The following is a 72,089-nucleotide window of genomic DNA, read 5'->3' as shown; positions in this document are numbered from 1 at the left end:
TTATATTACTTCAAAGGTAAATACTAAGGTATGGTAGAAAGATTTTATTTATGCATATGAGTATTATATGAAGTATACTTATGCGTCAAAAAGTCACAAGATAAATCGTTTAATGCCTGTTCGCACTATATATGTGCCACAACACGACATCCACCCGCTCTAAACGTGCACATCCTCCGGTATGTGCCATATTGTCTCTTTGTAAGATCAGCCCTCTTGTACATCTTCCTTGATTTCTTCTTCACTGGATGATTCCAGAGCTTCATGTTCACTTTGATCTTCAACTGTGTTTTTCTCTTCTTTCTCATCAACATCTTCTAGATCATTGTCTCCTCTTCTCTTAAACATTTTGATCCTTTTTCCTGCAATGGGAATCTTTACTTCTATACCATCTAGTTCAGACAAGCTGTAAGTAGCATTTTCATGCACATGCTTTACAACGTACGGTCCAAACCATCTTTTTGAGAACTTACGCATAACTGTGTGCTGGTTATCAAGGCTACTATCATACACTAAAACCGGCAAGTCACCTTTGTCAATTGCTTTGCTCCTAAGTCGATGTCGCTTACTATCAAAGTAGTCCTTGTTTTTCAACCTTGCATTTTTGAGTCGTTCTTTTGTAGCTTCAATGTCTCTAGGTCTTCTCTCTAGTTGCCTTATATGCAATGCAAGGAGATCTTCCTTGCTAAGCCCCTCTTGCCAAGGTAGTACATTCCATGTGGGAATTGTATCTTCAATCGGCATCATTGGCTTTTGACCATACATTAGCTCCGCAGGCACGTAGCCAGTTACTGAGCTATGTGTTGTACGATCAGCCCATAAAGCATATGGTAACAGTTTTGGCCACTCACCAACTCTTCCTTCACAAGCCTTGGCCAAAGCTTTGATGATAGGAGGATGCCCTCTTTCACTCTTTCCATTGCCTTCAGGTTTGTAAGCTGTGGTAAGAGAAAGCTTGATTCCTAGTCTAGTAAAGAACTCCCTTGCTTCCTCAGCATCCAGCTCACCTCTATCTGCAGTGATCTTCCCCACACAACCATAACGGCAAATCACCTCATCAAGAAGGAATTTGCACACAGCTTCTATGGTTTTAGCTCTTAATGCTCTTCCTTCAACCTCATTAGTTAGGTCCTCTCGTGCAAGAACCAAGTATCTCCTCTTCTAGAGTCCTAAAGGCATTGTGACTAGATCCACAACCCATTTATAGTGCATGGCTAGTGGATATGTAGGGTGCAATCCATCACATGTCGGACATTTGAATACATTTGACAAGTTACACATGACTCTACAAATTGAGATACATCTTTATACATACCCTTCCACCAGTATTTTTCTTTCAACTTGGAGAAGGTTGCCCACACACCCTTGTGTCCAGCCCATAGACTCTCATGAAACTCTTGCATGAGCTTTACTTGAGTCTCTTTTTTACATATAACCCGTTGTGGTGTAGCACCCTTTTGTTTAGGATCACAAGTAACCATCCCTCAAAAAGTACCCATATGCTTTCCTGCGTGTCCTCCAGAATTCTTGTTTAGACCAATCATCCTGTTTTGCTAGAGTACTCAAATAGCTTCCAATAAGAAGCCAATCACCTTCATAAAGATCTTTCAAGAACAATTCAAGTGTTTTAGTCATGTAGACATAGTTACCTTTGACATGAGAGATGGAATAGAACTTTGTGCCCACATCATCTCCCTCATCAATCATCTGTGACTCATCTTCATACCTTGCCCTTGATAGCATATATGCCACTCTATTATCTTTACCTACAATGTGCTTGAACTCGGGATTTAAGGACTTAATGTAGGCAATCCACCGCAACATAGCAATGTTTGGCGTTGAGCAGCTTGTAATCATCCCAAGAAGTGGTAGACAATCTGTTTCTACAACCACACATGCACCAATTAGGTACTCTTTCCCACTTTTCAAGGCTGTAACCATACCCCATAACTCTCTCTTTATCTGTGGATAGTTTCTTTGGCGAGCACTTAGTACCTTTGCTCCAAATCTTACCACATACCCGTGTCCTTCTTTGTCATCTTGCCCTATTTCCCATCCAATCCCTGTAGGACTGGTGTCTACTGTCACAATTACTGGCCTTTGACACTCATAGTCTACCTTTCTAAAAGTCGTTGCTGACTGGAGCAACTCCTTTAGCTTTTTCATGGATTTTACATGCGCTTCTGTCCATTTAAACTTTTGATTCTTTCTAAGCAGCTGATAAAGAGGATCAACTACATGTGCATAATGTGGAATCCAAATAACATAGAAGACACATGCTCCCAGAAACCTTCTAACCTCAGTGATGCTAGTGCATGTTTCTTTCATTCTTTGGATGGCATCTACCTTTGTTGGACAAGGTTTCCTACCATATGGCCCGCACATGTGCCCCACAATGATCAATTCATTGACACCAAACATAGACTTTTTCCCTGACAATGTAAGATTCACTTCTTCCAGCCTAGACAAAATTTTATCACAATCATTTATGTGATTTACCAAAAACCTGCGACATCCCTTGAGATCCAAAGCTTCATCTTTGTCACTTTCTTCACATCCTTTGATAGGCAAATCATCAATGAAAGGCATTGTGATTTGAGGAATAAAGTCACGTAAGACCTTATTCATCCCATTCATATGTGCAACCGAGTTGGTTGCTCCCTATGGCAAGGTACACATCCTTACCAAACCCAAAGGTGTCCTCATGGTTGTCAAGTCTCTGCTTTTGATTGCAAGTTGAAATTGATAATACCCTGAGTAGAGATCCCCCATTGAGTAGATTGCCCTCCCTGCAAACGCCTCTACAAACTCATCCACAACTGGACCTGTACCTACATTTCTAATTGTCACCTTGTTCACTGGTTTCATATCTTGGATGAAGCGCAGAGAACCATTCTTCTTTAAAAATGAACCACCTGTTTGAGTATGGAGCACAAGAAGGCTCCAAGATTCCCATTTTGATTTTCTCATTCATTAGCTCTACTAACTTTGGCAAATGAGCCTTTGGAACCGGAATAGGCCGCAGATTCCAAGGCACATAAGGTATTGTGAAAATTACCATTGGAGCTACAATAGAAGGATCAACACATCCTATCTCATGTGGCTCAAATGCAAAAGCCTTACCATGATCTGAAAGCATTTCTTTGAAGCACTTTGTCTCCTACTGTGTTAGAAACTCCTCGCAACCAATCTGCAACTCTTGAAAAGACTCCTTTGTGAAGGTATGCCCAATCTTTTTAGGATTCCTCAAACTTGGTTGTAAAGAAGCCTGCTCAATCTTTTCCCTGTTGTTGGGTGGTAAGGGTGAAGCTACTGGTTTCACCTTCTTTGCTACACTCTTATATTTAGTTTCAACATGGACTTATGGGCCAACTGCTTGGCTTTCTTTAAAGGCTTCTATTACTTGATACATTTCCATAGAGCAAACTTCCACAACTTCATTTTCAAGATGCAAATTAGACCCCATTATAGCATCAATCTCACCCATAGTATGTACAAAAGAAACTTGTTCACACAAACCCAAAACATTTTCAGTAGGCTCTAGCAACCCACTCTTTTTCATGCCTATTTGTACATTATGCACATATTGCCTCTCACATCTCTTCAAATCTTCAAGTTTTGTAAAACATACTGATCCATTCCTTGTTACCAAGGAGCCCGTTGAAAAAGTTTCACCTATTTTTGGATCAGGCGAGACCCTTTTTCTTTCTGTACCACTGCAATATCGCTTTACAATGGTACTTGGCCAAAACCCATCATTTCTCTATGATCATGAAACTCTTTGCTCACCTTTGGTAGAGGATGTTCTCTGAGGTTGTCACAATTTCTTTCATGGTTTACACAAACTGTGAGAAATTGGACAGCTCGTTTACCATCTTTGCTATGTATCCTAGCATATGCTAAACCATCATCCATTACCTTTGTTTCCATTCGAACTCCCACAATGTAGGGCTGTCTAAGGATGAGATGATATGAAGATTTATCCTGTACAAAGAATTTTTGGTCAATCTTTACATCACCTATTGTTACCTTCACACCTGGACATGCTACATACAATTCACCGGATGAATTGTTTGCCACTTTTACCATCCAACCATGATCTGTGTCCATCAGCCGTTTGCACTTGTTGTAGAGACTCTTTGACATTATGTTTATTTCTGACCCATGGTCAATCAAGGAAACAAATGGCTCTTCAAGATCACCTACCTTGACCAAAGTTTCTGTATTAGCCTTTGCCCAATGACTTCGTGAATAGTAATATCTTCAACTTCTTCATCATCGTTTGAGAAATGCACTTGATTCACTCTCCCACTAGATTGGTAGCATCCTACCACATCTCCATCATCCTCCTTATTTTGCACCTGCATCCCTTGTGTCTTCGAGGTTTCCCCTTCAACCTGTGGACGAGAAACTTCAGCAAGGGTTTGCCTCTTCCTCTTGATGATGTCAATGATCTCCTCATGGAATTCATGCTTTGCAATGCCAAGAACTTCTCCCAGAGTAAACTCAATCTTGCTATTCAAGATCCTTTCCTCCAAGACTTTCTTTAAATCTGTAGCAACCTCAATATCAGATTGTAGTTTATAATTTGGGCCTTTTGTCTTACCTTTTGTTGGCTCTTTCTTCTTTCCGGTTCTAGACTCCTCCATGAGTACTTCAGGTGGAGACGCTCCTTGTGTTGAGGGTGTTTGGGAAGGCATTGAGTCTCTTCTTCCCCCACTTCTGGAAGCTATTTTTGATGGCCCTTCATCAGCATTCTCATGTATGCACTTCTCTTCTACAATCGCCTCATTTTGTTGGCATTTTGTAATGTAGGCATGCACTCACAATGAGGCCACTGGATCATTCCATCCTGTTTCTAGACGTATGCAATCACCTGCTTCATGTAGAATCTCTTTTGTAAGCTTTTCCTTTTTAGCTAATTGCATGAAATTTGTCCAAATTTGACCATGATGGTCACTCGCCTCTTCATCATTAAGGTGCTCAATTTTTACTCCATAAGTAGCTGCCTCAACTGAAGAGCTGGCACAGTTAGTTGCCATATCTTCAACCAAGGTTTGCATTCCCCCCTTCCCAAATTTAGTTCTCAAGGGTAGACCTGTCTCTCTTAAGTGGATTTTACCATCCTTAAAAAAGACAACACACAATCCCTTCTTACATGGTATGTCCTATCACACCAAATACATGTATTAACAAACCCTTCTTTGGGCTGTTGTCTTTGCCTAGGAAGTGGCCATGATGGTCTTTTTCTTCAAGCTTTGCAAGGTTCACCTTCAAGTCACGCATTCCCTTCACAAGATCATCTAGCATGGACTCATCAAACTTAGGAGCAATAAAAGTAGGCTTTACCATTTTGTCAGAAGTTGAGGTGGAAGGACTTGTAGTGTTTACTACCATCTTGTCGCTTCTTCTTTGTCGTTTAGCAAGCAGTGAGACAGCACCTTCAACCTCATTCCAGTCGGTCTTTAGTCCTTGCTCAGCATGTTTATCTTCAAGAAGAAGCTCAAAATTTTCTTGAAACTCTTTACCTGCAGCTTGTAATAAAATATATGTCTTCTCTGCATCTAGTGTGGCCCTTTTTGTCCTTGTGAGTTGTGCATAGCGCCGCTCAAATTCCCTAAGTAGATCTTTTATTGATAGTCCTTGCTTTGGCTTGACTACCCATTCTAAGAATTTCCTTTTGGTCACTCTCTCCGAGTCCTCCATGAAATATTCCTCCTTTAAAGCTACTTTGAGTTCTTCCCAATTTCTCCCATGCCCGTCTTTAATTGCCCTACCATGCTCCCAAATTTCTAGAGCAACAACTAGCTCAAAGCTTTGAATCATCTCACCTCTGACATGCGATGCAGCTCCATCTCCTTCACATACTTGCGTAAGTACTTGGTTACATCTTTGCCATTGAATTGATCCATTCTGTTGACGACCGCTTGTATGGCCTTCGTTGCTGAAATCTCCCTTCTTTTAGTGGCATGTTGTTGTTGCATGAACATTGAAAATGCTTGAAACATTTGCATTGTTGATGGGTCAAAATGCATACCCTATTGCTCAACATGATCACCCATGGTTACCCACAAATTCTCACCCTGGCAGGTTCACGTCGGGTTCACAAAAAATATGCCAAAAAGTAGGCGGTCTTGTCTGGAAGGCACCGGGCCTCTTGCTGTGAGAGTTTGTGAGGAAGATCAAGGGTTATGAGAAATAGCTAAGATGTAGATAACATAGCTTCTAGAGCTAAAGAAGAAATGTAGCCAAAGAAGCCGCTCACTTTTCCTTACAAACACACACGTGATGGAGAGAACTCATGAAAGATAGTCAGAACAAAACAAAAATGAAAACATCGAGATTACGATCATATCGTATCATGGGTAGGATAAAAGGGTTAATGATGAGTTAATGATATTTAATCTTTGTTGTCCAAATAAGCTGTGGATTTCTCTTTGGAACTGTAGCTTTGTGTTTACTATAATGTATATGTTTTGTCTAGCGACTGGGATTAGTTGTGAGTACAAATCCTCTTGATTCATAATAAAATAACCCCATTCACATCAAAAGAGAAGTCATAGTCAATAATAGGTAGTATGATGGGATATGGTGAGAGAAGTATTTTGTTGAGCCTTTTAGGACCAAATAGAAACACTATGCGTTGCTGAAAGTGAATCTTTTGACTAATCCAAATGTTGGCCCTAATAGATTGCACTGAATGGAATTGAAAGAAATTACCTCTATGTGGATTATGGTTATTCATCAATGATATACCTAGTATGTTCAAAGATAAAGGTGTGAAAGAAGTGAAAGGAGAAGAAGAAGAGAGTTTCTCTCCCAAGCCCTATTGTTGCCCTTAGACAATAAGGATACTGCGGGGAGAGAAGTACCTGTAGCAAGGAGATTCTAGAGTTTGTGAAAGAGAATGAGAACCTTAAGAGAGAGATATGCTTGTGGAAGATGAAGATATGGTTACTAACCTTGTGCTCATAATTGTTTCCCGCAAGAAGGTTGTACTCATTACATTGACAAGGTTGCTGCTTGAATACCTTCCAATGAAACAATTAGGACACAACAAGAGAGATCAAAGGGGAAGTAAGATAGAATTAGAGATAGATCTAAGTGTGGTGGTGGTATTAGAGATAGATAATGAGAGAGATAGAGATAGAGTTAGAGACAAGTATTGGACTAGATATGCAAATGAAAGTAAAACTAGCAACATATATCTTACATGAGAGCAATCGCCACCACCTTAATGGAGAGAGAAGATGAGACAAGACTTCAGCCTTTCTTCAAGAGAAAGTGTGGCACTAAGATGAGTGTGTCACTATGGAATTGAGCTATTCTCACTCACTCATAACTTGCCCCAATGAAGAGAAGGTTGCCCTTTTTATAGGTGAGGGAGCCATGTTTTACATAATCACTTGATTAGGCTAAAGAGTTATCCCAAATCAAATGTTCTTTGGATATTTCTTAAAATGGGCTATATCAGGACTCAAAATATCATGAAATTCATCATTTTTGGTCGTTGAGGCTCCATGTGGGTGCATGATGTATATGGGCCCCACCTAGGCATCTTCTTTGTGGCTCCAGCAGGGGGTCCCAACTTGTGTGTCTTGTTCTTCAAGGAATCTTTGAGGTGTCACATTCACATGCTTATGTATTTTATCCTCCAAATATCTTATTTTATGGAAAAAGACCAAGATTACCTCTTTTCACTTGATTCACTTGTTTACCATCTCTTCTTGCAGTGTAGTTGTGAGAGGGTTTTTCACTGGTTTCCCTGTAACTTTTGACCTGTAACTCGGATTGACATGCTTCAAAAGGAAAAATTGGCCTACTAAAAGAGCTTGACTTGGTTTTGGACTTTTCTCCATGCCCTTAGGTTGGAAGTTTCAAATTGGGATGGTCCAAGAAGCTTTGGATCTTCCTTTTCATAAAGTCTTCTAGTAGGCCCTTCCCTCTTGTATGTATCCAAGAAGGTATACATTATTGAAGGGTTATATTATTAGATAAATGTGAAAAGAAGAAAATAATTTATATATGGTAGGGTATAGCTGAGATATTAGAAGAAATATACAAATGCTTTTCCCCCAGACAAAAAGAGGCACAATCATTGATGCTTGCTTGCAGTACTTTCTAATAGTAATGTACATTTATATTACTTCAAAGGTAAATACTAAGGTATGGTAGAAAGATTTTATTTATGGATATGAGTATTATATGAAGTATACTTATGCGTGAAAAAGTCACAAGATAAATCGTTTAATGCCCGTTCCCACTATATACGTGCCACAGCACGACAACGTGCTGCCATTGTACACAAGTTCCAAAATGCCAATTCCTAGCTTCGGAGTGGCAAAAGTCATACTGAAGTTGAGTACTGGAGAGTACAAGGATACTTTCCACATAATCGACTCTCATTACATCAAAGAAAGTCTAGCCCTAAAAGATTGCTAAAGGAACATCTTTCTTTGGCAACAACCAAAAGCTTCAACAACGACAACAATATGAGTCCATGAAGCTTCTCAAATCCATGCAGAGAAGAAATCACCAACCATTGCGGAAAAATGTAAAGCCAAGTTAAATACTGAAGAATATCGACCTCGCAAGACAACTTTACCTCCGATGAGCCTCTATCAAACTTCTTGTGTAACCTCTACAACAAGAGCCACACCATCAACAATGCAATGGAGATCTAAGCAAAAAGTTTATCAACCAAAGTTTCCATTAAAAAAAAGCCTCCAAAAGAAGCCAAAGAATGTTAACCAAATATTAGTATCCAAATATCACATCAAAGTTAGAGATCCAATTTGGATACATCAAACATGGGTTCAACCTCAACAATAACAAGTGACAGGGTGGCTAGTATGAAATGGGTCAATCATAGCTCAAGGCTATTTCCATGGAAACACTAGTGTTTGGGCCAAAAATCATAAAGTAGCAGCCTTGATCTACTCACCTCAAGAAAGACGTTCTACAAGGAGCAAGCCGAGCTATCAACAAAAGACAAATGACTCAAGTAAGAGAAAGAACAACTGCAAAAGGCCAAAAGAGACCTGCAAAGAAACAAGCATTACGATAAGTATGGGTTTCAAAGTCAGAATTCAACCAAGCTACCCAACACAAACACGTGCAACATTGAATGATCCTAGTGAAGCTACTCAAAGCACAAGGATTTTATGAAGGTAACACTCAATTATGTTTACCAAAAGTCGTAGCTCAAATTGGAAAAACAAAGATCATCAGGGAACATAGTGCTCCACCCAAAGGTAGAAAGTCAAAACTTTCTTCTTACAAGGGATACTAAAAGCAGAGACCCAAAAGCATGAGCAAGTTTTTGAATTGTAATCTCAAGTCAATATTTATACAACCATGTTGTGCTTTGACAATGGTGATTCTTTCTAAATTCTAAGTTTTAAATTAGTAAAAAATGACAGTGATACAAGCTCTAGATGGATACCTCATTTTTCCAACTACAATGGAAACAATCAGACAAGCCTAGTGTCCATCCAATCATCAAGCAAAAGGAACAAATGCAAAATATGGTCACACAAGGACCAAAGATAATATGGTTTTCAAAATCCCTTGCAAAAACTCAAACACAAAGAACCCACACACAGATTCAGCCGCTTCTCATGGGAGATAAATCGAAGGCTCCATTAGCCACCCTACAAGAGCTAAAGATCTTGTTCCATAAACCAGTGTCAGCATACAACAAGCAAGTCAAGAGGAGACAAAGTATGTCAACCTACTGGAAAAAATGGTTGCATCCATAGACGGCCAAAATTTCCAAAAACTTCTAGAAGTGGGTTTTTGGTCATGAACAGGTACGTCCAAGTCACCATTAAAAATACATGGCATAAAAGTTGGAGTTGGGCAATTAAGCCACCAAATGAGCAAGACATTAGTCCCAAATCTTCAAGTAATATTTTTTGTGGTCTAATTATCTTAGATATTCTAGGTACTTCTCAAGTTGGAAGAGTTGAGCATAATTACATTGTATTTCTCATGCTAGTACAGATAAGCATAAGAGTTGTCTTATGTATTTTAAGTCTGGAAAGTGAAGGAGGAAGTCCAAAAGACACTCACACACTGCATAGTGAGGTATGATTGGAGAAGCTTCTACATCAAAAACCCTTCTTGGAAACATGGAAGCTATTATGACATCCTTTGGTGTCACATGCGCTACATTTGTTATTTGAAGCACCCATCAAATTTTTGGGATTAAAGCCCAAGTGGCCTCTTATACCGATATGGCCGCCCGCCTGCCTAACTCACTTATCACTAACTCTTTGTATATACTCACTTATACTTTTGTGGATAATAAGGTTTGGGAGATAACCCTTCAAACGAATTCTCTGCGTACTATGTAAGCTCTCTGTGTATCTGTGTGTGTGTGTGTGTGTGTGTGTGTGTGTGTGTGTGTGTGTGTGTGTGTGAGTCGATCCACGCTCCGCTTCGCGACTTCAATTGGTATCAGAGCCAAGGTTCAGTCCGGTTTTTGCATAATCGCGCGTGTGCGCACTTTTCAGGCACATTCTGGATCCGGAGCTTGGAAATTCACAGTCGGCGTTCCGGGAGTATTTCCATCAAGTTTTAACCTCCCTTTCGAAACCGTTTATGCCCGCAGAATTTCATTCTTAGCACTACATCAGAAGATAGGTTTCAGCCACAAAGAAATCCGTCTTGTGTAGATTGGCAAGCAGGAGGTGGTCGGCATCAATATTGGCATCGACATACAGCACTCATTTGTCTTCAAAGCATCATCTATAGACCAGGTACACATATATATCATCAGATATATATATTGCAGTCTGCATTCCTACTTCTTGTCTTGCCAGGTTCCAGGGGAGGTGTGGCCATACGACGGCTTGACACCAATGGCATGTATTGAAGATTGATGTACTATGCTTGTGGGTCTGCTAGTTGTGAGTCACGCTAGCAGCAAACAGACCGCCGCAACGGTCATAGGACAGTGATTGGTCTATTGTAGGATGTATGCTAGCTCTGGGCAGTTTGCTAAGCCATCTGTGAGGGTCGTGTGTGAGGTTTTTTGAAGCCAAGCAATGGGGGCTGGGTTACCCAGTGTGAGGTGGATTAGGTTGCTGGAGTTCCCCTCTACACGCATCCTCTTCGGTGACTTTTATCCCATAGGATGTATGACTTTGTGTAGACAGTGGATTGCATCTTATGTGTCAGGCCGGTGAGGCATTGTTCAGGTTCAGTCTTCAGACAGATACAGGTTCTGTCATTGCCTAGACAGGAGACAATGCATGCTTATAGGATAGCATATTATTGAGATTTTCAGATTTGTCACTGGTCAGCTATTTATGATTGTTTTTTAGCTATCTTTTGGTTCCCAAAGCTCAGTTTACAGGGGAAACTCTGTCAAAATTTTTCAAAATACTGACAGTTCTTGAGGAGAGGTGTTCAGCTTGTTGTTTACATCTTGTTTATTGTGTACAGAGTCCAGTTTACAGGGGAAACTCTACCGGATTTTTCCCAGGAGTAAACAGTTTGGCAGATATGGCATCTTCTCAAAGTGAGACTCTTTACAACATAAAGAAGCTGGATGGCACAAACTTTCCATTCTGGAAGAAGCAGATATGGCAGGTTTTGGTGTAGAAAAAACAAGTGAAGCCACTGAAGCTCAAAGGGGGGAGACCATAAGGTTTGGCTAAAGATGAGTGGGAAGAGCTTGACGAGTTAGCTTGTTCCACAATCATACTGACACTGGTAGAAAATTTTTATTCAACGTAGCAGAAGAGACTACAACGTATGGCGTATGGCAAAAGCTATGTGGTATGTACGAGAAAAAAACTGCTGCTTCTCAGATTTACTGGCTCAAGAAATTGGTGGATTTGAAGATGAAGGAAGGGACAACCATGTCAAATCATCTCAATGAATTTCACACAATTTTCAGCCAGTTTTAACAGCACAGGAGATAGTCTTTCCAGATTCAGTGAAGGCTATGTTTCTCTTAATCACTTTGCCAGACAGTTGGGATACTTTTCGTATAGCGTTAAGTAATTCTATCGCGCCAAAAGGTCTGACAAGTGCCAATGTAGAAGTCTCGTGACTCGAAGTCAAAGGATGACATAGAATGCTACCATTGTGGCAAGAAGGGTCACATGAAGAGAGACTGTACGAAGTGGAAACAAGAAAAAGGCAAAACAAAGAGTTCTGAGCAAGATGAAAAGAAGAGTTCAGTGAAGATTGAAGAGGTGAATGTCACACGATCTGGTTTAGACAGTGATTCTGGTATAGTAGCTGGTGACATCTTCCTCACAAGCAATCTTGATTCTGTTTTCTTGACTGCAGAGGATGGACATGCTATGAGTGATTGGATTATTGACTCGGGGGCATCTTTACATGTTTCTCCGCACAAAGAGTGGTTTACATCATATGTGACTACTAAAGATTATGTCAAACTTGGCAATGAGCAGGTTTGTGACATACTTGGAGTGGGAGATGTGCAGTTGAAGTTTCAGAATGGAGGCTCTTGTTTATGGCTCAAGAATGTCAAACATGTTCCAGCAATCCGAAAGATCTTGATCAGTACAGGAAAGTTGGATGATGCGGGCTATGTGACAGTTTTTGGGAACAATGCTTGGAAGATCTCCAAAGGTTCGATGACTGTAGCACATGGCATCAAGTCAGGAACTCTGTACACTTTACATGTTTCAGAGGTTAAAAACCATGTAATTAATGTGATTGAGCAGCCAAGTGTGTCACTGTGGCATCGTAGGCTGGGACATATGTCAAAAAGAGGAATGGAAATACTTTCTCATTATGTTTATTTGCCTAGTTTTTCATTTCAAGATTTCTAGTTTTGTGAGCATTGTGTTTATGGTAAGAAAACACAGGAACCGCACAGATCAAAGAGGAATTGTAGGGACGAACGGTTAGCTCTTGTGCATAGTGATCTATGCGGACCATGCCTAGTTTGTCACTAGGGGGAGCAGCGTACTTTTGTACATTCATAAATGACTATTCTCGCAAAGTATGGGTTTAGTTCTTGAAGCACAAGGATGAGGTGCTCAAGGTCTTTAAGACATTCTTGCAGCTTGTGGAGAATCAGAGTGGTCAGAAGCTGAAGTGCTTGAGAACTAACAATGGTGGAGAGTACGTTTCCAAAGCTTTTCAAGGCTTTTGTGAAGCAAAAGGGATTAAGCGGGAACTTATTGCACCATATAATCCTTCACAGAGTGGGGTTGCAGAACGTATGAATAGGACCATACAAGAGAAGGTTAGAAGCATGTTGTCAAATGCTGAGTTGCCTGATGAATTTTGGGCGGAAGTAGTGGTTACAGCAGTCCATTTGATCAACATGTCTCCTAGTAGGGTTCTGGATAAGAGGGAAGTGGTCGAGATGCTATGGACAGGCAAGGCACCTTTGTATAATCATCTCAGAGTCTTTGGTTGTGAAGCTTATAGCCATATTCCTAAGGAGTTCAGGAATAAGTTAGAACCAAAGAGCAAGAAGTGTATAATTCTTGGCTACAGAGAATTGGACGAGATGGGTTACCGGCTTTGGGATCTTGAGTCCAGAAAAGTTATTCGTAGCAATGATGTGCATTTCAATGAAGCCAAGTTTCACGCTAAGCCAGAGAAGACAAAGGAGATCATAAGAGTTTTCTTCAAGGAAGATGGACCTAGTGCTAGCACATCAAGACAGCATGGTCAGGCTCAGGAATAGCCTATAGTGGCTAGAGAGGCAAAATTAGTTGTGGTGAGACGTTCTAAGCGTGTCTCCAAACCACTTGATCGTTATGTGCCATCTCTCTTAATTGACCAGAGAAAATTAAGAAGCTTACCCATGGTATTAATAGTCCATCTCTAGTGCCTTTTGACCGTTAAATTATCGACCCCATACTTGTTTAATTTTTTACCTTTACATCTGTTTATGCATTTGATTATATTGCAATTTAATGTTTATCGTTGACAAATGGTTTAAAATTCTATTACCAATCACATTGTCTGCCTACAACTGCATATGCTTTTTAATTCTATATGAGAATGCAATTACTGTTCCAATGTTGTTTGATTTTGCAGTGACTGAAGAAGGCTAAGGACATTCATCTCAAATGCTCTTCCACCTCGACAAACAAGCTTCAACTCAATAGCTTCCGAGGATGGAATCTAAATCAGGAAGGGGGGCATGTTAACCCTCACGGCTCATGGACACCCTATCACCTACGACGGACGTTGTATTATTTACTTGTAGAGTTAGGTACCGGGCTTGTCGGTCCAATGGGAAAAGGGTAACAGTGATCGTTGATGAGAGGCGCACTCTAACTGGAACATTCAAGGGATTAGCTAGCTAAGCATGGGCGCCCAAGTGTGAATGGGGTGAGATCATATAAAAGTCAACTAAACCTAAAATTCACTCATTCTCTCATTTGTGCAATTGAAAAGTGCTCTTGCTCCATTTCCATCTTCTTCTTCTTCATCTCGTTGTGTGTGTGTATGCGTGAGAGAGAGAGAGAGACAGAGAGACAGAGAGTGTGAGAGTGTGTGTGATCGAGCATGGCGATGGCACAACGGCGGCAAGGCGGTTGAGCGCAGCGTAGCGGCGTCTCCCTCTTCTTCGCGGCGAGGAATCCTCCACGGCAGGAAGCGTAGAGCGGTGAGTGACACACCAACGCCATCTTTGAGATTACTAGTTTAGGCTTGTTGTGTGCTTGGAGCCATTTGTGGCTCGCACACAGTGTATCGGCAAGTTCCTTGCATTGACATGTGCGACATACGCGCAGAGGACCCTATTTATAGGTGTCGGATTGCGCCTCTGACTGACTATCAACTGTGCATTTATTGCAATAAAAATGGGCTCGATATTTAACAATTCTCATCAGTGATTTGACTTTTCGATTAGGGTCGGTTCCTACTATCTACAAGAGAGGTCTTCTTTCTCATCACCAGTGGAAACCCCTTCCTCCCTTCTTCAATGATAATAGAGCAAAGAGGTGATGCGGGGCTCCTTGAATGCCAAGCCTGGCTTTCTTATTGTAGTGACAGTGAGAACCACAGACAGAAAGTTTATACCGTGGAACGGAGTCGACCCGACTAGTGCATGGAGGCTACAAGAGGTTGTCAATCTCTCAAAAAACATACTCAATCCCTATCTAACTCAAAACCACACTCAAATTCATGTCAGACAAAAAATGCTAACTACAACATTGTAAGCAAACCTCGTCGATTCACCAAGCAAATGAAGTCCAAACAAGACAAAACTTATAGGATGGGTAGACAACATCTAAAGACACATGCCCATGCCCTCAAATCCCCCCTTTTGACCACTTGAAAAAAATAATGATTATTATCTACAAGTAAGATTTGACCTAATTGTTTTTAGCCTAGAATGCACGCTAGAGCTTAGAAATGATGCCCTAACACCCCTCCTATGCATAAAATACAATTTTCTTGCATAAATCTTGAGTTATGTGCAAATTTAGAAGGAGGTGAGCTACAACAAAAACACATCTTTACCGCAAAAGAAGCACAATGTCGCCAAGAGCTTTCACATGTGAACGTGATGAAGCAGATGACACTTCAAATGGACACTTCACAAGAGATTTATGAGCTTGAGAATAGAAGAGGAGAGTACACATTGCTCTATAGAGACATCGTAGTGCTTATTATCCAAAACTCACAAAACTTTTACAAAGTTTGCCTTTTAGACCTTAGCCATATGGTTTACAATGTGCAATGTTCGGGCACCCAAGGCCTTCAAGACTCCACAACTTTGTGTATCTACAACCTAGGTATTCTAACTAGCGTGTTCTTTACAGATTGGAACTCTCATTGAGCTTGTAACACATTATAATTATTACAATGGATTGAAATAAACCGGGGACTTACAATACATGGCCATTTTGGGAAAAGGTAGAAATGTGTAACTCCAATCTTCACTACTTCTTTGTATCATCTTTGATGTGCACCTGTATGTATTGGGCCTTTAGCAACTTTTGCTAATTGACATCCGCTCAGCTAACATTCCTCCCTTCCAATTTTAGTGCCCGTCTTGGGAGGTTGGAAGGTTGTTGATTGGTTGTATTGTGTTTATTTATTGATGGATTTGTTGATGAGGTCCATTCCGTTCTAGCACCTTGAATGTGAAAATTTTTCTCCAGTGTGGAGATGATGTTTCATTGTCCATTGTAACAACATAAAAATGAGGTTTTCTTTTCATTTATTTAGAGTATGTACAAGAGAAGTAGATAAGTGAGGATCTGAATTATAGTCCAATACCTGGATGACCAAAGGGAAAAAACCGAATGGGAAAAAAGTGCCTTTGGGATACGTTCATTATTGGAGTACTTATTAGCAAGGAAAATAGTAATGATGTACTGAAGGAATTATCCACTCAAGGTGCATAGGTGGAAGAAAAAAAGAGTGTCTAATGCATATGTATAGTGATGGGACATCTTATATATGCATACACAAAAATGCATTGAGAACAATATGTTGTGCAAGAAGGTGTAGCTTTCAAAGCATATGTCATCATGGCTTTACAATGTGGCACCCATTTAAGAATGGTTTTTGCTATCGATGATAGGTGCTCTCATCTTATTGCGCACTATGCGTGAGCGTTGGAATCTATGTCACTTGACCATGATTAAACCCAATGAAACGAATGAAAAAAATTTATATCAATTTTGAGAACATCAGAGGATGGCCTACTTGGCCATGGAGTCAATCTAGAGCTACAGACATCAGAAGGGCCACCAAGCACCTATGCTAGAGCTCTAGAAGAAAAAAAAAAACACATATTTTTATAGCTAGATAATAGGCACTTCTATTCTAAGATTGCTTATATGGGGGGATTATCACCAAAGGTGGCCATGGCAAGAATGTACACTTAATTTATGCCCGTACACCAAATCTCCATACAAAATGACCATGCCTACCTCAAGTTATGATAATGTCAATTAGATAGTGGAAAAGCGGATCTTTTCTTGATCCTATCTACCACAAATAATCTCCAAATCCAACCAAAGCTAACACACATTTTCTACAGCACTAAATTATCCAATGTTAATGATCTGCACTTCTTCTAAGCCCATTCTCATATTAGGCATGCCTATTACAGGATTTTGTCAAAGCTTGAGTTTTTTAGTTTCCTTTCTCTGTGCATGCCTACTAGTAGATTTATTGCAAGATTTGATGTTCCTAGAACTACAAAAAGAAACTCCTTGAAGATTGAAACTCTCTTAATTTCAAGAGCAACATCATTGGCGCATGCAACCCCAAAGAAGAAGGTCATGAAGGAGAAGTTGGTATAATTTCAGTCCTATCAATTAGAAGAGAAATCCTTGAAAAGGAGAATGTCACATGGGTTAGCAAGAAACAATTAGAGGCCCCACATGTGACAATGTGCCATGGAATTTTCAAGGATGTAGATGGGGCCAAAGTGGACCTACACATGCTACCCACGAAAACCTCCCATCTCTACTAGACTTAGAAAGAGCTTAGTGAGAGTTTGAAAGTTTTAAGAGGAGGCAACATCAACCACAATCCAACAAGAAAATTCACAAGAGACCTAGAGCAAGAAGCAGCCACCGCCAAAGCTACACACCACCATTTGATATAGAAGGAAGAAAGCAGCCGAGGGCAAGAAAAAAGTAAAAGAGAGAGTCAATAAGAGAGCCTGAGTACCACCACCAATGAAGGTAGAGGAGCCATCATAATGGGCAGCCCTATTGAAAAGAGAGACAATATTTCAATCTCTAAAGATTCCTAAGAGGTAATTTTGAATAATTCTAGTGGCCTAACCCTAAGAAACTTCACACAAAGAATCCAATGTTCTGCTAACAAGAAGACCCACAATCAGGGTTAGCATTCCTCTATGTTGAAGAAGAAAGAGTGTGGACCTGGGGGGGCACAAAGAAGTTGAAGAACCTACAAAGGTAGAGGAATGTGATAAACAAAAGACTGAAGAGGTTATTCTTGATGTGCCACCTTGGAAGAGGCTACTAGTATATCACCCATAGAGACACCTCCCAAAGCAAATAAGGACTCTTCAAAATATGCAACCCTACATGTTGTGTTGAAAGGCATAGGGAACTGGAAGGTGTGATTCTCCTCCCAACCGCGTCCTATATAAGCCCTTGGCTTGGCTAAATATAGGAACCCCCTTAACGCACGTCCGTCATAGCCCTTGGCCTTGCCCAGTCCTACCCTTGGTATGACATTACTCCCCCCCTTGGAGAAGCGTTTTTGTCCTCAAAAACAAGAGTGATGATACACTAATGTTTTCCATAGTGTCATCCTTCATGGATCCAGATATTTGCTTGGCCGGAACATGGTTTAGTAGGAGGTCCAATGAAAGCAAGAATAACATCTTGATTTTGCACATTCTTCTCCATTTGCAACCATCTTGTATTACCGGATCCTATCCAATCATAGTGTGTAGACTCCATTTAGAATGCTCATGAGCATGCTAAATGAGCTATCACAACAAAGAAGGACCCAAAAGAGAATCTCTTTTCACTTTCCATGAAAATAACTTGCTGACATAACTAATCAACCAAGTTTAAGTCCTTGAAATTCTCAAATTTCATCAGTAAACAACCCCACCATAACTAGTGTTCAAGGTTGAGAACCTAACTTATACATGAAGAGACTATACCTTCTCGCAAACATGCTTTAACTTATGGTAAGCAATCTCCAAGCAGAGCAATAAATGCTTACTAATTGGATTTCTTGATTCTAACGTACGCACAATGCGTATCCTTTAGCACAAGATTACACGTTGTAATATGCCTATCCTCCTTGGATAATAAATAGTACTAAGGTGTTTTTCCCCACATTTTATAGAGAGTCATCCTAGATGACTAGTAACTGGGGATCACAATATCATACAACATTGCTGAGAAAACAACAATGTCTTGAATAACCATCTTGGTTAACGTGAAAAATCTACAAGCACCCAAACCGAGCCATGACCTCTATTCGTGATTGGTTGCAAAAGTAAGCTCATGCACATAGAGTGCAAAATGCTTCATAAGCAACTAATGTGATGAATATGCATGCCACTCCAAATCATTGTTTGCTAAACACCACGGCCCATAACACCTAGTGTGCATGCATATAGCAAAAAACAGATCTGAATCTGTATATCCATGGGTGAATGTGATGCTCCTGGCACACAGTAAAGAGGAGTGTAAATAGTTATGAAAAGAAACTAAATACTTTCAATTGCAATCATTTGCAAGCCTTGTTGAAACATGTGAACCATAATAGAAGGTGAAACAGTAATCACTTCTAGGTACAAACAATGAAACCTTTTCATTAACAATTCATAACCTTGCTATATGCATAGACAACCATCTGTAATGTTGTTAAGCTGCACTTGTACCTTAACACTAGGTTGGTAATGGCACACTTTTATGTCCTGGGACACTTTTATGTCCTGTTAAGTGACCATTTTCCTTGAATTATGTCAAGAGTTTCAAAATGGATTTTGAGGTGCTATCTGTCTAGAAAGTTGTCTCATGAGTTGAAAAAAACTCGACATTTTTTTGGAATATCAATTCCATCTTTAACCTTGTCCTTGCACAACATTTCACAACCTAAACTATGTGAAAAAATGGGTCCTGTTTTTGGCTTTTTTCAACTTTTTGCAACTATACGGCTCTAGAATTCATGTTTGTGAGTTCTATAATTCTAGAGAACTATCTTTAGTAGTCCTCAACATGTCCTGATGCTTCTAGGGAGAAATAAATGTTAAAGTTGTAAGTTATGACCAAATTACAAAAATTGTCAAATCCTGTTTTTTAGCTCTTCTATGATTTTTTGGGTGGCTTTCATGATATCCAAATGCAGTTTTGATTTTCTATGTCGCATATTGTAACATAAAGCTAATATTCCTTGATTTTTGGGGCACCTAATACCCGTTTTTGCATAGTAGACAACGATGGTTGATTTTTTCAATTATAGAAGAAAACGAAACATTCAAGTATAGCTTTTTCAATATTGTTAGTTTTTTGTGACAACTACATGCATTTTGTAGGTAGTAACCATATCTAGTCATGATGATCAAATTTGTCTAGATATTGAATAGTTTCTATGGGATTCTACAACTCATAATGTTGAACCCAGTTTTTTCATGTTTGTTGTATTTAGCACTTCATCTTTGTCCCCAAGATTGCCCTTGGTAAGAGATGTATTATTCTTTTGACATGCTCCATGGCTCCTTATGAACCTAAAGGACAATAAAGAACTAAGAAAACATGCATATATTATTTGTATTGAGTGTGGCTATATAAACTTTGATGATAGGTTTGCAGAATGTAAAAATTCAACTTTTTTGTACCTATTTCTTTTGGCAAAACAAAAAATAGTGAGTGAGAAGCAATCATATGTTCTGATCACCAACCCATTGAAGTTAACTAGGGAATTTATCTCAAGTCCTACAAAAATCCCTAATCTTATTTTTATGCAACAAAACGTAAGAAATGACTGTTTTGATGAAAATGTAATGGTCCATCAACTTTGGAGGCTTGGTGTGACCAAAAGATGAGAAATTTTACAAGTTTCTTATATTTTCCATGTGTAGTAGGCCTTGAACTATAACCTCATGAAAGGATTTTACAAAATGAATGAATCTACTATGGTTTTGGAGGTTTTTTTCAAAACCCCGAAAGGACACTTTTATGTCTTGTTAGGTTACCAACCTAGTGTTAACAAGTCATTCTAAGTATCCAATCATTTTTTGCCACCGAAATTGCTCTTGATACGTCGTGCTGAAAATGGACTAGAAAACAAATTTGACCAACACCTAGGGACTTTGTCGTGACACAGAATTGAAATAGTGGGCACTAGTGTCAATCCTAGAGACTCATATTCTCCACATGTGGAATATGTCTCATGTAAGGGTGTCTAAAAAAATAACATCCTTCAAGTACGAGATGTACTTGTGCGTGGAGGTAATTGCAAACACTCTACGATGGGAGTGAGAGGGACCCTCATTAGCCTTGCTCCACACTAGCTAAACAATACTCCATGAGTGCCTAAACCATGTTGTATCCCATGTGACAACATGTGCCAAATAAAACCCTACAAGTGGGTCCATAACTGCGTAATGCAAAAGTTTATTTTGAGCACTACAACCCAAATTTCTTAGCTCTTACATGACCTTGTCATTTCTCTTACGAGCAAAACTGGATGACAACATAGTTTATGCATCCTACGTGGAAAAAGCAAACAAAAAGAAAAAAAAAACAAATCAAATGTGTACCCGGAGGTTGAACATAGTGTCCACTTATCTGTAGTGAAAGGCACCTTCCCAAATTTCCCACCGGCAAAGGACTGGGAGCACTAATTTGAAAATCAGGAAAATGCAAGTAATATTGCACATGTAACCTTGGGTATTGCCGTTGCAATCTAAACCCCTCGGTTAAAATCGACATTGTCAAACCCCTTGGTTAGACTTTTGTATGGAAATTGGTGAATTGGTAGCCAACAATATCTGAACTCAACTTTGGAAGTGGAAATTATCCACTAGCCCTTGGCAGTTTATGGATTTCTTCCCTTGAAAGTGCAAGTGTGAAGATTCCAATAATTCACCATCACATTTAAGAAGTGATTTAATAATCACAATCTAGGTCTTACCCCCAGACTGTACGGATATAGACACTCTTAGTGCTATAAATGATATAAGAGATCCATTGAAGGTGGAATCGTATTCATCTAAAAACAAGTGATCCTGTTTGTGAATAGTAATGTTGTTTGAAATGATGTCTGCATCTATACACCTTGTTAGAGATAAGCCCTTATGAGCTTACGACATTCAAAAACTCTACTTGATCCTCACAGATGACAAGATCACATAAAAGTCAAGAAATTGGAATGTAGTGTCCAAACTAAGTTTCTGCATTATGCAGTTATAGACCCACTTGCAGGTTTTATTTGGCACATGTTGTCACATGGGATAGAACATGGTCTAGGAACTCAAGGAGTTTGGTTTAGTCAGTGTGGAGCATGGATAATGAGGGTCTCTCTCACGCACATGCATGCGTGTTTACAGTTACCTCCACATCCAAGTACATCTTGTACTTGCAGGTTGTTCTTTTTTCAGACATCCTTACCTGAGACATTTTCCACATGTGGAGAATATGAGACTCTGGGACTGACACTAGCGTCGCTCCTTCAATTATGTGTCGCAACGATGTCCCTCAGTCTTGGTCGAATCTGTTTTCTAGACCATTTTTTGCACAACGTATCAAGAACAATTTCAATGGTAAAAAATTGTCGGGTACTTGAAACGACTTGTTAAGGTTACAAGTGTTACTAAACAACATTAACAGATGGTTGTTTAGTATATAGAAAGGATATGAGTTATTAATGAAAAGGTTTTATTGTTTGTACCTAGAAGTGATTCTTGTTTCACCTTCTTTTATGGTTCAAATGTTTTAGCAAGGCTTGCAAATGATTGCAGCTGAAAGTATTTAGTTTCTTTTTAGAACTATTTACATTCCTCTTTAATGTGTGCCAGGAGCATCACATTCTCCATGAGCATTGGCAAGGATGATCATGGATATAGAGGTTTGGATCTGTTTTTTTCTTATTGCATGCACACTATGTGTTATGGGCCCTAGTATTTAGCAAAGGCTGATTTGGAGTGGCATGCATATTCATCACATTAGTTTCTTATGAAGCATTTTGCACTCTATGTGCAGTATCTCTCTGAGCTTACTTTTGGATCTACCAATTACCAATAGAGGTCATCGCTCAGTACTGTCAGTTATCCAAGGGGATAGGTAGATTACAAAGTGTAATATTGTGCTAAAGGATATGCAAAGTGTGTACGTTAGCACCAAGAAATCCAATTATTAAGTATTTATTGATCTACTTGGAGTTTGCTTACCATAAGTTAAAGCATGTTTGCAACTAGGTGTAGTCTCTTCATGTATAAATCATGTTCTCAACCTTGAACACTAGTTGTGGTGGGGTTGTTTACTGCTGAAATTGGAAAGCAAGTCAAGGACTTAAACTTGGCTGATGAGTTATGTCAGCAAGTTACTTTCATGGAAAATGAAAATAGCTACTCTTTTGGGTACATCTTTGTGTAATAACTCATTTAGCATAATCCTGTGTGTTCTAAATGGAGTCTACACACTATGATTGGATAGGAATCAATAACACAAGATGGTTGCAAATGGACAACAATGTGGAAAATCAAGATGTTACTCTTGGTTTCATTGAACCTCCTGCTAAACCGTGTTCCAGTCAACCAAACAGCTGGATCCATGAAGGATGCCACCATGGAAAACATTAGTGTACCATCACTCTTGTTTTCGAGGATGAAAATACTTCTCTAAGAGGGGAGTGATGTCATGCCAAGGGTAGGACCAGGCAGGACCAGAAGACATACAGTCAAGGGGGTCTCTATGTTTAGCAGGCCAAGGTGCTACAATCATGCATAAAAAAATGCTAATGGCAAGACTCTTGCTTGTCCATTAGAATCGAGGGGTACTCAATTGAATAGAGTTGTTTGATCAGGAAAGAAATCATTGATAGATTACAAAAAGATGGCTCTTATCCATTTCAAAAGATGTGGCTCTTTGCCCTTCAAAAAATAGATGGATCTTAGCCCTTCTGCTACCATATTGACAGAGAAAGATTTGAGAAAAAACATTTCTAGTTTCACCTTGCTGGTAGAGAAAGAGGAAGGAGAGAGACTAAGAATGCTGGGCTGAGGAAAGTTCCTTATTTGAATGTGTTGTATGCCCCTTGCATATGATCCAGTGCATACCATGTTTGTGTCAAAGCTTTTCATATAAGCGTACAACAGTGTACATGTACCACATCCTCGTAGAGAGAGGTACCATAAGTCACATCTTGATCCACTTACATTGTATGTGATCGTGACTGTACCAGGGTGACTTTAAATATGGAACTTTGCCTGCTATGAATAAACATAAAAAAATATTGTAAGATATCAGTTACTTACCTTGTCCTTGATAGAGTAGTTAGTGTTATGGTAGAAGCGTACATAGTAATGAGATGGAATTATGTCAATCGCATTGGCATGTCATGCACGCAGAGGTTATCCCTTGGCAACATTGACGCTCCAACAGATTGAGCCGAGACCAAAAGTGCCTTGCACAATCGAGCATGGATACATTACAATTTGCCGTTGTGAGGTCCCCACCCCGTCGTCTCAAACGACGGATCTGATGGTAAACCTGGTGGCCACTAGATCTACAGCGGAAGCAAACAAAGTGGTTTATGATTCATCTAGCGGATGATCTCTCATCACAAAGTGAGTCGAGTTCGAGCCTACTAGTATCGATATCTAGTTCCACCCCGTAGGGAAAGTGTGATTAACTTATCTAGCGATCCTAAGACCCACCTTCCAAGAGGAGAGAAGTCCCGAGTGCCTTTTTCCCCATGTTTCAGAGGCACGTACACTTGAACTTTTTCGCTCTAGGGTCAATGAGTAATACTAGCGTCAACTTATAGAACTATGGGGACGGAGAGTTCCCGACTAATCAGGACCACCCTTCGCATAGGCATTGGCAACCCGAGCCAAGCCCCCACTTTCCACCCCATATTCACGCTTCCTTTTTGTTATCTAATTACTACAACACATGGTTGTTCAACACATAAGTTCATTGATTAGTTTCCGATTCACAAGTTCCTTAATACAACTCTTCAACCAGTATTGCAAAGCGGCACCAAGATAGTAATCCTAGTAAAAATTCTACTCAAACTTATTCATCAAAATTCCAATTTTCTGGAGGTACAACATCCCCCCTCCAACGGGAGTTTACTCCTCCCATTGTCGCCTAGCTGCCCATACAACTAGGTGTGTCCACCGCTTAACCACAACAGACGTGGACATTCCCACCACATAGAACGCAAGACGTGGGTTCCCACCGCTTAACCAGCACACGTGGGTATCCACCGCTTAAGCACCAACAGATGTGGATTCAAGAGTCCTTAACTAGGAACTTTGCCCCCTGTGAATCAGGAGGGGGTTCGGACTAGTATCAACATTGGAAATAGAAATGAACAGGCCAAGCTAAATTTTCCCTAGCAAACATTCTTTCCTATCTCAAACAGTATATGCAACAATCATTCTTTCCTATCTCAAACAATATATGCAACAATCATTCTTTCCTACTTGGAAATTAAAATATATTTCAATTCAAATGCCGTGATCTCCGTTGGATTTCTCCAACATGTTTAGGGATATGTTCTTTCCTAACTTATCGAATGCAATGTTAAATTGAGAAAAACTTGAATTAAAAATGTGACCTACCTCCACAATTTCCTCGTCATTGCTCCGTGAGTTGGTCGGCACTTGGTCAATCATGGGAGCTTTTCCCTTCCCATGTGTGTTGCTTGTCCCAGCCTCGCGGTCGTGGGAACCACCGAAACGAGTTCTCTTTACCGGGGCCATATTATACTCACTACTTAAATTGACAACTTGGAAAAAGAGATCTAATATTCGAGAGCACATACGACCAAAATGACGGATTAGTTTCAATAAACAAACTCCTTTATACGAGAGGTTTGATTATTTCAAGACATAGATATTTCTGATAGACCCTTACTTGTTCTATGGGAATTGGCCCTAAGGTTAATTATTTGACCTAGGTAATTAAGAATTTCAGACTTCTACTTGATATATTTACTAGAGATGAATTAGGCATGCTTAATCACTTCCTAATGCAAGTAGAGATTTGCAGATTTACCGCATGCATAGGTGAGAGGATTCCTTTTTCCTAGTGGATTAATTGTGGAATTAATTACACTAATTACATCCTAATATTTGAACAAATTGAATCTAAACATAGCTATATAAACATTGTGTGGTAATAGAATGAAATAGACTAACCTTATCACATTGCTGGCTTGATTCTATCATTCATTAACTATAATGACTTGTGGATAATTCTCTTAATGGTAATCATACATTTATCTATGATTAGGAGAGGTTAATTGTTTGCATAATTGACAATTCAAATTACGAATGTGCAATGGAATAATCATATAGCAATTTAGAGAGTGTCTAATGAGAAATTTAATTGTGATTATGCATACTAGCAACGGAATTATGAGAACCATAGAAGGAATTATAGCATAACGTGAAATTAGCTTTATGTTACCGTAGTTTGGGCTGAATTTTAATCAATTTTTTGATCCAAAGGAGCTTCTTGTGGCGAGAATTGGGCAGCACTTCCGTCTTTTGCTCCTTTTCCAAAGGCTACGTGTGCTGGAAGCACCTCCCCAAGGTGTGTGTGTATGTGTGTGTGTGTGTGTATACTGAATGTGTGTGTGATCATATATGCGTTGTGTGTGTGTGTGTGTGTGTGTGTGAGCATGATCTTATATAGGCTCACAAGCTCAAAATTTTGAAATCACCTGCTATGCTGGTCTGGAATCCACTCAAGCCTTCATGGGCAGGGTTACTTGCATGGGGTGCATGGGCTGCAAAGTGTCCCATTTGCTATTCTAACTCCCTCACTTACTATCTCTCAAGCTAGGAAAGTAGTCCACGAGCCCTATATGTGTGTGAGGGCTCCCTCACAGCTCCCGAGCCCCGGTTCCCACACAGATCCCGAGCCCCGGTGCCTCCCCGCACAACCTTAGGATAAATTGTTTTTACTCCTAGATGGGCAATTCTAATCAAGTTTTGATGCCGAAACTTGCTTTTCTAAGCAAGACGGTCAAAACTAAACAGGTCGGGCGACCAAAAACTTACTATTTTTGGAAATTTTCCACAAAAATTTTTTTAATTCACTTTTGGAAGCTTTATGATATTCTAAACATCATGGCATCTACAGATTTTGGAAAACTGCTAAAAATAGTAACTTTTTCCATTATGATTGTTTCATGGTACAATGGTGTTCTTTTAGCTTGGGGTCTGAGACCTTACATCGTCCCCATCGTGAAAAATTTGAGATGTCCTCATCTCAAGAATACATCTAGATAAACTCTATGCCAACTACTTAGGTACATATATATCCTTTGTCCAAAGTAAAGACTTCCTTTGATAATAGAATAGTCTTTAGCTTTATGCATCTTATTCGGCTGAACTTTTATGAGATCTTGGTGTTTGAATTACTGCTCAATAGGATTAGCAGCTGCAACATACAAAGCTGCACTCTCATCAGATTCGTCACCCATAGTTGGTTGTCTCACTACGGCATTAGCGAAAGCTCCGGTTCCTTGTCTTATGTTTCCTCTTCCTCGGCCTCCTCTTATGTTTGGTTGACCTCGCCCGTTGACCTTCAGAGGTACATTATTAGCACTGGATGTTTTGGGAGATTCTTTTTGGACATCGGCTTTTGTAATGTCCATACTCCTGGCACTGAAAGCATCTTATATTGGGAAACTAAGTAGCTGTCGTAGTAGTAGCTACCGGAGGATGGTCGTATGACCTAGCTCCACAATTTCCTTGTCATTGCTCCGTGAGTTGGCCGGCACTTGGTCGACCATGGGAGCTTTTCCCTTCCCATGTGTGTTGCTTGTCCCAGCCACGCGGTGGTGGGAGCCACCAAAGCGAGTTCTCTTTACCGGGGCCATATTATACTCACTACTTAAATTGACAACTTGGAAAAAGAGAGCTAATATTCGAGAGCACATACGACCGAAATGACGGATTAGTTTCAATAAGAAAATTCCTTTATACAAGAGGTTTGATTACTTAAAGACATAGAGATTTCTGATAGCCCCTTACTTGTTCTATGCGAATTGGCCCTAAGGTTAATTATTTGACCTAGGTAATTAAAAATTTCAGATTTCTACTTGATCTATTTACTAGAGATGAATTAGACATGCTTAATCACTTCCTAATGCAAGTAGAGATTTGCAGATTTACCGCATGCATAGGTGAGAGGATTCCTTTTTCCTAGTGGATTAATTGTGGAATTAATTACACTAATTACATCCTAATATTTGAACAAATTGAATCTAAACATAGCTATATAAACATTGTGTGGTAATAGAATGAAATAGACTAACCTTATCACATTGCTAGCTTGATTCTATCATTCATTAACTATAATGACTTAGTGGTGGAAAATTCTCTTAATGCTAATCATACATTAATCTATGATTAGGAGAGGTTAAGTTTTTGCATAATTGACAATTTAAATCAAGAATGTGAAATGGAATAATCATATAGCAATTAAGAGAGTGTGTAATGAGAAATTTCACTGTGATTATGCATACTAGCAGCGGAATTATGAGAACCATAGAAGGAATTATAACATATTGTGAAATTAGCTTTATGTTACCGTAGTTTGGGCTGAATTTAAATCATTTTGCTGATCCAAAGGAACTTCTTGTGGCGAGAATTGGGCAGCACTTCCGTCTTTTTCTCCTTCTCCAAAGGCTATGTGTGCCGGCAGCACCTCCCCAAGGTGTGTGTGTATGTGTGTGTGTGTATACTGAATGTGTGTGAGAGCATATATGTGTTGTGTGTATGTGTGTGTGAGCATATATGTGCTGTGTGTGTGTGTGTGAGCATGATCTTATATAGGCTCACAAGATCAAAATTTTGAAATCACCTGCTATGCTGGTCTGGAATCCACTCAAGCCTTCATGGACAGGGTTACTTGCATGGGGTGCACGGGCTGCAAAGTGTCCCATTTGCTATTTCAACTCCCTCACTTACTATCTCTCAAGCTAGGAAAGTATCCCACTAGCCCTAGATGTGTGTGAGGGCGCCCTCTTCCTGCCATATCAACTCAGTAGTGGCCTGGAGCCGATTCCCACACAGCTCCCGAGCCCAGTGCCTCCCCTCACAACCTTAGGAAAAATTGTTTTTAATCCTAGACAGGCAATTCTAATCAGATTTTGATGCGGAAACTGGCTATGCTAAGCTAGAACTAAGGTGCATAATCCCGAGTACGTGCCATATTAAGCAGCCCTCGACGTTCGAAAATGCATTTTTTTCAAATTTGGGTTACGGGTGCAGTTTGTCAAGACGTTCAAAACTAAACGGGTCAGGAGACCAAAAACTTACTATTTTTGGAAATTATCCACAAATATTATTTTAATTCACTTTCGAAAGCTTTATGATATTCTAAACATCATGGCATCGACAGAGTTTGGAAAACTGCTAAAAATAGTAACTGTGTCCATTATGATTGTTTCATGGTACAATCGTGTTCTTTTAGCTCGGGGTCGGAAACCTTACATCGTCCCCAACGTGAAAAATTTGAGATGTCCTCATCTCAAGAAAACATCTGGATAAACTCTATGTCAACTACTTAGGTACATATATATCCTTTGTCTAAAGTAAAGACTTCCTTTGATAATAGAATAGTCTTTACCTTTATGCGTCTTATTCTGCAGAAGTTTGATGAGATCTTGGTGTTTGAATTACTGCTCACTAGGATTAGCAGTTGCAGCATACACAGCTGCTCTCTCATCAGCTTCGTTACCCACAGTTGGTTGTCTCACTACGGCATTAGCAAAAGCTCCGCTTCCTTGTCCTATGTTTCCTCTTCCTCGGCCTCCTCTTCTGTTTGGTTGACCTCGCCCGTTGACGTTCATAGGTACATTATTAGCACCGGATGTTTTGGGAAATTATTTTGGACATCAACTTTTGTAATGTCCATACTCCTGGCACTCAAAGCATCTTATATTCGGAAACTTGGTAGTTGTTGTAGTAGCTACTACCGGACGATGGTCGTATGACCTACGTCCACAATTTTCTCGTCATTGCTCCGTGAGTTGGCCAGCACTTGGTCGACCATGGGAGCTTTTCCCTTCCCATGTTTGTTACTTGTCCCAGCCTCGCGGTTGTGGGAACCACCAAAGCGAGTTCTCTTTACCGGGGCCATATTATACTCACTACTTAAATTGACAACTTGGAAAAAGAGAGCTAATATTCGAGAGCACATACGACCAAAATGACGGATTAGTTTCAATAAGAAAACTCCTTTATACGAGAGGTTTGATTATTTCAAGACATAGAGATTTCTGATAGCCCCTTACTTGTTCTATGGGAATTGGCCCTAAGGTTAATTATTTGACCTAGGTAATTAAGAATTTCAGATTTCTACTTGATCTATTTACTAGAGATGAATTAGGCATGCTTAATCACTTCCTAATGCAAGTAGAGATTTGCAGATTTACCGCATGCATAGGTGAGAGGATTCCTTTTTCCTAGTGGATTAATTGTGGAATTAATTACACTAATTACATCCTAATATTTGAACAAATTGAATCTAAACATAGCTATATAAACATTGTGTGGTAATAGAATGAAATAGACTAACCTTATCACATTGCTGGCTTGATTCTATCATTCATTAACTATAATGACTTGTGGATAATTCTCTTAATGGTAATCATACATTTATCTATGATTAGGAGAGGTTAATTGTTTGCATAATTGACAATTCAAATTACGAATGTGCAATGGAATAATCATATAGCAATTTAGAGAGTGTCTAATGAGAAATTTAATTGTGATTATGCATACTAGCAGCGGAATTATGAGAACCATAGAAGGAATTATAACATAACGTGAAATTAGCTTTATGTTATCGTAGTTTGGGCTGAATTTTAATCAATTTTTTGATCCAAACGAGCTTCTTGTGGCGAGAATTGGGCAGCACTTCCGTCTTTTGCTCCTTTTCCAAAGGCTACGTGTGCCGGAAGCACCTCCCCAAGGTGTGTGTATGTGTGTGTGTGTGTATACTGAATGTGTGTGCGAGCATATATGTGTTGTGTGCATGTGAGCATGATCTTATATAGGCTCACAAGCTCAAAAATTTGAAATCACCTTCTATGCTGGTTTGGAGTCCACTCAAGCCTTCATGGGCAGGGTTAGTTGCATGGGGTGCATGGGTTGCAAAGTGTTCCATTTGCTATTCTAACTCACTCACTCACTATCTCTCAAGCTGGGTGCGAGGGCGCCCTCTACCTGCCATATCAACTCAGTAGTGGCCTGGAGCCGGTTTCCACACAGCTCCCGAGGCCCGGTGCCTCCCCTCACAACCGTAGGAAAAATTGTTTTTAATCCTAGACGGGCAATTCTAATTAGATTTTGATGCCGAAAATTGCTATGATAAGATAGAACTAAGGTGCATAATCCCGATTACCTGCCATATTTAGCAGCGCTCGGCGTCTGAAAATGAATTTTTTTTCAAATTTGGGTTACGGGTGCAGTTTGTCGAGATGGTCAAAACTAGACAGGTCGGGCGACCAAAAAATTACTATTTTTAGAAAATTTCCACAAAAATTATTTTAATTCACTTTTGGAAGCTATATGACATTCTAAACATCATGGCATCGACAGATTTTAGAAAACTGCTAAAAATAGTAACTTTTTCCATTATGATTGTTTCATGGTACAATGGTGTTCTTTTAGCTCGGGGTCGGAGACCTTACAGCCATTGTCTGACGTAAACTATGAGCTTATACCCACACGTTTCCGAATGCCCATAATTGTGTGCCAATGTCATTGAGTTGAAGTCAAGGGCAGACTCTTGGCACTGGGTAGAAGCCTTGCTGCACATAAATGTTGTCCAAGCACGTTGCTGTGTACAATAGGAAATCTTTGCCAACGTAAAAGTTAGAATGTATAAAAACAAGAAAACTTAAAATTGTCTAACTTGGTGGCCATGCTGTGGCGAGTGGTCTTGAGTTTTGGGAATAGAATCTCTCTTATATTTGACTCATAACCATATTTGACGCTTGAGTGAGGTAGCTACACCCTTGTGTGATTTAAAAACCTGTAGACATCTTGGCAAGTTTCCCTAAGTTTGTATGCTATTAGCATATTCCAAACGGTGGGAACCTCTATGCCAAATGTCAAAAGGGAAGCCGTTCTCCAGAAGTACTCATGCACTGTTATGGTGTTCATAACAAACACATACTCTTGCCAGTTTAAAATGTCATAACAAGAGAAAGTCAACCTTGTCAAGAATTCACAAATAATCGACCTTGTCAAGCTGGACAATGTGTTGAAAAATAGAAAAATACTTGCGATTGATGTGCCTCGTACATGCTTGACTTGAGTACTATTGTCTTTGACCACTCACAAATGTCCATTGCATACCATATCTATCAAGCACATGCTCAAGAAACAAAAAAGCAACTACGTACCTCATGAACGACGCCTACCGATAGATCTTTCACCATCAGAATAATCAAATGAGTTTCCAACTAGTATAAAGCCGAGAAATGCTTTGGTGAACACCGTTGCTATTTGCAGTAGATGACGTACTTCCTGCTACCAAGGCCTTGCCTAATTTGCAACTAACTTGGAAGCTTAAAATTACCAAACAAAGTGTATATGAGGTGTGCAATAGTGGTTGCATTCACCTTGCCTGTGACTTCATGGTCAACATCCTGCCTTATTGAGCAAGCCCTACCTGAACTTGCCATGAGTGCTAGGAAACTCTAACTTTGTAGCAAAATAAAGGTTTTGAAGATCCCTGAAGATTGTTTCGGGATTGAAATACACAGTAAAATGCCTTGCATATCATCATAATTTATATTCTCTATTCTGAAGCCTCCCATGACACCCGTCCCATGCTTTGCATGCATTCAATTTGTCACATGCATTTCCAAACATCAAAAAATGACTCTAACAAGTCCGCTCCAAATGGTGATAACATGTCGTTGTTGTAGCCGCAATGCAACATCTATCATACTGGATGGCCGTCCATACCAAGCTCCTCGTGAATCCAAGTGGACTTGCAACCATAGTGCATTGCCCTGTTGATTCTCAAATCATTCTTGGGTGTCTAAGAGCTGTCATAGCCAATCCACAATTCTTAGATAATTAGAAAATTTATGTCGTACTGTAAAATGGCCTGCAAGCGATCCGTGCCGACTTCGTGTACTGCCATCGACTTCTACCGCTTGGCAAGACCTTGAGGGTGGGAAAGCCTCCTTGGAAAGGGGGTTGGACAACTTGACAGGCCCTAAAGGGTGGCCTAATGACAAAAAAAAACCATGGCCTCCATGGTTAGCTGACCTGTGGCAACACGTAGTCAAAAACGGGCTTGAAGCGCCCTCTGTCAACCCCGAGTGAAGTCGCCAAAGAAACAAAACCCGCTTAGGGTTCCATGCGCATCTCGTTGGAGCCCGAATTTCCACCAAATGTGCTGCCTATCATTCTGAGCCCGCCATGGAAGCCCTCGTTCTCGTGCCGCTTGTCGGCCCTTGAGCGCAATGGAAATTGCTCTATAAAGGGGTTGCTCCTACGGTCATGTTCTTCTCGTCACCTCCCACTATGGAAAAACCCTCACACATGCAATGCCATGCATTCTCATGCAATACTTCCCCCCTTCCTCCATAGCTCCCTCCCCCACCGAGCTTTGATACCAATGAAAGGCATAGGGAATTGGAACGTGTGATTATCCTCCCATTTGTGTCCTATATAGTCCCTTGGCCTGGATAAATATAGGAACCCCCTTAATGCATGTCCATCCTAGCCCTTGGCCTTACCCGGTCCTACCCTTGGCATGACATGTGTTGTCATCTATTTGTGAAGAGGATACACATGAAGTTGATCATAAAGAGGGTGACCTACAAGAAGAGACCCACAAAGACCAAGAAGAAGAAAACCAAAGGGAATCTAGCTTGAATGGTCAAGACAAGGTTGGCATCTCATAGATGGCTCCCCGAGAAGACATTGAAGAGCACACTGACTATGTACATAAGATATCTATCTAGAAAAAATGAGAAAAAAAGTAAAGACCAAAGTATACTCCAAACAAAGACATATTCAAAATCTATGAAGATTGTGCAAATAATGATTTTGGTGTAGCACAACCTCCTCTTCCCAAATATTCACAGTTGCATACATGGGTTAGTGCTGAATTTCTTCTCCCATCCTATTGATGCTTGTAATCATGGGCTACCAATACTATTGGTCCAGTACATCCCCCTCTTCCAAGCTGTTCACACCCACACAAAAATGTTAATGTTGAATTTCCTCTCCCAACCTGCTGATGCTTCTATTCATGGGCATCCATCCGCCTTAAGAATAGTAAGAAGGCAGCTGCTATTGATTTTTGTGCTTCCACATCTTAGCCACACCAATACCTTACTCTCTCACCATGTTTCTCAAGGACCAACCAAATGTAATCTCTAGAAATATCTTGCATCAAGCCAGGTAGACATCGAGGCAGATGGTTGCACAAGCCATGCTTGCGTGCTCCAAGAGAAGGAGAGATGGAGGCAGATTGTTGAACAATATGCAAGTAGGGGGTTGGGGGGGGGGGGGGGGGGGGGGGGGGAGAGAGAGAGAGAGAGAGAGAGAGAGAGAGAGAGAGAGAGAGAGAGAGAGAGAGAGAGAGAGAGAGAGAGAGAGAGAGAGAGAGAGAGAGAGAGAGAGAGAGAGACACTCATCTACAACAGCACACGTAAAAGGACAATGGATAGACAAAAACCAAGAATTTGTTAAAGTGGTTGGAGCCAACATTTAACAAACATAAATACTAAACATGGTCTCACAAGGACTTCTATGAAAGTGGGCTAAAGCAGCATCCATAAGTGCCTCACAAGAAGTATCAAGGAGACAACTTTTTGCACCACTTCTTCATGCTATCACCCAATATGGCATGGCCTATTCATGAAGTAAGTTTATGTGCATTCAAAGTCCTATAGATATTATGTCCCACTCATAGGAGAGGGGATCTAAGACACTGTTGAGATGGACGTCCGATGTCTGAGCCGACGTGGTGTGAACCCAATCAGTGTGGCCAGCCACTATTATAAAAGGAAGGCCAAAGCCTCATTTGTTAGTTATCGAACCCCACTGAGAAAGTGCCAATGGTTAGCCCATGAGGTTAAGAGTGCATGAGGTCACCTCGAGGAGGTAAGGCCAAAAGGCGGCATGTCACTCATCTTAGGATCTTGTCAAGGACAATCCAAGAAATGATGGGTAGTCCCCTCATGGACGCACTCATTACTCAACCATGATTGACCAGGAAGCCACATATAGGATGCGGCAGTATTGGGCCATGATGAAATGAGAGAGTCATCAAAGGAAAAGAGAACAGGACACATCATGCTTGTCAATGCCTAAAGATATGAGTATAGTTTGCATAAAAATGGTGCTTTGCTGGCAAGAAGCTACAAAAGGCATAAATTGTGAAGCTAAGAAGGCCACCTTTTGATTCTTCTAGAGAAACCAGCTTTTCAATTGTTGTAACATGCATCAAAGAAGTATATACTCTCCACCATACAAGGCACACTCACCAAAGCCAAAGCATCCTTGTCTAAAGAGGAGATGAAGCTAAAAAGAGCTTTATGCATGATGTTGGTGAATAGCAAAGGGTATCCATCAAGGTCTATAACGAATTTGGAGATGGCAAGGTTCACAGGGTTGCATCGACAAAATTTTGTAGTAGATAATTCATGATTAAAATAGGCTAAGGCACGAGCATTTCCATTGCAGTTATGCCGATGTCAACAGCCTCAAAGTCATTGTATCATGAAGGAGATAAGAGACATTGTTTTCGTTTTTTTGGCAAACGGAGATACGAGTGTATCCATACAAAAAGAATGTGTGTTGAAAATATTTGGGGTGAAAATCTTTCATAAACCATCCAATACATTTTCTTGATGAGTCATAGGTATGCTCCAAAAGTTCTTGAATTAATATGTTCTCTTGCATGATCTAGTATAGGTACCATGCATATATGTAGTAACTACATATAGGTAGTATAACATCAGGTATAATGTTGTCTATTAATTTCTAGAGGTGTGTACGCTATTTTGGTACTCTTGGAGCACCAATATAAAATCAAATATAGTTTACTATCACCATTGCAAGCACCATAGGTATACTATATATGAACTCTTCAACCACCAATATGTACCCATGGATTTCCTAAAATACTTGGAACCATAAAGAATACCTTCACCCTGGGTAGAAGCTAGCAGGAGGTCAAACAAGTACTTCAAGTATACATAAAAGCAAAAAAAAGGTGCATTGGGCCAAAGTGCATAGACTAGGTACTTCAACACTACCTATTTTTCTACATGTACCTTGTAGAAATATATTAGCTTGAAGATTACCTAGAGTACCTACATGTAGATGCTAGTAATACTACCATGTCAAAGGGGTTGGTGCTCACCAATGTAAAGTCATAAGTTCTATTAGGTTTCTCCTGGAAAACCAATGTACATTTAATGGTAGTTTAAAACCACCTTTGTAAGCTCATAGGTCCTTTATGACCATGACATACTAATAGGCTCTCTTGGGGTACTTGGAATACTTAAAAGTACCTTGACATTAGTTAGAAGCTAGAATGAGAACAACATGTACTTTCAAAATACAAACTCTAGGTATATAGGTACTTTAGATGTACTCTTTGAGGTACTTATTAGAGTATCAATTTCACGGACTTAGGCACTCTACATAAACTGGTACTTCATAAAGTAAAATTTGTAGTGGCTAAGGTACTTTAGTACCTAACAAAAGTCTTAGAAAAGTACCATGTTAGGTAGCATGTTCAAGTTGCAATGAATTTATTATTCACTACAGGTTTTGATGAGATTTACTTTTCATTAGATAGGTGGAGCTTTATAGGATATTCCAAATGCAAATCCACACATGAAGATCTCTATAAGATGTTTTGAGGGATTGAAGCCTTGATTTGTTTGAAAGTCGAAGGATAGGTACTCTTGTTGTTGCATTTCTCACATATAGATGATCTACTCAAGGATGCATTCAACCAGATGACACAAAGCAAGACATGAGTGCACAGTGAAGGGTGTGGCTACAAGTGTGATGTATGCTTCAGAGAAGAGGTCCTAGGAAAGTGTGGAGCTACTAGATACACACACAATACCATCACCAAATTGGATGAGATGGTATTATGTCCAAAGCCAAATGAGTCTACATTTCATAAGGAAGTTGTTTTTCTTGAAGGGAGAATGCAATCAATGTGGATCACAATGATTAGTGCTTTGTCCAAAAGAAGATTCTTACATACATTCTAGATTTCAGCTAAAGGTATTTGAAGACGTTTTTTCACCCCATCAAGAGGGCAAGAAGTGCAAGGATCTACTTGTCAAGGAAAAGGGATTCAAGGATTTTACATCATTCCTTAAAAAGCATCTAACCACAACAATTTTCTTGTTTGGTGGAAATCTCAGCAATTCAAAGACCGCATTCAAAGATTTCCTAGAGACATGGTAGTCTTTCTTAAAGAATTTGTTGAGAATTACTATTTCAAAGAGAAAAATGAAATCCAATCAATGAATTGGTACTCTTCACAAGTCACAATCTTGGTGCACATTACCTATGTTTGAGACGAGGTTGATAGAGTGTTAAAGTGTATACATTTGTACATCTCTAACAACAAAGAGCATGACACATTGTTTGTGCAACATTGGATGCAATTGCATAGTGTGTGGCTATAGGAGCAATGATTCAACTCCTTCAAGTGGAACTATGTCTGGTTAGATGAATGTGCTATTGAATCCAAGGCATCCAGACAAATTTTCTTTGTGTCAAGGTATTCTAGCTTCTCTGATCTCTTGAACATGATTTCAAGTTTTTTTGTTTGTTTGTAGCCTTTGAGACTTTTCATTGATCTAGCTACTACTCTTTGACTAGCATTGAGATGCTATGGAGTTTCTTTACATTGCATCAAGCCATGGCAAAGGAGATGATGATGGGGACGGTGCAATTATCAAAAGGGCTCTGACACATAAGCAATTGAAACATGATGCATGGCACATGGAGTGTGCCAAGGATGTGGTTAGTGTCTTGAAAAATAAATTTCATGGTAATAAAAACACTCAATCAAAGGCGGCTCAAATTTTTTGGGACATCGAAGCGGCTGATGTGATGAGGGAGAGGAAATGGAATTGCAAGTGAGTGGAAGAGTCACACTCATTGCATTGTGTGAATGGAAACTCTAGGAATGACAGGTGTACACTTCTCTTAAGAGGTATCTCATGTTTTTGCCAATTTTGTATGTCACAATGTTGGAGGCATGCCTCAACAATACACATGTCAAAAAAAAATAGTACATCACCATCAAACCCTTCAATAGCTCTGTGATGAAGAAAGTGATTAGTCAAATGATGATGAGGGATCAAATTTTCCTATGTATGGTGGAAATCATGATGCAATTAGTGATGTTGTATGTAATGGAATTGGCCTATTTAATTTGAGAGTAGCGGAAATTAATGAGAGTGCTTTTGAGAAATGACTTTGTGAGCATAGCGGGTGAACATAATTGAAGATAACAACATAATCATAGAAATTAGTTAACTTGGCATGAACAATACTTTTGCAAGAGAGAGAATTTAGAGAACATGACAACAGTTGAGGACCGGATTTATGTGGAGCCGGTCCCCCCTTCAATAGGCATTTGTATTATGATTTCTCCCATTAAGAGAGACTTGTTACAATACAATCTTTGTGTTCCTTGTGACCTAGGTGATGCAATGAAGATGGAAAGATTCATGCATCACAAACATAACATAAACTTGAAGAATGATTTAACTATCCCAAGCCTCAGTCCCAAGACCTCAAACACCTTCGAAGGTGGAGAAAGCTAGCAGGGAATGAAGGTAGGGAAGAGGAAGAAGAAACATTTCGTAGGAGAAAGAATTAGTTCCTCACTTATCATAACTCTTATTGCTAGCATACATAATAGCATAGTAATGAAGAAGAAGGATATGGCAAGCTTAAGCATTGAAGCATGGCTCTTGGTTGGATTTGCACTCCATATCCAAGTGTGTTGGTGTAGGCTCTCAACCTCTACTTGCTTGGAGAAGGAGAGGGAGCTCTTGCACTTTGCATAGCACACAATGAGAGTGTTTTTGAGTGTGTGTGGGTGAGTATACCCCCTAAGTAACCCCCTAGCTTGCTTGGGTAGACCCCCCCTTGTAGCTCATGCTTGAAGCTCATTGGACCCCTCCAGGCCTAGCCAATCACAAGCACGAGGCATTACAAGCAGCAAGGGTAGCCTTGAGACAAGTGTCCCCCTTTCCCCTTTGAGAGAGAGGGCTAGATACATGCTAAATCATTTAATTAAATCTCCTAAATTATTATTGGACCCCTTGGGTGGCCAACCAATAGGCTTCAGGCACACCATGAGGGCAACATGAGGAGGAACTTGACAAGTGTCCCTTTTGATTTCTTTGTACCATGCATGCCTTGTGTGCGTGTGTGGGTGTTCTCTCTCATCCACCCTCATGTAGGGCTCGCCCCCTTCTTGTAGGGATTGAATATTTAACTTTTTGACACCTCAAGCCCCTCATACATAGGCCCAGTTCCCACCACAAGCTTGGCCGTTAAGCACTTTAAGCTTGGGCTAGGTTCTCACCTTAAGTGCAACCCTAGCATCTCAAGCATGTCAAGCACCTCAATCATCAAGCACGTTAGTCATCAATAGTACCAGGCCGTTGAGAGTTGATGTATTTGGCCATCTCTTCAAGTAATCCCGCACAGAATTGCTGCCTTTGCTCGGCAAAGTCTATCTTTTGAAAGAGAGTAGCCTTAAGATGTAAATCCGAAAACTTGTCTACATATTTGTGGATAGACTCATGGGAGAGGAGCTTCAAGCTGTGCCATTCGGTAACCACTTTGTCCTTTGCATCGCTTGTGCAATGAATTGCTTCATGATGGAAACTCGTAGATTTTTTCATGTCTTTGGGGCCCATTGCCACGAAGGCTAGCCCACCATTGACGAGCTGATTTTTGGAAGTGCATAGCTACATGGCGTAGCTTGTAGGACTCTGTGAAGCCCTCATCTCCAAAGGCCGCATCAAATTGCTGGATGAAGGCCAACACTTTGTCAGTAGCACCAAAGGTGCCATCATAGGTGAGAAAAGAGATACTCTTTCCTCCCTCCTTGAACTTCTTTAGCTTTTGTGACCTTCGCGATGCCGTCCCCTCTTGTATTCTCTAGGAGAATAGCCATAACTTTCGTCGGAAGAGGAGCAAGGTGAAGAAGAAGGAGAAGAGGGTGACCTCTTCCTAGCCCTTTTCTTCCTTTGTTTCCTCTCTTGCCTTTCAGAGTGATGAGGAGAAGGACTATGTGTTGATCTTTTCCTCTTGGGAGGAATGGGCGATGGTCTAGACCTCCGTCTTCGTGGAGCCACATCTTCAGAGGAACTTAAACTTTCATTGCTTTCTTGCTCTTTGGATTCCTCCTCTCGAATGGGAGAGAGTTTTCTTTTGGGGGTCTCTTCAAGAGGCCTCCTAAGCTCTCTCTCCTCTTGGAGAGGAAGGGAAATTCCATAAGCACGAAGTTGTTGAGTAACTTTGGCTTGCAAAGCAAGGTTGCCCATAGCTTGCTGCAACCTAGTGACGAGATAATTCACAAACATGGGAGCATCATCATTAGCACCTTCATGTGCAAAACCAAAGCTATCAATGTTCATTCTACTCTCTTGATTATTGTCAGCCATGTTAACAAAATTTATGTATGTACTTTAGTGTATGCTTTGGAAATTCAAAACCTTAGTTGCCACTCCTCTTAGACTTTGAAAATTGGCTCTTAAGTATCTACACCCCCGGCTCGAAGTGGTTAATTATAGAGAGTAGAGGAGTAGGTCTAACATAGCAGAGTTTCCAAGGGCTAGCTCCTTTCGAACTTCTTATGGCTCAATAATGGTAAAGCCGTAGGCAAGTCGAAAAAGACTCCATTATTAAGTCCAAAGCTCCCGAGGTGTGCACCATCCCCCACATAGTGGACTCAACAAAACCGATAATAGATCCCAGTTCCACTTACCCTAATATAATTAACAACATCAACCATTTATATGATACTTAAGGACCTCTCTTCTTAAGCAAGAAAAGAGAAACCAAATGCTCTGATACCAATGTAATGGAATTGGCCTATTCAATTTGAGAGTAGCGGAAATTAATGAGAGTGCTTTTGAGAAATGACTTTGTGAGCATAGCGGGTTAACATAATTGACGATAGCAACATAATCATAGAAATTAGTTAACTTGGCATGAACAATACTTTTGCAGGAGACAGAATTTAGAGAACATGACAACAGTTGAGGACCGGATTTATGTGGAGCCGGTCCCCCCTCCAATAGGCATTTGTATTATGATTTCTCCCATTAAGAGAGACTTGTTACAATACAATCTTTGTGTTCCTTGTGACCTAGGTGATGCAATGAAGATGGAAACCTTCATGCATCACAAACATAACATAAACTTGAAGAATGATTTAACTATCCCAAGCCTCAGTCCCAAGACCTCAAACACCTTCGAAGGTGGACAGAGCTAGCAGGGAATGAGGGTAGGGAAGAGGAAGAAGAAACATTTCGTAGGAGAAATAATTAGTTCCTCACTTATCATAAATCTTGTTGCTAGCATACATAATAGTATAGTAATGAAGAAGAAGGAGATGGAAAGCTTAAGCATTGAAGCATGACTTTTGGTTGGATTTGCACTCCATATCCAAGTGTGTTGGTGTAGGCTCTCAACCTCTACTTGCTTGGAGAAGGAGAGGGAGCTCTTGAACTTTGCATAGCACACAATGAGAGTGTTTGTGAGTGTGTGTGGGTGAGTATACCCCCTAAGCAACCCCCTAGCTTGCTTGGGTCGACCCCCCCTTGTAGCTCATGCTTGAAGCTCATTGGACCCCTCCAAGCCTAGCCAATCACAAGCACGAGGCATTACAAGCAGCACGGGTAGCCTTGAGACAAGTGTCCCCCTTTCCCCTTTGAGAGACAGGGCTAGATACATGCTAAATCATTTAATTAAATCTCCTAAATTATTATTGGACCCCTTGGGTGGCCAACCAATATGCTTCAGGCAGACCATAAGGGCAACATGAGGAGGAACTTGACAAGTGTCCCTTTTGCTTTCTTTGTACCATGCATGCCTTGTGTGTATGTGTGGGTGTTCTCTCTCATCCCCCCTCATGTAGGGCTGTCCCCCTCCTTGTAGGGATTGAATATTTGACTTTTTGACACCTCAAGCCCCTCATACATAGGCCCAGTTCCCACCACAAGCTTGGCCGTTAAGCACTTTAAGCTTGGGCTAGGTTCTCACGTTAACTGCAACCCTAGCATCTCAAGCATGTCAAGCACCTCAAGCATCTCAATAATTAAGCACCTCAAGCATCTCAAGCACCTCAATCATCAATCACCTCAATAATTAAGCACCTCAAGCACCTTAGTCATCAAGCATGACAAGCAGGACAAGCACCTCGAGCTAGGTCGGGTTCCCGCGCCTCAAGCTCAGCCCTAGCTTACCTAAGGTCAAAGGCCTTTTACACACATTATTGGAGGTCTTCAATGAATCTAACCCTAAGGTATTATGCTCCATTAGTTAGCCTTGCTCTTTGATAGACCATCTCTCATTTGGGCCCCTTTACCATTGGCCCCGTGTTGAGATAGACCTATAAGCACATGTCTATATCTTAACACTTGTTCCCGTTTATTCTCCCACATGAAGTGATCAATTTAATATTAGAAAATCATTTGCGTTGGTTAGATATTAGATATTCGATTTAATTGTTAAGTATGGAGCCTGATTTACCCTTGTAATTTTTTGTGGTAAAAACGCACATTTGTAAGGCCCCCATTATGAGGAGAATCCATCATGCGTGAAGGAAAATCACTCACCGGAAACCAAAATTTTCACGGACAAGAATCAGGGGCAACTTTAGAGGGCTCGAGGGCGGAGGCCTCCGAGGCTTTTTTTTCGCCGGAAAATTATGGTCGGATGGAGGCCGAAAAGTGGTCGGAAAACAACCAGTCAGTTGGTCGGTGGCCGGTGGTCGGAAGTCAATGGCCGGTAGCCGGTGGCCGAATTCAATGGCCGGTGGCCGAATTCAAAAGCGGACTTGTCTTTTCAAGGGCTGCCACACATGGGCGGATTGGAGGGTCCGATTTGGACTTATTCGCACAAGGGCGTCTACACATGGCTGTCTCTCATAAGAGAGTGCAGCCCTTTTGGCCTATAAAAGGAGGCCATTTCTACACACATTTCAGATTGTGAAGTTGATGCAACAAGGTGAGTGTGAGGTGCTGAGAGTGAAGCAAGGAGGGAGCTCTATCAAGGGTTTAATCCCTTTGTAAACTACTTCTTCTTTTGAAGTGCTAAAGCCATTGAGTGGCTGCTTTCCCGTGGACGTAGCCCACATTGGGTGAACCACGTATATAGTGTGTACTCTCTCTCTCTCTCTCTACTCTATAATCTCTTGTGTGTGAAATCTATCTCTCTCCATTAAGTAATCTACTCAAAAATCTATTTAGCTACGTCTTATTTTCTAACATTTATGACATTGTAGGTGACAACTTTGCCACAAATACAAGGGTGAAAGCATAGAATGGTGTCTAAATACTTGGTGTCCATGGACACCAAGTATGATGCTATGGATGGCACCATAGCTAGGATTTCAAGTCAATAATTTTAAAAATAATTTTGGTAAAAGAATATAGGTAAGATAACTAACTTCACGACTCCACTACTCGGATTGAAAGACATGGAGCGGTTAGCACACGTGGGCCTCTCTCTCTCTCTGTCTCTCAGATGGCCTCCAATGCCCATCTTCATCTCTCTCTCTCCTACTCTCTTGTTCAGAATATGGATGATGGAGACTCTTTTCCTCTTGCTTTGGTTCTAGCTCATACCTCATCACAAGTAGCAACGGAGCTTCTTGAACTCAACAATGCAGCACAAATGGATTTTAGTTCACTATTACAATCAGGAAGTTTTGTATGACTTGATTCATTTCAAACTACTGCAGACTGTTCTGGGATGGTGGACGAAGGATTTTATGATGAGACACATGGTATAGATATAGTTCATACGCAGGTGCACTCCAAGAGAAAGGCTTGTCTAAATGAGGATGAAATTATTGTAGTGAGGAAGTATGAAGCACAGGCTAAACATGAGTAATAGAAAGCGATGTCGTGCAAGAAAGCAAGTACAACGAAGCGTTAAGATTGGAGCGGAAGATTGTCATAGGGAAGATTGTCATAGGGAGGATGTCGATGTACACACAAAGGAAGACAAGAAGCAACATACTATTCAGAATATTGTTAAGCACATTGTGAGATAGTTGCATAGTTACGGGAAAGAAGATAAGAATGCAATTCTTCAAGGTGTTTTCAATGATGATATAATCTTTCCATTCTGTGAAGATTTGTATCTTCCTACAAATGGCCTTATTTATGCACTCAAGGTCTCCTTACAGGAATTAAAGATTCCAAAATCAGGTGACGAGATGTTTTAAAATGAAGCACATTGAGCATGCTGGTGAATGGATTACTGCATGACAATGGGAGCCAATGTAGAGGTGTTACTCTACATAAAGTGGCAAAGCTATTAAATATTCATCCAAGGAATTTATATTCAGCTTTGGGTAGACTTGACAGTGATCCTATGTCAAGTACGCTGAGGTTCGACTTATGCAAAAGGAAGTCTGGAAATGCTGGGTCCTTATCGGAGGAATTGAAGCAGACACTTATTACATTTTGGATAGAGCACAGATGGGTGTCTCCAAATAAGAAAGATATTTGTCGGAAACGATTGGGCAGAAAACATTATCAAGAGCATCCCATACACTTACTTGATGAATCTCAGGTAAACATGTCTCATTCTTACAATGAATAACTCTCAAGTGAAACATCTCACTCTTATGAATAGCTACCCATTGCGTGTTATGGAGTTGTGTACATCCTACTATATGTGATATGTAGCCAAGTAATGTGTCAAGATAGTCCATTGTCTCTACCTACGCTATTATGTGTGCTATATTGCACAAGTGTAGCCCAATGTCCATGTCTATGCTATAAGTGTGCCATGTAAAAGGAATCTATTGTAGTAAGATAGCAACATGTGTGCTATACAGTAAAAGTGTGTGTAAGAATAGCACAATGTTCTTGTCTATGATATGATGTGTGGTATGTGAAAGAGCTATATTACATATTGAGAGCACTATGTGTGCCATATAGCGTTAGTGTGTGTAATAAGAGGCCAATGTCCATATCTATGCTATTATGTCATAGTATTTCTTACAATATGAGTGCTATATAGCATAGCTATGTGTAATAATAGCCTGATGGTCCTGTCTATGCTATTATGTGTGCCATGTAGTAGGACTCTATCAGAGTATGACAACATCATGTCTGCTATATAGCAATAGCACAATATACCTATCTATGGTATTATGTGTGCTATCAGATTTTATAATATTATGAGAGCACTATGTGTGCTACATAGCAGATGTTAGTGTAATAGTAGCACGGTATCCCCCAAATCTTTCATTGCAAAATTATTGCTAAGTGTTTTCTTCAAGTTGGCAATTTCCACAATGGATTTCCCAGCTATAAGCACGTCATCAACATACAAAACTAGAATGATCATCGAGCCATCATCTAGATTTCTTGTGTACAAGCAGTGATCCTCTTCGCTCCTTTTATATCCTTGAGACCTCATACATGCATCAAATTTATGATGCCACTACCTTGAACCCTGCTTTAAGCCATAAAGTACCTTTTCGAGCTTACATACTAGCTCCTCACGAGATGCGTTCTCCTGAATAAACCCTTTAGGCTACTGCATGTAAACATCCTCATCAAGATCCCCATGAAGAAATGCTGTCTTCACATCCATTTGGACAAGTTCCATGTCCTCAATTGCTACAAGACCAAGTACCGTTCTAAGTGTTGTCATCTTGACCACATGCGAGAAGATTTCATCAAAATCGACTCTCTTTTGCTGTTTGAACCCTTTGGCTACAAGTCTTGCCTTGTACTTTGGATTTGGATCACCTAAGGTAAATTTATTCTTGTAAACCCATTTGCAAGGTAAAGCTTTCGCATCAGTTGGCAGTTCTACCAAGTCCCAAGTGTCATTGGCCAAAATCGAGTTATACTCCGATTCCATAGCCTGCTCCCACTTCACCACATCATCCGTCATCATGGCTTCTTGGTAGCACCTTGGCTCACCACAATCAATCAACATGATGTAATCAAGAGCTAGCTCGAAACGCGCAGGTGGAGGAGAGACTCTAGTAGACCGTCTCACTCCTTGACCATTGCTATCCACTCCCTCTAGAGATGATTGCTAGTGGAAGGTACATCACTAGCCCGCTGAGTTGAATTCACTATCTCTGAGGTACCATCCTCAAAAGCGACTCTCCAAATTTCTATTTCCTTGATAGGTTGTTTATGCATCTTCGACTCATTGAAGATCACATCTGAACTACGGATGACTCGATAAGATTCTGGGTTCCAGAGACGATATCCGGGTGAAAGCATAGAATGGTGTCTAAATACTTGGTGTCCATGGACACCAAGTATGATGCTATGGATGGCACCATAGCTGGGATTTTAAGTCAATAATTTTTAAAAGAATATAGGTAAGATAACTGACTTCACGACTCCACTACTCGAATTGAAAGACATGGAGCGGTTAGCACGCGTGGACCTCTCCCTCTCTCTCCCTTTCTCTCTCTCTCTCTTAGATGGCCTCCAATGCCCATCTCCATCTCTCTCTCTCTCCTACTCTCTTGTTCAGAATATGGATGATGGAGACTCCCTTCCTCTTGCTTTGGTTCCATCTCATACCTCCTCACAAGCAGCAATGGAGCTTCTTGAACTCAACAATGCAGCACAATTGGATTTCAGTTCACTATTACAATTAGGAAGTTTTGTATGACTTCATTCATTTCAAACTACTGCAGACTGTTCTAGGATGGTGGACGACGGATTTTATGATGAGGCACATGGAGTAGACACCATTCATACGCAGGTGCACTCCAAGAGAAAGGCTTTTCTAAATGAGGATGAAATTATTGCAGTGAGGAAGTATGAATCATAGGCTAAACGTGAGTACAGAAAGCGATGTCGTGCAAGAAAGCAAGTACAACCAAGCGTCAACATTGGAGCGGAAGATTGTCATAGGGAGGATGTCGATGTACACACAAAGGAAGACAAGAAGCAACATACTATTCAGAATATTGTTAAGCACATTGTGAGACAGTTGCATAGTTACGGGAAAGAAGATAAGAATGCAATTCTTCAAGGTGTTTTCAATGATGATATAATCTTTCCATTCTGTGAAGATTTGTATCTTCCTACAAATGGCCTTATTTATGCACTCAAGGTCTCCTTACAGGAATTAAAGATTCCAAAATCAGGTGACGAGATGTTTTAAAATGAAGCACATTGAGCATGCTGGTGAATGGATTACTGCATGACAATGGGAGCCAATGTAGAGGTGTTACTCTACATAAAGTGGCAAAGCTATTAAATATTCATCCAAGGAATTTATATTCAGCTTTGGGTAGACTTGACAGTGATCCTATGTCAAGTACGCTGAGGTTCGACTTATGCAAAAGGAAGTCTGGAAATGCTGGGTCCTTATCGGAGGAATTGAAGCAGACACTTATTACATTTTGGATAGAGCACAGATGGGTGTCTCCAAATAAGAAAGATATTTGTCGGAAACGATTGGGCAGAAAACATTATCAGGAGCATCCCATACACTTACTTGATGAATCTCAGGTAAACATGTCTCATTCTTACAATGAATAACTCTCAAGTGAAACATCTCACTCTTATGAATAGCTACCCATTGCGTGTTATGGAGTTGTGTACATCCTACTATATGTGATATGTAGCCAAGTAATGTGTCAAGATAGTCCATTGTCTCTACCTACGCTATTATGTGTGCTATATTGCACAAGTGTAGCCCAATGTCCATGTCTATGCTATAAGTGTGCCATGTAAAAGGAATCTATTGTAGTAAGATAGCAACATGTGTGCTATACAGTAAAAGTGTGTGTAAGAATAGCACAATGTTCTTGTCTATGATATGATGTGTGGTATGTGAAAGAGCTATATTACATATTGAGAGCACTATGTGTGCCATATAGCGTTAGTGTGTGTAATAAGAGGCCAATGTCCATATCTATGCTATTATGTCATAGTATTTCTTGCAATATGAGTGCTATATAGCATAGCTATGTGTAATAATAGCCTGATGGTCCTGTCTATGCTATTATGTGTGCCATGTAGTAGGACTCTATCAGAGTATGACAACATCATGTCTGCTATATAGCAATAGCACAATATACCTATCTATGGTATTATGTGTGCTATCAGATTTTATAATATTATGAGAGCACTATGTGTGCTACATAGCAGATGTTAGTGTAATAGTAGCACGGTATCCCCCAAATCTTTCATTGCAAAATTATTGCTAAGTGTTTTCTTCAAGTTGGCAATTTCCACAATGGATTTCCCAGCTATAAGCACGTCATCAACATACAAAACTAGAATGATCATCGAGCCATCATCTAGATTTCTTGTGTACAAGCAGTGATCCTCTTCGCTCCTTTTATATCCTTGAGACCTCATACATGCATCAAATTTATGATGCCACTACCTTGAACCCTGCTTTAAGCCATAAAGTACCTTTTCGAGCTTACATACTAGCTCCTCACGAGATGCGTTCTCCTGAATAAACCCTTTAGGCTACTGCATGTAAACATCCTCATCAAGATCCCCATGAAGAAATGCTGTCTTCACATCCATTTGGACAAGTTCCATGTCCTCAATTGCTACAAGACCAAGTACCGTTCTAAGTGTTGTCATCTTGACCACATGCGAGAAGATTTCATCAAAATCGACTCTCTTTTGCTGTTTGAACCCTTTGGCTACAAGTCTTGCCTTGTACTTTGGATTTGGATCACCTAAGGTAAATTTATTCTTGTAAACCCATTTGCAAGGTAAAGCTTTCGCATCAGTTGGCAGTTCTACCAAGTCCCAAGTGTCATTGGCCAAAATCGAGTTATACTCCGATTCCATAGCCTGCTCCCACTTCACCACATCATCCGTCATCATGGCTTCTTGGTAGCACCTTGGCTCACCACAATCAATCAACATGATGTAATCAAGAGCTAGCTCGAAACGCGCAGGTGGAGGAGAGACTCTAGTAGACCGTCTCACTCCTTGACCATTGCTATCCACTCCCTCTAGAGATGATTGCTAGTGGAAGGTACATCACTAGCCCGCTGAGTTGAATTCACTATCTCTGAGGTACCATCCTCAAAAGCGACTCTCCAAATTTCTATTTCCTTGATAGGTTGTTTATGCATCTTCGACTCATTGAAGATCACATCTGAACTACGGATGACTCGATAAGATTCTGGGTTCCAGAGACGATATCCGGGTGAAAGCATAGAATGGTGTCTAAATACTTGGTGTCCATGGACACCAAGTATGATGCTATGGATGGCACCATAGCTGGGATTTTAAGTCAATAATTTTTAAAAGAATATAGGTAAGATAACTGACTTCACGACTCCACTACTCGAATTGAAAGACATGGAGCGGTTAGCACGCGTGGACCTCTCCCTCTCTCTCCCTTTCTCTCTCTCTCTCTTAGATGGCCTCCAATGCCCATCTCCATCTCTCTCTCTCTCCTACTCTCTTGTTCAGAATATGGATGATGGAGACTCCCTTCCTCTTGCTTTGGTTCCATCTCATACCTCCTCACAAGCAGCAATGGAGCTTCTTGAACTCAACAATGCAGCACAATTGGATTTCAGTTCACTATTACAATTAGGAAGTTTTGTATGACTTCATTCATTTCAAACTACTGCAGACTGTTCTAGGATGGTGGACGACGGATTTTATGATGAGGCACATGGAGTAGACACCATTCATACGCAGGTGCACTCCAAGAGAAAGGCTTTTCTAAATGAGGATGAAATTATTGCAGTGAGGAAGTATGAATCATAGGCTAAACGTGAGTACAGAAAGCGATGTCGTGCAAGAAAGCAAGTACAACCAAGCGTCAACATTGGAGCGGAAGATTGTCATAGGGAGGATGTCGATGTACACACAAAGGAAGACAAGAAGCAACATACTATTCAGAATATTGTTAAGCACATTGTGAGACAGTTGCATAGTTACGGGAAAGAAGATAAGAATGCAATTCTTCAAGGTGTTTTCAATGATGATATAATCTTTCCATTCTGTGAAGATTTGTATCTTCCTACAAATGGCCTTATTTATGCACTCAAGGTCTCCTTACAGGAATTAAAGATTCCAAAATCAGGTGATGAGATGTTTTAAAATGAAGCACATTGAGCATGCTGGTGAATGGATTACTGCATGATAATGGGAGCCAATGTAGAGGTGTTACTCTACATAAAGTGGCAAAGCTATTAAATATTCATCCAAGGAATTTATATTCAGCTTTGGGTAGACTTGACAGTGATCCTATGTCAAGTACGCTGAGGTTCGACTTATGCAAAAGGAAGTCTGGAAATGCTGGGTCCTTATCGGAGGAATTGAAGCAGACACTTATTACATTTTGGATAGAGCACAGATGGGTGTCTCCAAATAAGAAAGATATTTGTCGGAAACGATTGGGCAGAAAACATTATCAAGAGCATCCCATACACTTACTTGATGAATCTCAGGTAAACATGTCTCATTCTTACAATGAATAACTCTCAAGTGAAACATCTCACTCTTATGAATAGCTACCCATTGCGTGTTATGGAGTTGTGTACATCCTACTATATGTGATATGTAGCCAAGTAATGTGTCAAGATAGTCCATTGTCTCTACCTACGCTATTATGTGTGCTATATTGCACAAGTGTAGCCCAATGTCCATGTCTATGCTATAAGTGTGCCATGTAAAAGGAATCTATTGTAGTAAGATAGCAACATGTGTGCTATACAGTAAAAGTGTGTGTAAGAATAGCACAATGTTCTTGTCTATGATATGATGTGTGGTATGTGAAAGAGCTATATTACATATTGAGAGCACTATGTGTGCCATATAGCGTTAGTGTGTGTAATAAGAGGCCAATGTCCATATCTATGCTATTATGTCATAGTATTTCTTACAATATGAGTGCTATATAGCATAGCTATGTGTAATAATAGCCTGATGGTCCTGTCTATGCTATTATGTGTGCCATGTAGTAGGACTCTATCAGAGTATGACAACATCATGTCTGCTATATAGCAATAGCACAATATACCTATCTATGGTATTATGTGTGCTATCAGATTTTATAATATTATGAGAGCACTATGTGTGCTACATAGAAGATGTTAGTGTAATAGTAGCACGGTATCCCCCAAATCTTTCATTGCAAAATTATTGCTAAGTGTTTTCTTCAAGTTGGCAATTTCCACAATGGATTTCCCAGCTATAAGCACGTCATCAACATACAAAACTAGAATGATCATCGACCCATCATCTAGATTTCTTGTGTACAAGCAGTGATCCTCTTCGCTCCTTTTATATCCTTGAGACCTCATACATGCATCAAATTTATGATGCCACTACCTTGAACCCTGCTTTAAGCCATAAAGTACCTTTTTGAGCTTACATACTAGCTCCTCACGAGATGCGTTCTCCTGAATAAACCCTTTAGGCTACTGCATGTAAACATCCTCATCAAGATCCCCATGAAGAAATGCTGTCTTCACATCCATTTGGACAAGTTCCATGTCCTCAATTGCTACAAGACCAAGTACCATTCTAAGTGTTGTCATCTTGACCACATGCGAGAAGATTTCATCAAAATCGACTCTCTTTTGCTGTTTGAACCCTTTGGCTACAAGTCTTGCCTTGTACTTTGGATTTGGATCACCTAAGGTAAATTTATTCTTGTAAACCCATTTGCAAGGTAAATCTTTCGCATCAGTTGGCAGTTCTACCAAGTCCCAAGTGTCATTGGCCAAAATCGAGTTATACTCCGATTCCATAGCCTGCTCCCACTTCACCACATCATCCGTCATCATGGCTTCTTGGTAGCACCTTGGCTCACCACAATCAATCAACATGATGTAATCAAGAGCTAGCTCGAAACGCGCAGGTGGAGGAGAGACTCTAGTAGACCGTCTCACTCCTTGACCATTGCTATCCACTCCCTCTAGAGATGATTGCTAGTGGAAGGTACATCACTAGCCCGCTGAGTTGAATTCACTATCTCTGAGGTACCATCCTCAAAAGCGACTCTCCAAATTTCTATTTCCTTGATAGGTTGTTTATGCATCTTCGACTCATTGAAGATCACATCTGAACTACGGATGACTCGATAAGATTCTGGGTTCCAGAGACGATATCCGGGTGAAAGCATAGAATGGTGTCTAAATACTTGGTGTCCATGGACACCAAGTATGATGCTATGGATGGCACCATAGCTGGGATTTTAAGTCAATAATTTTTAAAAGAATATAGGTAAGATAACTGACTTCACGACTCCACTACTCGAATTGAAAGACATGGAGCGGTTAGCACGCGTGGACCTCTCCCTCTCTCTCCCTTTCTCTCTCTCTCTCTTAGATGGCCTCCAATGCCCATCTCCATCTCTCTCTCTCTCCTACTCTCTTGTTCAGAATATGGATGATGGAGACTCCCTTCCTCTTGCTTTGGTTCCATCTCATACCTCCTCACAAGCAGCAATGGAGCTTCTTGAACTCAACAATGCAGCACAATTGGATTTCAGTTCACTATTACAATTAGGAAGTTTTGTATGACTTCATTCATTTCAAACTACTGCAGACTGTTCTAGGATGGTGGACGACGGATTTTATGATGAGGCACATGGAGTAGACACCATTCATACGCAGGTGCACTCCAAGAGAAAGGCTTTTCTAAATGAGGATGAAATTATTGCAGTGAGGAAGTATGAATCATAGGCTAAACGTGAGTACAGAAAGCGATGTCGTGCAAGAAAGCAAGTACAACCAAGCGTCAACATTGGAGCGGAAGATTGTCATAGGGAGGATGTCGATGTACACACAAAGGAAGACAAGAAGCAACATACTATTCAGAATATTGTTAAGCACATTGTGAGACAGTTGCATAGTTACGGGAAAGAAGATAAGAATGCAATTCTTCAAGGTGTTTTCAATGATGATATAATCTTTCCATTCTGTGAAGATTTGTATCTTCCTACAAATGGCCTTATTTATGCACTCAAGGTCTCCTTACAGGAATTAAAGATTCCAAAATCAGGTGATGAGATGTTTTAAAATGAAGCACATTGAGCATGCTGGTGAATGGATTACTGCATGATAATGGGAGCCAATGTAGAGGTGTTACTCTACATAAAGTGGCAAAGCTATTAAATATTCATCCAAGGAATTTATATTCAGCTTTGGGTAGACTTGACAGTGATCCTATGTCAAGTACGCTGAGGTTCGACTTATGCAAAAGGAAGTCTGGAAATGCTGGGTCCTTATCGGAGGAATTGAAGCAGACACTTATTACATTTTGGATAGAGCACAGATGGGTGTCTCCAAATAAGAAAGATATTTGTCGGAAACGATTGGGCAGAAAACATTATCAAGAGCATCCCATACACTTACTTGATGAATCTCAGGTAAACATGTCTCATTCTTACAATGAATAACTCTCAAGTGAAACATCTCACTCTTATGAATAGCTACCCATTGCGTGTTATGGAGTTGTGTACATCCTACTATATGTGATATGTAGCCAAGTAATGTGTCAAGATAGTCCATTGTCTCTACCTACGCTATTATGTGTGCTATATTGCACAAGTGTAGCCCAATGTCCATGTCTATGCTATAAGTGTGCCATGTAAAAGGAATCTATTGTAGTAAGATAGCAACATGTGTGCTATACAGTAAAAGTGTGTGTAAGAATAGCACAATGTTCTTGTCTATGATATGATGTGTGGTATGTGAAAGAGCTATATTACATATTGAGAGCACTATGTGTGCCATATAGCGTTAGTGTGTGTAATAAGAGGCCAATGTCCATATCTATGCTATTATGTCATAGTATTTCTTACAATATGAGTGCTATATAGCATAGCTATGTGTAATAATAGCCTGATGGTCCTGTCTATGCTATTATGTGTGCCATGTAGTAGGACTCTATCAGAGTATGACAACATCATGTCTGCTATATAGCAATAGCACAATATACCTATCTATGGTATTATGTGTGCTATCAGATTTTATAATATTATGAGAGCACTATGTGTGCTACATAGAAGATGTTAGTGTAATAGTAGCACGGTATCCCCCAAATCTTTCATTGCAAAATTATTGCTAAGTGTTTTCTTCAAGTTGGCAATTTCCACAATGGATTTCCCAGCTATAAGCACGTCATCAACATACAAAACTAGAATGATCATCGACCCATCATCTAGATTTCTTGTGTACAAGCAGTGATCCTCTTCGCTCCTTTTATATCCTTGAGACCTCATACATGCATCAAATTTATGATGCCACTACCTTGAACCCTGCTTTAAGCCATAAAGTACCTTTTTGAGCTTACATACTAGCTCCTCACGAGATGCGTTCTCCTGAATAAACCCTTTAGGCTACTGCATGTAAACATCCTCATCAAGATCCCCATGAAGAAATGCTGTCTTCACATCCATTTGGACAAGTTCCATGTCCTCAATTGCTACAAGACCAAGTACCATTCTAAGTGTTGTCATCTTGACCACATGCGAGAAGATTTCATCAAAATCGACTCTCTTTTGCTGTTTGAACCCTTTGGCTACAAGTCTTGCCTTGTACTTTGGATTTGGATCACCTAAGGTAAATTTATTCTTGTAAACCCATTTGCAAGGTAAATCTTTCGCATCAGTTGGCAGTTCTACCAAGTCCCAAGTGTCATTGGCCAAAATCGAGTTATACTCCGATTCCATAGCCTGCTCCCACTTCACCACATCATCCGTCATCATGGCTTCTTGGTAGCACCTTGGCTCACCACAATCAATCAACATGATGTAATCAAGAGCTAGCTCGAAACGCGCAGGTGGAGGAGAGACTCTAGTAGACCGTCTCACTCCTTGACCATTGCTATCCACTCCCTCTAGAGATGATTGCTAGTGGAAGGTACATCACTAGCCCGCTGAGTTGAATTCACTATCTCTGAGGTACCATCCTCAAAAGCGACTCTCCAAATTTCTATTTCCTTGATAGGTTGTTTATGCATCTTCGACTCATTGAAGATCACATCTGAACTACGGATGACTCGATAAGATTCTGGGTTCCAGAGACGATATCCGGGTGAAAGCATAGAATGGTGTCTAAATACTTGGTGTCCATGGACACCAAGTATGATGCTATGGATGGCACCATAGCTGGGATTTTAAGTCAATAATTTTTAAAAGAATATAGGTAAGATAACTGACTTCACGACTCCACTACTCGAATTGAAAGACATGGAGCGGTTAGCACGCGTGGACCTCTCCCTCTCTCTCCCTTTCTCTCTCTCTCTCTTAGATGGCCTCCAATGCCCATCTCCATCTCTCTCTCTCTCCTACTCTCTTGTTCAGAATATGGATGATGGAGACTCCCTTCCTCTTGCTTTGGTTCCATCTCATACCTCCTCACAAGCAGCAATGGAGCTTCTTGAACTCAACAATGCAGCACAATTGGATTTCAGTTCACTATTACAATTAGGAAGTTTTGTATGACTTCATTCATTTCAAACTACTGCAGACTGTTCTAGGATGGTGGACGACGGATTTTATGATGAGGCACATGGAGTAGACACCATTCATACGCAGGTGCACTCCAAGAGAAAGGCTTTTCTAAATGAGGATGAAATTATTGCAGTGAGGAAGTATGAATCATAGGCTAAACGTGAGTACAGAAAGCGATGTCGTGCAAGAAAGCAAGTACAACCAAGCGTCAACATTGGAGCGGAAGATTGTCATAGGGAGGATGTCGATGTACACACAAAGGAAGACAAGAAGCAACATACTATTCAGAATATTGTTAAGCACATTGTGAGACAGTTGCATAGTTACGGGAAAGAAGATAAGAATGCAATTCTTCAAGGTGTTTTCAATGATGATATAATCTTTCCATTCTGTGAAGATTTGTATCTTCCTACAAATGGCCTTATTTATGCACTCAAGGTCTCCTTACAGGAATTAAAGATTCCAAAATCAGGTGACGAGATGTTTTAAAATGAAGCACATTGAGCATGCTGGTGAATGGATTACTGCATGATAATGGGAGCCAATGTAGAGGTGTTACTCTACATAAAGTGGCAAAGCTATTAAATATTCATCCAAGGAATTTATATTCAGCTTTGGGTAGACTTGACAGTGATCCTATGTCAAGTACGCTGAGGTTCGACTTATGCAAAAGGAAGTCTGGAAATGCTGGGTCCTTATCGGAGGAATTGAAGCAGACACTTATTACATTTTGGATAGAGCACAGATGGGTGTCTCCAAATAAGAAAGATATTTGTCGGAAACGATTGGGCAGAAAACATTATCAGGAGCATCCCATACACTTACTTGATGAATCTCAGGTAAACATGTCTCATTCTTACAATGAATAACTCTCAAGTGAAACATCTCACTCTTATGAATAGCTACCCATTGCGTGTTATGGAGTTGTGTACATCCTACTATATGTGATATGTAGCCAAGTAATGTGTCAAGATAGTCCATTGTCTCTACCTACGCTATTATGTGTGCTATATTGCACAAGTGTAGCCCAATGTCCATGTCTATGCTATAAGTGTGCCATGTAAAAGGAATCTATTGTAGTAAGATAGCAACATGTGTGCTATACAGTAAAAGTGTGTGTAAGAATAGCACAATGTTCTTGTCTATGATATGATGTGTGGTATGTGAAAGAGCTATATTACATATTGAGAGCACTATGTGTGCCATATAGCGTTAGTGTGTGTAATAAGAGGCCAATGTCCATATCTATGCTATTATGTCATAGTATTTCTTACAATATGAGTGCTATATAGCATAGCTATGTGTAATAATAGCCTGATGGTCCTGTCTATGCTATTATGTGTGCCATGTAGTAGGACTCTATCAGAGTATGACAACATCATGTCTGCTATATAGCAATAGCACAATATACCTATCTATGGTATTATGTGTGCTATCAGATTTTATAATATTATGAGAGCACTATGTGTGCTACATAGCAGATGTTAGTGTAATAGTAGCACGGTATCCCCCAAATCTTTCATTGCAAAATTATTGCTAAGTGTTTTCTTCAAGTTGGCAATTTCCACAATGGATTTCCCAGCTATAAGCACGTCATCAACATACAAAACTAGAATGATCATCGAGCCATCATCTAGATTTCTTGTGTACAAGCAGTGATCCTCTTCGCTCCTTTTATATCCTTGAGACCTCATACATGCATCAAATTTATGATGCCACTACCTTGAACCCTGCTTTAAGCCATAAAGTACCTTTTTGAGCTTACATACTAGCTCCTCACGAGATGCGTTCTCCTGAATAAACCCTTTAGGCTACTGCATGTAAACATCCTCATCAAGATCCCCATGAAGAAATGCTGTCTTCACATCCATTTGGACAAGTTCCATGTCCTCAATTGCTACAAGACCAAGTACCGTTCTAAGTGTTGTCATCTTGACCACATGCGAGAAGATTTCATCAAAATCGACTCTCTTTTGCTGTTTGAACCCTTTGGCTACAAGTCTTGCCTTGTACTTTGGATTTGGATCACCTAAGGTAAATTTATTCTTGTAAACCCATTTGCAAGGTAAATCTTTTGCATCAGTTGGCAGTTCTACCAGGTCCCAAGTGTCATTAGCCAAAATCGAGTTATACTCCGATTTCATAGCCTGCTCCCACTTCACCACATCATCCGTCATCATGGCTTCTTGGTAGCACCTTGGCTCACCACAATCAATCAACATGATGTAATCAAGAGCTAGCTCGAAACGCGCAGGTGGAGGAGAGACTCTAGTAGACCGTCTCACTCCTTGACCATTGCTATCCACTCCCTCTAGAGATGATTGCTAGTGGAAGGCACATCACTAGCCCGCTGAGTTGAATTCACTATCTCTGAGGTACCATCCTCAAAAGCGACTCTCCAAATTTCTATTTCCTTGATAGGTTGTTTATGCATCTTCGACTCATTGAAGATCACATCTGAACTACGGATGACTCGACAAGATTCTGGGTTCCAGAGACGATATCCGGGTGAAAGCATAGAATGGTGTCTAAATACTTGGTGTCCATGGACACCAAGTATGATACTATGGATGGCACCATAGCTGGGCTTTTAAGTCAATAATTTTTAAAAGAATATAGGTAAGATAACTGACTTCACGACTCCACTACTCGAATTGAAAGACATGGAGCGGTTAGCACGCGTGGACCTCTCCCTCTCTCTCCCTTTCTCTCTCTCTCTCTTAGATGGCCTCCAATGCCCATCTCCATCTCTCTCTCTCTCATACTCTCTTGTTCAGAATATGGATGATGGAGACTCCCTTCCTCTTGCTTTGGTTCCAGCTCATACCTCCTCACAAGCAGCAATGGAGCTTCTTGAACTCAATAATGCAGCACAACTGGATTTCAGTTCACTATTACAATTAGGAAGTTTTGTATGACTTCATTCATTTCAAACTACTGCAGACTGTTCTAGGATGGTGGACGACGGATTTTATGATGAGGCACATGGAGTAGACACCATTCATACGCAGGTGCACTCCAAGAGAAAGGCTTGTCTAAATGAGGATGAAATTATTGCAGTGAGGAAGTATGAATCATAGGCTAAACGTGAGTACAGAAAGCGATGTCGTGCAAGAAAGCAAGTACAACCAAGCGTCAACATTGGAGCGGAAGATTGTCATAGGGAGGATGTCGATGTACACACAAAGGAAGACAAGAAGCAACATACTATTCAGAATATTGTTAAGCACATTGTGAGACAGTTGCATAGTTACGGGAAAGAAGATAAGAATGCAATTCTTCAAGGTGTTTTCAATGATGATATAATCTTTCCATTCTGTGAAGATTTGTATCTTCCTACAAATGGCCTTATTTATGCACTCAAGGTCTCCTTACAGGAATTAAAGATTCCAAAATCAGGTGACGAGATGTTTTAAAATGAAGCACATTGAGCATGCTGGTGAATGGATTACTGCATGATAATGGGAGCCAATGTAGAGGTGTTACTCTACATAAAGTGGCAAAGCTATTAAATGTTCATCCAAGGAATTTATATTCAGCTTTGGGTAGACTTGGCAGTGATCCTATGTCAAGTACGCTGAGGTTCGACTTATGCAAAAGGACTCTTGCTTGGCAGTTTGTAGTTTAGTGTCATTTGTCAATTGTCTATACAAACTGAGTGAAAGTAGGTTAGCTTGAGCTCCTGAATCCAATAGTGCTCTGGCTTTGATTTGGTTGGTTCCTACTTTTCATTCAATGATGGGTTCTTCTTTGTCATTATCCATTTTTGTTGTACTGACTGCGTTTATTCGTATTGCTCCTTCATTGCGCTGTTTCTGACGTAGTAGTCTTCTTTTCTCCATTCTTTCCTTCGCCTCGGCTTGCGCTTCCTCCAAAATCATTTTCTTTTTCTGGACACGCAGCTTTTCTTGATGTATTTTGAGAAGCATGTCTTGGGTTAGCGGCAAAAGATACTTTTTCACTCTGCATCCACTAATCCAATTGGGCATTTCTTCTCCGTCTAATGTAGCAAGCTTGACGGATCCACTTGGTGATAGATCTTTAATCACCAGAGGTCTTATCCCTCGCTTTTTAAGCTTCTTAGCATGCTGTTTCAGAGTGTAAACTAGGACATAGTCCCCAACCTTAAACTCTTTAGTCCGCACATGCTTATCAAAAAATTCTTTTTGTCGCCTTTTTTGAGCGTAGATAGAAGCTACTGATTTTAGGCGAAGCTCATCTAGATTTTCCAGGTCATCTATTCTATCAGAAAGCTCATCCTTAACACAGTCTTCCGCCTTTACTAGCATTAGGAATTGATTTTTTCCTCTTATTCTAGGCATCGGATTGGTTCTAACCCCCTTTGTTTTTTTCTTTGCTCTATAGCATTTCTGGCATTGTTTAGCTTGGTTCGGAAAATCATAAAATCGGACATCCGTTATAGTTTCTTCGTTTCCGCTTGAATTGTCCGTTGACTCGTTGTCTGCTTCATTTCCCCACTCAGGATGATCAGGAATGTCATGAAACACCTCCTCTTCATCTTCCTTTTCCAGTGTATCGTTCTTTTCAGTTTCTTTTTTGAGTACAGTTCTCAACATGAAGTACAGAACCACGTCGTACCCGTCCTTGTCCCAAAATTTCGTTGTGGGACCATCCGGAATTGCACAAACATCTAGGGTTGCTAGAATGTGTGTCCATTCTAATGGTTCAAGTGTGTCCTCTGGAAAGGGTTCTCCTATATAAGTTTCGTCTTCGATAGCCCTTTCTAAAACACATTCTTGTTGTTTCAGACTTCCACATTTCGAAGCTCCACACATCCATAACTCCTTGGGTTTACCTAACCAAGCTAGAAATTCGGATCCCGCCACAGTAGCTGAATCAAACTCCTCCACCGGTGTTCGGTTCACATCTTTGTAGCTATGGTCTCTCAGGTTCACACGTGTAGTGGTTTCCATATTTCTTAGGTATATGTGATCGTAGCCCCAATCCTGGACCATTTTCAACTGTCTCATGAATGGTCTTCCCAGTATTATATCATAGTTATTCTCCTTGCCAAAATCGACAATAGCAAAAGTATGTTCGTATTCAATGCCGCAAGAAGTCACTACGACTTTCTCTAATAACCCCATAGGTTTCTCCATGTGTCCATCTGCTAATTGGAGTTTCAACCTAGTCTTCCTTATTGCTGGTTTTCCCCATTTTTTCCAGATTTCTTTTGTAGCAATGGCTACCCCAGCTCCGCTGTCTAGTATTGCCATCGTGTTCACTCCTTGGAATTCAACTGGTAAGGTTGTATTCCCCTCTTCACCTTCGCAATACTCTCTGACCTTGTTTAAGGGTACAGGCTTAGCATTCTTTTGTGGTTTGCTCAGCTCTTGTATACCCTCTTTTAGTCTCGATGTTGGGTCTTTTATCCCTAATTTCTCCAAGCATTTTTCTACAGTGGTCCACATATGTGGTCTTAGCCTCAAAAGCTCAGCTAGAGTGATAGTGCATGTCACTGGTGTTGACAAGATCTCTATCAATCCTTGCGAGTCCATAACTTTTTCTGATGAAATTCTTCGTGAGGGAAGTGCTTTAATCTCGGATTTTGCTTCATACTCTCCTAAGTATGAAGGTAAGGTATTCAGTGAGTGAGGTTTGCTCTCCATTGTTCTAACAGAGCCCCCATCTCCCCAGTAAGATTGCAGATCCAAGTCCACTTGAGATCCTGCCTCAAATTCCACTATGGGAGGATTCCTGATGTCCTTTTCCCAATTTGTCTGATTGGCTTGGCAACTTAGCTCGTTTGCAAAGTTTGCCTCTCTCACTTGTTTCCAAAATTCATTATAATCCTCATCTCTTCCGTAAGACCTCTGTATGACTGGATGAAAACTCTCTATCTCCTGATCGGTTGTTTTCAATACTATACGGTCATCCTTGTGTGTATTTTCAGGCTTTTGTGCACTGGGAGTCTTTTCAGCTACCCGTGAAACGACAGTCTCTTGCTGAATTGGGTTTTCCGTTGCACAATTCATTGTTTCTTTTGGTGGTTCTAATAAGGCTTGTGCAGTCTCGATCATTCTCTGGCACATTTCAAGTCTCTGCTTTTCCAATTCCGCGTTTGGGTATGTCATCCACCTCTGTTCTTGTGTTTGGTTGTTCTTTAACCTAGCTTCGTAAGCTTTCATCAGTGCGTCCAATGGTTCATGTACTTTGTCGACTAGCACTAATCCCCCTGAGCTTAAGCTCGTTGTTTCTTTGATACTCTTTTGTTTCGTTCTTTCCGGGCTCATCTCTCGTTTCCTGTTTTGACTCTCAAGTTTTTCTAATCTATCTTTCGTTCGCTTTAGTTCCTCAGCTAAAATAGTGTCTTCATGTTCTTTTCTCAACTTCATGCGTGCTTTTCTAGCTTTCCATGTGTTTTTCTGACTCCGCGGTCCTTGACTAACCGTTTCAGTCACTAACTTTCCATTCTCAGGTTCCCTAGTGGTTTTCTTAGCTTGAGCTCTAGTAACAACTTGCGTTGGTATCAGAGTTTCATTTTCAGACCCACTGCTAGTAGGAATAGTTTCTAGCATATTCAATGTCGTCTTTTGCACTTTGTTTGGATTTTTTGAACAATCCTCAATGAAGTGAGTAACCCCACACTCAGTGCAATAAGCGTTAATTCTAATGATTTCCGTATGTGGACAAACATTCATCAGATGGTCACCTCCACACTTGTAACAGGGTCCTAGTGCTGGTCTTGGTCCCATTTGATTCGTCCTTTGTGGATAGGATGGTCTTTGTCCTGTTAACCCTCCATGAGCTATGAACATCAATGTTCTTGCATCCAAATTGTATCTCTCTTCATCAGTAGCACTTGTAACTATTGGTATTCCAACATTCCCAATCATGCCCCATGGTTCTGGTTGTTTGGGTTCTTTTGGTGGGTAATACACAATTGGAGACATGTGTGCACCAGATTCTTCATAATAGGCTTGAACAGGCACTAGGGCTTGTTCTTCCTGATTCTCTAAGGTTGGTACATATCTAATGCCCACTGGTCTTGCTCCTGGTAAAGGTGGTTGTTGTCCCAATACCGGTTGCGGTCTTTCTATCCCCATAGGTCCTGGTACATTTCCCGTTGGGTATCGAGGTACTGGATGTACTTGAGGTGGTGCTAATTGAGTAGGAGGTGCATGCTGACACTCCCTTACATACCCTTTGTTGTAATAGCACTCCTCTGTTGGATGGTTTGTCCATTTTCACTCAATAGCACACCATTTCAGCGGTTTTGGCAATGGTTTTTGGTATGGTGTCATCCTTTTTAGAGCCTCTTCTATCATTTGCTCTACATTTGGCATGGTTGTTGTTTGAACATTCTTTTTAGTGGTAGTCTCGCTCGCTACGGAGGAGGAGCTACTGGATGCAAAATCTGTATCCGCTGACACCTCTCCATAAACCGTACAGTTATCCACTAAGTACAATGCCTCTCTCGTTACTTGCTCGAAACTTGTACAAGCTTTCAAGTGCAAGTCCTTCTTGAGAGTGTCGTTTCTCAGTCCCTCAATAAAGAGAGCAGATAGTCTGTCATCTTGTGGTCGTTCACGTACTGGACATCTCTCAATGTATTGTTTGAAGCGAAGTGAAGCTTCCTTCACTTTTTCGTGTTCTCTCTGTTTAAAAGCATATATTTGTGAGACCGTATTGTGCTTAATCCCTCATTTTGAGAATTCCTCAGCAAACTCTCTTACCAAATGGTCAATGTCATGGAATCCCCCTATGTTCAGTGGTTGAAACCATGTCAATGCCGTACCTTCTAGAGTAAGACCAAATCCCTCGTATTGTGTATGGAAATCTGTTATCTGCTCAGCTCTTAAGACTTGCTTAAAGAGTGACACATGTGCATACGGATCTCCTGAACCACCATACTTCTTTGGCATACACTTGGCTACTTGAGATGGTCTCATACGTCTATGGTCTACTACCAATCTCATTGCTCCTGTGTCCCGGCTAAAGCTTTCTCTAGCATCATGGACTTCATGGGCTACCCTTGTCGGTTCCCCTGCTCTGAATCTACTACTAGGAGGTAAATGTGATGGTTCCGCTTCGAACCTTGGACCTGGAGTGGTACAAGTGGGGATTGGAACTGTACTACCTCGATTCGTATCCATTGACTCTCTGGAATGTAATGATCCCATTGGTCCGGTCTTCGAGTACTGAGGTTGACTGAAAGAGTCAGCAGCTTGAGTTTTTTGTCCTCCTGTTGTCATTGGGTTTTGCACTCCATTTGTTGGTGCTGGTCTTTGTGAGCTAGAAGTAACATAATACTGATGTAGTGGTCCCCCAAAGTATGTATATCCTTCTAATTCTTTCTTGCCCATTGTTGAGTATTGCCTCCCATACTTGTCGTAAGCGGCAATTTTCACTTCCGATCCCTCTGTGTAGGTAAAGACATAAAGTCTATTTTGGTCTGTCAACTCTCCAGTGTAGGGTTCTTCACATCTATAATAGAGATCTTGCTCCCCATTATTATATTTGTATAGCCCCACAGAGATGTTATCAGTGTGGATCCTTGTAGTTTCATTCTCTCTTCTTAACCTCGCATCAGGGAAGTTCATTATTGGTGCCTTCTCCTCAAGTTCTTCATCTACTTTGGCTTTGGTGCCCATCAATCCCCACTTGTCCACAATGTTAGGGTTTAAGACTACCAAGTACATGGTACCCTCGTCATCTAGATATCTATCTCCGCTATAGCTCACAGGCACTAAGTCCTTGAACTCACTAGGTCTCTCCTCTATCTTTACACAATAGCGGTCCATTCCATCTTTGTAGATCTTGGCACCTTGCTCATTGTCGTACTGGTATTTTATGAACAATATCTTCATTGTGGCGGAAGGGTTTGATGATCCTGCTGCCATATTTTCTCTGTTGTTCAGGTTCAAGTGTTCCAAGTGTTCGGTGAAAATCTCGTAAGATCTCTCCGAAGAAGTATCAGAGACACTTCCTTCAAAGATCGGCTCTAATGGTTGCACCCAACTTTGGTTTACACTTCCCTCGGTTGATATGACACTTGCTTGTTCCCCTTGTTTTGGTTGGTTATTCTGGAGATTCCTGCCCGATCTCAAATTCATCAATTCCCCTAAAGGACTTTAACTTTTCCGTCTCGGCAATTTGTTTTCCCCAAGTTTTTGTGGTCAGAATTGATCCAAACTGATTGATACTTTGTCAATTGTTTAATCTTGTCAGTTGGACAACTTCTGTTTCATTAAGTGAGAATTTTGTTGGAGTTATGCTGAAAAAGACATTATACGCGTACGATGTCTTTTTTCACAGATTTAGACTATTTTGGTTATGCTCACTCTCAGTAGCCCCCTTATGCTCTGTCCACTCACAAAATTTAGTTTGAACTCTGTTTGAGCAAGTTATGGCTAATTTAGGCTTTTCTTGGCAATTTTCCGCTTTTGACTTGTTTTGGGTCAATTGTGATCCAAATGGGATGAAACTTGAAATATAACCTCTAGACAGCTATTACAATGGATCTGTGTTGGCAAAGTATCAAAATATGTCCAAAATTAGGTAAAAGACATTATACGCGTATGATGTCTTTTTCATCAATTTGGGTCAATACTTGATATTTATGCTTTCTACAGTGTTTGTAACAATCTTGTCAGGTCAGATATCAAAAATAAGCAGTGGATGTGCTAAAAGACATTATACGCGTATGATGTCTTTTGTCCCAGATTTTGACTATTCTTGGTTTTAAGCCTTCTCCAATGTTTATAATTGAGTTTCAAGTGTTTTTGTCAGGTTTGAATATAAAAACAAGATCTGAATCCAAAATTTCCTATTCTTTGCGTTTCTTGGACTCCGACTTGTCTTTTTGGGTTTCTTTGAGTGTTAATGCTCTTGTTTTAAGTTGAAATTAGGGTATAACTCCCCTTTTGAACACTCTGGTAAAGTCAAAATTTATGTTTTGGTCTCTGTTTGGTCATTTAGACATCATACGCGTATGATGTCTAAAGTTGCAGATTTCCAGTTTTTTGGCACAGAATCCTTCCTAAAGCTTTCTCTAGTGCTCAGCAACTCACAGATACACAGAAAATTTCTCTGACTTTTGTTTATTGCAAGTTTCACTACTAACTCGACGGTTTAGTGATCTAACATGCAATCAACCATATCAAGCAGATACTCCAATGATTACTAGCTCCAGATCAGGATCAAATGAAGTCCTACCTAAGCTATTCCTAATCATAAAATGGGTTTGGTAATTGTGATTTTAAAGAGATCCACTGCCACTCACGGACTAGCAAATTCTTCTTCTATCAACAACTACTCAACATCAACAAAACAACAAACAAATCTAAGCTAATCTAAAAATACTGTCAACACGGAAGACCCAGGAATACCCCACTTCCGAGTATCTCTCGAGATCTTCGGAGTCCACCACTCCTAGATCTTTTCTAACTAAAGTATACAAAGTAGTTTATACGACTCACCTCGTAGGCTTAGTCTAAGGTCACCTACTTAGGGCTCTCGTCCCCAGCAACGGCGCCAAATGTTAAGGCGGTTACGCCGCTAGCGGAAGCTAAATAGCGACAACTCAACCAACAACAGAAGTTGTCAGACGAGGATGGAGCTTGACCCGCAGGCGCATGGAAACAACTAGGTGGGTGTCAAATCACCTACTCGACCTTCTAAGACAATCACTACTAAGGAAATCAAATCTAAGTTCTAAAATACGCAAGTGACTGAAATCCTTACTACGAACGAATGCTATACGAAACAGGATCTAGAATCATTGAATCGATCTCAAACTCAAGGGGAAGTCTATACACTAGGTAAGAACAACACCCTAAAGACTTGAACTGCAAAATCAACCTATAACCACTCCGTGCGGTAAACGCGTATGAAGACAGGCCGAAAAATACAGGTGATCAAAACTTGACCCCGATGGTACGAATGCGTAGCTCTACTCGTTGCGGTTCTATAGATATGCTGCACGCTCCATTCCGACACACGAGTTGGAAGAAAACTCACACCGAAGCTCGTAGGAACTTACCACACATAGAAGCCGATAGAGCGCACTCTTGGTATCAGTGCGTAGCTCTCGTCGTTGCTAACACAATGGCGGTGTCGCTTCTCCAATGGCGGCTCCGTAGCTCGCGTAGCAAGTAGATAAGACTCTCTCTCTCTCTCTCTCTCTCTCTCTCTCTCAGACACAGTCACGGCGCTCAAAAACTCACTTTGATTAATAATCCGAATCTCCTTAGGTTACAAAACTTTGGCTTATATACCTCAGCCTTGGAGGTGAGAACATCTCTAACTAATTACATCAGCGAGTGAAATTACTTCGGAATTACAAGCTGGAAACTCAATTGAGTCCCGTTACTTAATGAATTGCTCCAATCAAAATCAATGTCGGAAAGACATTTATTACAATCAATGGTTACAAAAATGATGAGTGTGAGCAAAAATGTGGGTGTGATCCTCTGCTGGCTCAACACCCAACAAAAGTAGATTGCTGAAAAGAATATGCAGCGTGAATCTTATCCCTTATATGCAATACCACATACAAGACTAGCACTTACTCTATATGCTATAAATACAAGCTTGATGTGGTATATGATATGCACTGTGCTATATAGCACATAGCACAATTCAAGTATAATGTGCTATAAGTGCTACATAGAGTATGCACTGTAGATCATAGCGGAAAGACTTTTTAAAATACCAGATATAGCCCAAACATTTTCTCTATATGCTATATAGCATAAGCTTGTTGGGTATATGATATGCAGTGGGCTATATGAGACATAGCACATAGCATATAGCACAAATATTGTGCTATGTAGCACATAGCACAATTAGAGATGGTGCTATGTAGCACATAGCAAAAATAGAGTTTGTGCTATATAGCACAATTCACTATTCCACACACTCCAGGGCTATATTGTGAACATATAACACACAAAATGTGCTATTTAGAACATAGCACATAAAAAGATTGTGCTATGTAGCACATATCAATATTTAACACACACTTCAGGGCTATACTGTGAGCATATAGCATACAAGTTATGCTATATAGCACATATTACACATGTCCATTGTGCTATGTATCACATAGCACATAACCACACAGAGCACATAGCATAGAATCACACGCATTCCAAATAGATGAGGATAATATTGTGAAAATGTTGCACCTAGATTGAACTATAAAGCACATAGCACATAACCACACATGGCACATAGCATATAACCACCCACTCCATGAAGATGATGGCTATGTTGTGACCATATAGCACATAGCAAAAATAGAATATGCTCATACAGTACATGACCATACAATCCAAAACACTCTAACCACATAACCACATGGAAGTGAACCACATGTAGGAGGGTATGCACCTTTGCTTTAGCCACACTGGCTTCTAATTTAGCAACGTTCTCTCTAGTAGTACTCGAGAACTGTCCAATCAAATCAATCAGGCGTTGTCGAGCTACAAGGTCTTACATGCAATCAATCTCCGTTTACAACTTTATGGCCAAAGTGTTTGAGATTCGAGCACCCTCAGCCCTATGCAGTTCTCTGACTTGATCCTCTACCTGCTTCTTTTCACCCTCTAGTCTTGACTTATAGTCTTGCAATCTGTCCTCTGCAATATTCTTCATTTCTGCAAGTGCCCTGCTATCCTCCTCTGCCAATTGTATCAGGCATCCTCCTGTAGGCACGCTTGACAATGGTATAGACGTACCTTCTATTTTCAATGATGATCTGGTAGAGGTAACAGTGGTTTTGGAACCTCTCCCTCTACCACTCATCTGCTCTTCCCACCTCTTGATCTTGTTTTGCAAGTTGTATCTTTCTTCTGAGGCTCTCATTGCCCTCTCTGCAAAGATAGCCCAAGAAATTTGATGTTTGCCAGATTCACTGCAGTTTTCCAATGCAAAGGCCTTTGAAGATTGATTCCCTACTTCATACATGAAGGGAACCTCCTCGTAGAAATCCCAGTGTCTCCACACAAGATTTTGTAAGAACTCCGTCCAAGCATGGTATGCCTTCACTTTCTTCTGGCTACCCGGAACATGCTTTGGGCATATAAAGACAGCTTCCCAGTCCTCCTCAGAGATGTCATTGTTTCCTGTCAAGCTACGCGGATCAACTCCCTCCAATAGAAATCCATGCTCCATATGAAATTCCTCGGCAAGACGAAAAAACTTCATCTGCAGAGGTGGTTCGATGTTCCTATCTAGACTTCTGCTTGCTTGAATCGGATGCTTTAGGAAGGTTCCATGATGCAGTCTCAAGTGATATAGATGCACATCATCCAATGAACTCATGAGACATGGTGTGCCCTCGCTTATCATCCCTACTAAAAAGAAACAAGAACTTCATGGGCCTACTCTTGTAAGCAGGACATTCAAGGTGATGTGCTATGGGATTTGCCCCAAGGTTGCATGCAGCTTGTGGACTAGCAAATTACCTCGGGAGTCTATGTCCTCTCATGCAACTAGCAGCATTAGGTTTTTTTTGCCTCTTGTTGCAAATGAGCAAGATGTGGCACTCATGCAGCTCCAAATGCAGCTTAATGTAGCTAAATGATCCCAGATGGGGGGCGTGTGCTCAAGCAGTAGAGAGTGTACATGTTCAATGGGAGAGACATACCTCGAAGAGAAGAGAGTGGTTACTGCAATCGTCCTTGAAGCATCCAAGCTTGCACATTAGAATCTCTAATCACAGTAGACCATGAGGACGCATGCGTGAGAGAGAGAGAGAGAGAGAGAGAGGGGGGGGGGGTGGGGGGGGAGGTGTTTGAAACTGCCAACTACTCATGAAAGAAAGTGAGTGTGTGAAGGCTGAATTTTTAAGTATAACATTTTTTAGAATATAAATTTGGACGTCTGAAATATGGCACCAGTGACCACACCCCCAATGTCATGCTATGCTATTTAATTATATCACATATATAGTTTTCCACCTATTCATGCTTTCACCCACAAACGAAGGTAGAGCAGAATTATACCTCTTGAGATGCTCAAAGGAGAAATACAAAACAACACAAGCTCTAAGAGATTCTTGGGACAATTGAATTTTTCCAAATTCCTATTTGGTTGAGGGCTACTACTATGTGGGATGCATGTCTAACCTCACGATCCTATCTTGTTGCAATATTAGCGAGAACCACGATAAATTTTTCAATCCATGAGATGAAACTAACTCGACTAGTGCATAGAGGCTACAAGAGGTTATCAATCTCTCAGAAAACAACTAACTACTCGCATCTAACTCAAGCTACACTCAAGTGATTGAAATCACCAAAAACCAATCGCTCATCGACAAATAAATCACATTTCCAAACATAACGAAACTTCTAGGACAAGTTTAGAAGACCTAAGCACACATACTTATGGTCTCAAACCCAACTTTAGTTCAAGTTCCAAGATCGCGATTATTAACAACAGTGCATTTTTGACGTAGTCGTTTTCGACCCAGAATGCATCTAAATGCTTAGCAATGATGCCCCAATACCCCGCCTATGCTTAGTTTTTTATTTGAAAGTGTAAATTCCTAGTTATGATGAAATTAGGCCGCGGATCGGCGACACCAAAAGCTATGAAATACTATGAACTGCTTACATCAATGTGTAGAGCTTACCTGCGGTTAATGCAATGCAACAAACGCAACTGTAATGTGACAACTGGGGAGGGAGTAGGAAGCGCGAGAAGGAGAGGAGTGAGCATCGTTAGCTCACGCTGTGAATTTCTTATCCAAAAAACTTATAAAAAACTTACAAAAATGGATTTTATACCTTAGCCAAGGCTTTTGGGTGGTCAAAACTAATAATCTGGAGTTCTACCAAATCTGGGAAATGATTCGCTGATACAATCTAGAAGCTTGTAGCCCCGGCTCATTAATTACAGAGTTTACGCGAGAAAATAGGAGTTACAATATTCTCGATTTATGAAAATAATAAATGTTTTACAAATCGAACTCTGAAAAATGGTGTCCGTGTTAGCTTGCTGCTAACATTCCTCTCCTCCTCGCATGTGTTGTCCCTTGACACAGCTTTATGGGTTGAAATAATCTTTGGGTTGACGAGTGGCGAGGCGTCTTTAAGCGCATTCAGTACCTTCTGGTATCTGATTTTTCTTTCTTTGTCTGGCACTTGCAGAAATTGCATGGTCCCTCTGTTCTTCAACTCCATAGCTAAGTAGCCTACAAATCTAGATATGAGGTTGCTGATCACTAGCGTGAAGATCTTCGTTTGGCAAGTGAAGAATCTAGTGTAGAAAGCTTCCTCAAATGCCAACATGTTATGTGAAGGTAAGAACATACACCGGGCGTAGAAGCCATAGAGTACTTCTTTGACTGAGATCATAGCATAACCCCTTGTTTCCCCTGAGGAGTGATATACACGGGACGCTTGCTTGCTTTGGCTCATGAAAAACTTCAAGACAAGTGAGCAACATTTGGCATATCTTGTATAGCATTGCGCATGAGAGATCTAGTAGACTCTTGAAGAAAGACATGGCGCCCGTTAGGGTTTTCACCATGTATTCCTCTGTTGCTTGTCCTTTCTCTAGAGCTGGTAGTCTTGGGTAGTTTAGCCAGGTTGGCCTCTTCTTTGTCAGTGCCTCATGCTCTCGCCATGTCCTTACTCTGGGTACATGACAGAAAGTTGGATCTCTTTGCAGGGTTGCAGGTGCTCTTGTGAGCAGAATCAAATATCATGGATTCTCGTTCAACCAGCTCAACCTCCACTTTGGGTGGTCTCAATCTGCACCATCTTCTTGCATGTCTTTGTAGAGCCTCTCTTTTACTTGTAGTAGTTCCACTTTTATGAGAGGGTATGGTAGGGATTGTTGATGCCATTGCGCATTGATCTGATTGAGAGTGAGTTGAGTGACCTTGACAGAGTGTAGATCTCTCAACTCCCAATCCATCACGTCTTTCCACTACTCATCCACCTCTTAGTGATCTTTTCTTTCAGTGCATCCTCTTCAGCTTTAGATAGTTGTACCATAGGCACTGTGTCTGCATCTGTGATGTTAATTTGAAAATCCTCTTCATCACTCTACTCTACTGTGGACTGTGTCTCCAACTTAGCAAATGAGACCGAGAGTATATCTATATGTGTATGATGTGAAGTGCCTGCCTCTTCTTGCGTACCCACCCTTCCTTCCCTCAGGAGCTGGTTAACTCTCTTGAGCTCAGCTATTTCTTTAAGGAGCTCTTCTTCTCTCTGGACCCACATCAAATCCAAGTCCCTATGTTGTGATTGCTCCAGCTTTAATTCTAACTTGAGGTCCTTGTTCTTCTTTTCTAGTGCCTTGTATACTTCATAGCCCCTTTGATCGAGGCCACGGCTGGATTGTCTCTTATTTGCCGTAAGAAGATTGCCTAATCATTGATTCACTGTTCATAGTATTGTAAAGAGGCATTTGTAACATCCAATTGCACCTGAATTTTCTAAGCTAACAGGGATGTCGAAAGAAGTTCATTTGTAACCTCTGTCAGTTGTTCATCTTTCGATTTGCAAGCATCTGATAGCTTGGTGAGAGGATCACCTAACTCTTCCATTTCTTTCTACTGACGGTCTCTTGCTATTTGATGTTGTTCAGCTTTATCTTTCATCTCTTGCACTTGCCTTTGAAGATCGGTGATGACAGTCATTCTGTCTTCTAACTCTCCTTGGAGAGCGTCAATCACCATCTCGAGCTCTTTAGCCTTTGTACTACGGCTAAGTGTTGCTGAACGGAGTCGTTTCGTTATATC

Source organism: Adiantum capillus-veneris, chromosome 23 (assembly GCF_014529385.1).
Source record: "Adiantum capillus-veneris isolate H3 chromosome 23, ASM1452938v2, whole genome shotgun sequence".
Taxonomy (NCBI): domain Eukaryota; kingdom Viridiplantae; phylum Streptophyta; class Polypodiopsida; order Polypodiales; family Pteridaceae; genus Adiantum; species Adiantum capillus-veneris.
The sequence above is the reverse complement of the archived record's forward strand: the minus strand, read 5'-3'. Positions refer to the sequence as shown.